The following is a 72,089-nucleotide window of genomic DNA, read 5'->3' as shown; positions in this document are numbered from 1 at the left end:
CGGACAGGTGGAGGCTCAGGGGGAGGGACGGAGGGCCAGAAAGGAAACCTGGGAAACACACACTAGAAGTGTAAACACAAAACAGGGAGACCAGGAGGGAGGAGGACCGGAGGAGGTCCAGGGGGAGGGACGGAGGGCCAGGCTAACAGAGGGGAACCGACAGAAAACACAACAGAAAACGAAAAACATAAAGTCCATGAAGGACTTCACGTGGCGCCCACCAGGGCGGAACAGAAGACCACAACAACCGTGTGGTCAAGGCGGAAACCCTCCAGGGCGGAGCAGAAGACCACCACAACCGTGTGGTCAGGGCGGAAGCCCCCCAGGGCGGAGCAGAAGACCACCACACCCCTGTGGTCAAGGCGGAAGCCCTCCAGGGCAGGGAAAACGACCACCACAACCTTGTGGTCAAGGCGGAAGCCCCCAGGGCGGAGCAGAAGACCACCACACCCCTGTGGTCAAGGCGGAAGCCCCCCAGGGGGGAGCAGAAGACCACCACAACCTTTTGGTCGAGGCCAGAGTCCCCCAGGGCGGAGCAGAAGACCACCACATCCTTGTGGTCGAGGCTGGAGTTCCCCAGGGCGGAGCAGAAGACCACCACCACCATGTGGTCAGGGCGGAAGGCCCCCAGGGTGGAGCAGAAGACCACCACATCCTTGTGGTCGATGCACAAAGCCCCCAGGGCAGATCAGAAGCCCACCACCTCCGTGCGGCCAGATTAACAGGAGGACGAGACTCTGGTAATTCCATGGTGTCTCTACTGGACTCCAGAAGATCGGTGCTGACCTGGCTCTGCTCATGAAGATCATTGGTGACTTGTATTTGCTCATGAAGATCAATGGTGACTTGCCTTTGTTCCTGAAGATCAGAGGTGACTTGCCTTTGTTCATGAAGATCAGAGGTGACTTGCCTTTGTTCATGAAGATCAGAGGTGACTTGCCTTTGTTCATGAAGATCAGAGGTGACTAGCCCTGACTCTGGAGGATCAGCGGTGACTAGCTCTGACTCTGGAGGATCAGCGGTGACTAGCCCTGACTCTGGAGGTTCAGCGGTGACTAGCCCTGACTCTGGAGAGTTCACTGGCACCTGACTCGACTCTGGAGAGTTCACTGGCACCTGACTCGACTCTGGAGAGTTCACTGGCACCTGACTCGACTCTGGAGAGTTCACTGGCACCTGACTCGATTCTGGAGAGTTCACTGGCACCTGACTCGACTCTGGAGAGTTCACTGGCACCTGACTCGACTCTGGAGGGTCAACTGGAACCTGACTTGACTCCGGAGGGTCAGCTGAGACTCTCATCCTTTGCAGCGGCACTGGGCAAGCAGCCATCTTGGGCCATGACTCTGGACAGGTGGCCATCTTGTACTGTGGTGCTGGGCTGGCGGCCACCTGGGGTTGTGGCGCTGGACTGGCTGCCATCTTGTACTGTGGCGCTGGACCAGTGGCCAATTTGGGCATTGGCGCTGGGTTAGCGGCCATCTTGTGCTGTGGCGCTAGGCTGACGGCCATCTTGTGCTGTGGCGCTGAACCGGTGGCCAATTTGGGCATTGGCGCTGGGCTGGCGGCCATCTTGTACTGTGGCGCTGGACCGGTGGCCAATTTGGGCAGTGGTGCTGGACTGGCGGCCATCTTGGGTTGTGGCGCTTGGCTGGTTGCCATCCTGGGCAGTGGTGCTGGGCTGACGACCACCCCGCCGGAAGAGACAGAAGTGGCTGGGGCATCCCACCGAAGCCGATGCTGCAGGTAGCGCACGAATTCCCAGAATTCTAGTGTCTCTAACTGTGCCATCTCCTCCTGAGACACTGGATCATCCAGCCCGCCATTAATATAGTCCTTTAGGGCCGCATCGTTGTTACCCATGCCCTCGGCCAGGGACCAGAACACCTGAGCCAGGGCCCCCACTTCATTGCCCTCTTGGCGGAGGGCGATCAACCGAAGGTACTTGGTTCGCCGGTCCACCATCTTGGCTGGGGAACGGAAAAACGACATACCGCTGGTTCCTAGTGTGACGGAGTCCTTCTGTCATGGCAGGGATCCAATGAGGCACGGAGATAGAACCAATTGCAGGTAAGTCATTTATTAAAGTGTAATCCAAAGGGGTAAACAGTCCAGGCAGGGTCAAAACCAGAATATCCAAATCCAACATAAACAAGACACGAAGACAAGGCAAAGCAAGGCAAGAAGCGACGGACATGAATAAACTTTCAAACATTTAAACAAGGACTCCGTAAGACAGACTCAGACAGACCGGGTATAAATACACAGAAGGATAAGGAGGGAACAGGAGACAGGTGGGGAACAATCAATTACTAAACAGGAGGAAGGTGACCAAATAAGGGAACAGGAAGTGATAAGGAGAAAGACACCGTGAGAAATGAGGACACCTAGTGGAAACCCAGGGAACACAACCCAAACACTGTGACACTGAGGTGCCGGAAAAATACCGTTAAATAACGGGCACATTAAGTAACGGTAATTTTCCGTAATTCCAAAATAGTTTTTTGCTGTAATTTTACATGAGATTTTCTGTATTTTCTTCAGCGTTTAATGTTTAATAAGATGTTTTACATAAATATTGTGGAAAGTTGAGAAAAAAAACATTAAATTATCATAAAGTTTGAACACTTCTTTAATTCAAATAATCAGCCATGACTGCGAAAATGTGTTTTAATAATTTATTGACCTAGCTGAAAGAATATACCAATAGTTTTTTCAGGACTGCAATTTACTAATATTCTTTGTTCAAAACTGCAACAATATACCAGTATAAAGATTATAGAACAACTGCAACAATATTCCAATAATTTGTCCATAACTGCAATAGTATAGAAAATATTATTACAAACGATCATAACTGCAACAATATTCCAATTAAAAAATAAGCCCAAAGGTTTAAATTAGATCACAACTGCAACAACATACCAATTCAGTTTGTTCAGAACTGCAACAGTATATAAAAAATATACATATATATAAAAATATCATAACTGCAAAAACACACAATAAAAGAATTGTTCAAAACTGCAACAATTTGGTAAACAAATAAAAATTAATAATTAAATTGTTCTTAAAACTGAACCACCTGTGAACAGATTAATTAATCTTGACAACAGATGATGCATGAAAAAAAATGATTCAACCATGAAAGCAAATAATCAGCAAGTATTTTAAATCTGTGACACTGTCAAGAATTTCAGGAGATCTGACACTCAAAGTTTTACTCCATCCTTTCATATTCCGCAATCTTGTTAATCAGTGAAAGAAACTTTGGACTGACTGCTGATTTCTTTCTTGATGTGGTCTTCTCCACTTCTGGTCCCTTCTCGGGGTTCATCTTAAAAAGGCATCTGTTGAATGAAAAAAAATCCTTAGTAATAAAACATGGACTGTAACTAGGGATGCACCGATACCACTTTTTTGGAGTACGAGTACTTGCATTTCAGTACTCGCTGATAACGATACCGAGTACTTAATAAAAAAAACATGATTTCAATTTACAGGTAACAGCTTTAGTCATAAATTTATCAAAAAAAAGGGGGCTAGTTTGGAATTAAGAACATTTATTTAAAATGAAAAGCATGTTGTATGCAAAATATTACAGAATAAATAATTATTTAAAAAAAAATTAAACAGTGACAGTGCAACTCAAGTATTTTTTTTCAGTTTGTTGTAAACTCTGCCGCTTTGGACAACACAAGGGGCATTAATAAACATCTTTGCTATTTAGTGCACAATATTTGAATAAACTAACAACATCCACCAACATAGAACTGCGGCAGGTAGTGCAACTGAGGTAGGTATTAACATCAAGTCTAAGACGACTCACTTAATGGAGCCTATTTAGAAAAAGTGAGTGGCAGGTTTTTTTTTTAAGAAAAGTAGTTTTCTGCATTATCAGCAGTCAGCCTGTTTCTGTTTTCATTTATAATGTGTGACACTGAGCTAAAAAGCATTTCACTTTCCACACTGCTACATGGGGCTGAGAGGTATTTCTGGGCCATTTTAGCCAAAGTGGGGAACCTAATTTTGTTGACACCCCAGTACTTCAGAGTACTGTCTTCACGAGGGCTTGGGGCCTCTCCGAGGTATGTGTCGAGCTCAATGGCAGCACCTGCTGTCACCACCACGTGTCTGTACGTCCTGCTGCAGTCTCTTAATTGGCTGGTTGAGCTGTCCCTGAATGTCCTCAAGGTGGGAGTAGGTTAAGGCGGAATGTTTAAAATGCCTATTTTTCCGCCCCACTGCTATAGCATCAGCTATGCTACTCTGTGCTAATAAGCCCTCGTGAACAGCCAGTTGGAGCGTGTGCGCGACACATGGCAGACTTGGGAGCCCTGCGTCATTCATGGCTTTAATCATGTTTTTGGCATTGTCACGAAGCAAAATGTGATACACCTTTATGTGGTAACACAATTAATATTTTATATGATATATATGTTATAATAATATCTGAAAGCATTCATTAGAATCGCAACTTTTATTGTATTGAACAATATGAATTAGGGGGGAACCAAAGAAACCGGAACCAAAGTGCGAGTATTGTTGCACCGCGCCGCCTAAAGTGACAGACGCTTCCTTTTTCTCTCATATTGAGATTTGGATCTGAAGATGGCGGTTTGCTCTTTCTCTCACTAATCAACTGATTCTGTTTTCCAGGTTCGTACTCTGTAAAAAAAGACAATAAGAACTGTTTCCTCCTAAAGTGTAAGAGATGTATTATAACTGTGATGAGTTTGTTATTGAATGTTTGATGTGTAAGGCCGAGTGAGAGAGCCACGTTTATAATCGCGGGAGAAAGTTTGTGTTAACAATGGCGCTCGCGGCTGTTACACGCGAGTGTATTGAGACTCTGAATGTGGGAGACGGTGTATTAGTGTCCTCACTCTTTAGTAAGGCTTTATTTTGAGTTTTTGGGTATCCTGACATGTTATAAATATTCTCTAAATGTTAAGAGAAGAGAGATATGTTGTTTAAAACTTAAAAGAGATTTAATACTGAAGTTACAGAAGCAGTTAGCTGTCTGATCTGTGTTTAGCAATGAGTTGAACAGTTTTCCCTATGTGTATGATTCATGTTGTGACTCTGAAGTCATTTAAATATTCATTTACAGTCAGAGAGTGTTTAATTCACATAATTGCATTAGTGAGATGATGCATTTCTGAATTTTAATAGAGAACAAATAACCATAAATATATATATAACTATATAGCTACAAGCATGATTTATCCTTGTGATATTATTGCATTTATTAATGCACTTTAAAGAGAGTGATGTTTATTTTTGCGAAGACAGTATTTTGTGAATGTGAGTTTTAAAGAGGAACACTGATATATGAAGAAAACTTTATTGACATGTTTAAATTGACATTAACAAACTGAAACATGGTTACATTAAGTAATGTTACTGTTTAATACCCTGATTTGATACAATTGTAAATAAATAGATATTGAGATTTGGATCTGAAGATGGCGGTTCGCTCTTTCTCTCACTAATCAACTGATTCTGTTTTCCAGGCTGACATCAGGAGGTGAAAGTAGTGAATCCCTGTAAAAAAAACAATCTCTTTGTTACTGCCGTTACTATATATTTGAAACCGGTAACAAACTGTGGGGGCTCGTCCGGGATCTCTCCTCATCACAACCATTGGGGGAGCAGATCCAGAGATACAAGAACCACGCGACCAAGGTGACAAGACGCTGCTGCAGGCCAGGAGCCAACCCGTGGGTGTCCGAGGAGGGAGGTCAAAGGGAGAAGGGATCTCCGTTTCACTTGGGAGCCGCACTGCTGATCCTGAGGCCAGCGCACGCTACTTGCCGTGGGGCCAGCGCACGCCACTGTCCGGAGGGCTACACGCTGATCCAGTGGTCATCGCACACCAGCATCAGAGATCTCATTTGTGATCTGGAGGTCGACACGCATGCACACACACACACACGCCACTTATTAAGACACTACATCGTTGATTTACTGAACTCACAAGCCACAAGGGGACATCAGAACTATACACCATGTCGTCAGCTCGTAAAGAATTAGTGTGGGCCATCAAGAAACAACTATTCAGACTCTCAAGTAACGACATCTATCAGGTTGCAAAAGACATTGCAATCAACAACAGTAAAAATGAGGAAGAGCTGAATGCGAATGATGAAGAAAGCTGCATGGAGTATGTAGTCTCTTACATGCAATCTGATACCTTGCTAGGACTGGAGGATGAAGGTATGGGTCAGTTGTTGGTTTTAAATGATTTGATAGGTAGAGTAATTAATGCTGATGCTCCGGTTAATTTCCCAGTGGGTACATTGAGTGATGGTAGCACACACGTTACACCTAGTCAAAGTCCATCCACTACAGTCCCAAACCCTACATCACAACTTCATTCTCACCCTAACAGTACCGCTATGCAAACACAACCTCACTCTAGCACTCATACCAATACAACAACACAGTCATTAGAAGAACTGAGAAAAGTCTATGAAGAGCTGGGTGAGAAACTGAGACGACAAGAATGTACAGTGACCACATCACCCACAACTTACTTCCACCAGGGTGAATCAGAGTTACACTACATGCCATCGATGAACTCAGAGAGACCAGTACTGCTGAAAGACCTTTCCTACCTGCAGCGCAGAGACTTTAAAGTACATGGTGGTCAGGTTGGGGATCAGAACTCTGATTTAAATTACAATAACATCAGTAAACAAATCGACGAGGGAGTGAAAGAGGGCTTTGCGGAAGCAGAAGTGGTGAGAGGGGTGTTGAGGATCATCAAACCAGGAGCTTTTAAAGATATGCTTGTAAACAAAGACTCAATTACAGTATCTGAACTCAAAGGCTTCCTCAGGTCCCACCTCGGAGAGAAAGCAACGACTGAGATGTTCCAGGAATTAATGTGCGCCAGGCAATCAGACCAAGAATCACCACAGCAGTTTCTCTACCGCATGATTGGGCTCAAGCAGAAAATCCTTTTCCAGTCCCGACAGGCCAGTGCAGACATTTCATATGATCCCAAGACCATCCAGGAAGTGTTCCTCCATACCATCTACCAGGGCTTTGGGACAAAAAACGCTGACCTCCGACAGAGACTAAGACCTCTAATTTCAAACAGTCAAGTCACAGACGAGGAAATCCTTCGCCAGGTCATGAAAATACTAAGTGATGAGAATGAGCACCAGCGCCGACTGGGCCAACCCGCCCGACAAAAGGTGACCCAAGCACACAGCGCCAAGGTTGAGACGGGAGACCTTAACAACAACAACAAGTCACGAGATACACCATCAGACAATGAAAATCGCCAGACAATACAACAGCTCACTTCTCAGGTAGAGACCCTGACATGCATGGTGGCTTCTTTGATGGAGCAGCAGACAGAAAATACTCGATTGCCTTACCCTCCTTCTCAGCCAACCTCTAACAGACCTCTCCAACCACAGCTGGGACAATCTATAGTCCAGGTGAGAGGAAGAACATCTCGATGTCCGAAATGAACAGAACAGAATGTGCAGGAGTGTAACCATTGCTTTGTGTGTGGAGAGGCAGGACACAGAGCAGTGAGATGCCTTCAACGAGTCAGGGTGCAGGGAAACGGAGCTCGGTCTTTGTCGAGGGACGCCCAGAGACCGGTGAGCAGCTTCAGTCCCAAACATTAACAAATAACAAACAAATAACAAGACACCCCAAGCAAAACAAACAGCAAAATTCACATGTATTGATTGGCGGGTACCCAGCTCACAAGTGAGCATAATTGACCAACAATGGACTGACACTCACATTCCTACTCATATCTTGAGACCTCTTTCTGAGCTTTTAGAGGAAGAACTTGGCGTCTATGCAGTCACTGGCCATGCTGTCCCCTATACTGGATGGGTTGAGCTCACTGTTAATCTTGCCGGGAATGAAGACCCAAACATAACTATACAGGCCCCTTTCCTGGTCAGCCCGCTGCCATTGCCCCAGCCCCTTCTAGGAGCCAATGTACTCCAGGAGATCATCAGAAGGAAAGAGTCCTCAGGCGATGCAGTTGCAACAGTGGTCAGCCTTCTCTGCAGTGCCTTCGGAATGGAGGAGGAACAGGTGGAGGCCATTGTAAATTCCATCCAGGTGCCTCCTAAAATATACTGTGATCCATCATTCCCCGTGGCAGAACAGTCTATGTATGGTGTAGAATACCACCAAACTTTGATGTCTCGAACCCCATTGTTCTATATGAACCAACAGAAGGAAGCACTATCTTAGAGCAGTTGAGTGTAGGAGAAGGCCTCTTAGAAATTAATAACACCCGACGACCTTATGTTAAGGTGCCCATCTCCAATCACTCAAAGCATGAGATCACCCTGCCGAGGAGAGCCACTCTAGGAACTATCCAAAACATTATCAAGGTCATTGAGGCTGATGCACCAGAGTCACATCAGGCTGATCCCACGCCAAGAAAGATGACATCGATCGAGGTCAAGGCTGTCGTTTCTCCCAGCACCTCTCCACCTGAGTCCTGGCTTCCTCCTGTTGATATCAGTCACCTCAGCCCTGAACATCAACAGGCAGTCAAGAAAGTGCTCTACGAGGAATGTGGAGCCTTTGCTCGTGACAGTGACGACATAGGGTGCATCCCCTCCCTACAGATGGAGATCAGGACTAAGGATGACATCCCAGTTCAGAGGGCCTATGCGTCCATTCCAAAACCGCTCTACAGGGAAGTGAAGGAGTACATCCAGGAGCTGTTGGTTAAAGGGTGGATCGTGAAGTCCCAGTCACCTTATTCAGCTCCTGTCATCTGTGTGATAAAAAGGATGGGTCCTTACGCCTGTGTGTCTACTATCGTCTCCTCAACAACAAAACTGTGCCAGACCGTCACCCTCTTCCCAGAATTCAGGACCTCACCGACTCCCTGGGGGGATATGCCTGGTTTTCGATCCTTGATCAGGGCAAAGCCTACCACCAAGGCTTTATTGCTGAAGGATCAAGGTACCTGACCGCATTCATAACTCTGTGGGGGCTCTATGAGTGGGTTCGAATACCCTTTGGGCTATCGAATGCCCCAGCGGCTTTCCAAAGGAGCATGGAAAGTATGCTTGACACACTGAGAGATGAATGCTGCATCCCTTACCTTGATGACGTGTTGTGCTTCTCCAGGTCATTTGATGAGCATGTGGAGTTGTTACGCAGAGTCCTCCAAGCCTTGCAACAACATGGGGTAAAGCTGAAGCCGGAGAAATGCGAGCTCTTCCGCAAGGAGGTCCGGTATGTCGGCCGGCTGGTGTCAGCGGAAGGAGTCAAAATGGACCCCAAAGACCTTGAAGCAGTGCGGGCCCTGAAAGACAAGACTCCACAGACAGTTGGGGACGTTAGGCAGTTGCTTGGATTTCTGAGCTACTATCGGACATACGTGCAGGATTTCTCACGTATAGCCAAGCCCCTGTATGACCTGCTCCAGTCAAAGCCCAGCACCCCTCCGACCAAACCGTCAAGAGGAAAAACAAAAGGCAATCAGCAGTCCTCCCGTACTCCAGTAGAGTGGAATAGGCAACACCAACAGATCCTTGAACACCTTGTGGACCAGCTGACCAAACCCCCAGTGCTGGCGTATCCAGATTTCAACTGCCCCTTTACACTCCACACAGATGCCTCCCAAAAAGGGTCTCGGTGCAGTTCTTTATCAGAACCAGGATGGGAAGATGAGGGTGATTGGGTATGGGTCATGCACGCTAACATCAGCGGAACAAAATTATCACCTACACAGCGGAAAGCTAGAATTTTTCGCATTGAAGTCGGCAATATGTGACAAGTTCCGTGACTACTTATGCTACGCTCCACATTTCACCGTCTTCACGGACAATAATCCCCTCACATACATCCTGAGTTCTGCAAACTGAATGCAGTTGGTCACCGGTGGGTGGGGCAACTGGCCGATTTCAACTTTGATATCAAATACCGGCCAGGCAAAACCAACATTGATGCCGACACCTTATCACGTTGCCCACTGGACATTGACACCTTCATGGCTGGATGTTCAGAAGAGATATCGGAGGAGGCAGTATGTGCTGTATGGGAAGGAAGCCGGAGAGCACAATAAGGAGACGTGGCCTGGGTGGCAGCCCTCAACCTAACATCCCAAAGCCAACCTCAAGTTGAGACTCTGCCGGAAGTCAGTCATGATGAGCTTGTAAGGGAACAAAGAAAAGACCCCGCTATTGGGAAAGTGATGGCGCTGAAGGAAAACGACACACCACCAACAGAGGATGACAAAGAGAGAATGGACACACACGCAAGGAGGCTGTTAAGAGAGTGGAGCAGATTACACATAGAGAATGACCTTCTCTACAGGAAGAGTGCAGGTCGACAACAACTGGTCCTGCCCGTCACCTACAAACGAACAGTACTCACCCAGCTGCATAACAACATGTGCCATGTTGGCGTTGAAAAAGTTCTGACCTTAGCGAGGGAGCGGTTCTACTGGCCTTTCATGAAAAGAGATATAGAGGAGTATGTGACCAGAAAGTGCTCTTGCATTAAGCAGAAGAAGCCAGCCACACATGAAAGAGCACCAATGGGAAGTATTACATCAAATTCGCCCCTTGAGTTGGTGTGTATCGATTTCCTTCACCTGGAAGCCTGCCGAGGTGGATACGAGTATATCCTGGTTGTGGTTGATCATTTTACCCGATTTGCACAAGCTTACCCCACCAGGAACAAGGCTGGCAAGATGGCTGCTGACAGACTTTTCAATGACTTCATTCCTAGATTCGGGTACCCGGCCAAACTACACCATGACCAGGGTCGGGAGTTTGAGAATGAACTCTTCAGAACTCTCAGGCACTTAGCTGGTGTCGCCCACTCAAGAACTTCCCCGTATCACCCCCAGGGCAATCCTGCAGAAAGGTTCAATCGGACGTTGTTGCAGATGCTCCGCACCTTGGGAGAGAAAGAGAAAGAGAATTGGAAAGACCACCTACCCCATGTACTCCAGGCATACAATTGTACAAGGCACGAGGCCACAGGTTTCTCCCCACACTATTTGCTGTATGGCCGACATCCTCGTCTACCAGTGGACATCCTCTTCGGTCTCATAACAGATAAAGGAGCTGAAACAAATGGACCAAAAGGATATGCTGAGAAATGGGCAGGAAAAATGGTGGAGGCATACAGAATAGCAGACTCAAACAGTCGAAAGTCCAGCTCTAAAGGCAAGACATACTATGATAAACGAAGCAGAGGTGTTGTTCTTCAGAACAGTTTGGAGGTAATCCTGTCTACAAAGTAAGCCCAAAGGCGGGAGGCCGACCAGTTCGCACTCTACACAGGAACCTCCTGTTGCAAGTCAACGATCTACCTGTAGAGCCACCTCAGAATCCGACGACCAACACAGCTGAGTCACAAAAGCGAAAGAAGAGAGCTTCAGACATCTCAAAACCCATACACGAGACACAGGACCCAGAATTAAGTGACTCTGAGGAAGAGGAAAGCGTGCCTCGTTACTGGTTGCGAATGCCGATGGAAAAGCTAAGAGCTGGAAGTTACTTACCTGTGCCGCATGTGAATCCTGACTGCCAAAACAGATCCGACCAGAGTGAGACACACCTGGGAGAAATTAGTTATGCACAACCTGAACAGGACAGGGAGAGTGTTAGAGACGAGGGACAGGAGACATCCAGTGAGGATGAACCGGGTGTGGAGCAGCAGCAACCTGGAACTGTTCAAGAGGAACTGTATGCTGTCCATCAAGAGAACGTCCCCACACCACAACCTGAACATCAGGTCCCACTGAGACAGTCTATGAGAGAGAGACGGCCGAAATTTGTGTTTACTTACCCATCCCTGGGTCAACCCGCTTATCACCCACAGCCCACTGTGAGTGCAGTTGAAATCCAGCAAGTACCGTGTACTTACCAGTGTCTCAGTAGACCATACCTCCACCACTTCCAACCCCTTTCCATGCCACCATACCCGTACCTACCTGTAGTGTACCCAGCTCACTGTGGATGAGAAGCCATGAAAGACAATTACATACATACATACATTCTATACTCCAATGATATCTAGCACACACTTTATTAGACAGATAGGATACATTTAGAGTTGAAATATTTGAAATATGTTGTGTTGAAAAAAAATAAAATGTGTGAATGTTCAGAATGAAATTGTTCAGAATATCTTGTGTCAGGAGCCACTTTTATTTGTTGGGGAGTGTGTGATACACCTTTATGTGGTAACACAATTAATATTTTATATGATATATATGTTATAATAATATCTGAAAGCATTCATTAGAATCGCAACTTTTATTGTATTGAACAATATGAATTAGGGGGGAACCAAAGAAACCGGAACCAAAGTGCAAGTATTGTTGCACCGCGCCGCCTAAAGTGACAGACGCTTCCTTTTTCTCTCATATTGAGATTTGGTTCTGAAGATGGCGGTTCGCTCTTTCTCTCACTAATCAACTGATTCTGTTTTCCAGGTTCGTACTCTGTAAAAAAAGACAATAAGAACTGTTTCCTCCTAAAGTGTAAGAGATGTATTATAACTGTGATGAGTTTGTTATTATAACGTTTGATGTATAAATCCGAGTGAGAGAGCCGCGTTTATAATCGCGGGAGAAAGTTTGTGTTAACAATGGCGCTCGCGGCTGTTACACGCGAGTGTATTGAGGCTCTGAATGTGGGAGACGGTGTATTAGTGTCCTCACTCTTTAGTAAGGCTTTATTTTGAGTTTTTGGGTATCCTGACATGTTATAAATATTCTCTAAATGTTAAGAGAAGAGAGATATGTTGTTTAAAACTTAAAAGAGATTTAATACTGAAGTTACAGAAGCAGTTAGCTGTCTGATCTGTGTTTAGCAATGAGTTGAACAGTTTTCCCTATGTGTATGATTCATGTTGTGACTCTGAAGTCATTTAAATATTCATTTACAGTCAGAGAGTGTTTAATTCACATAATTGCATTAGTGAGATGATGCATTTCTGAATTTTAATAGAGAACAAATAACCATAAATATATATAACTATATAGCTACAAGCATGATTTATCCTTGTGATATTATTGCATTTATTATTGCACTTTAAAGAGAGTGATGTTTATTTTTGCGAAGACAGTATTTTGTGAATGTGAGTTTTAAAGAGGAACACTGATAAATGAAGAAAACTTTCTTGACATGTTTAAATTGACATTAACAAACTGAAACATGGTTACATTAAGGGAATGTTACTGTTTAATACCCTGATTTGATACAATTGTAAATAAATAGATATTGAGATTTGGATCTGAAGATGGCGGTTCGCTCTTTCTCTCACTAATCAACTGATTCTGTTTTCCAGGCTGACATCAGGAGGTGAAAGTAGTGAATCCCTGTAAAAAAAAACAATCTCTTTGTTACTGCCGTTACTATAAATTTGAAACCGGTAACAAAAACATGTACTGATGTTTTAGGTATACCCCATGTCTGGAGCATTTCCTCAAACACATGCGCTATAGCCTGGCTGGTGTGCGAGCCGCGGAATTGTTTCGCATGTAATATGGCTCGTTGCGGCGTGAAACTCTCGTCTATCCACTGGGAGGTTAGGCTAATTAGCGACACGGGGCTAACACTGCTTGTCAAAATAGCCGTGGTGAAACTAAACGCAGAGGAGGCTTGCAGTAGGCTGTGGATATGTTTTTTCACTGAGTTGTGTAGTTTAGGCAGCTCTGTGTCAGTCATGTAGCGGTGGCTTGGGACATCATATCTGGGCTCCAAAACATGGAGGAGACGCAGGAATCCCACATTTTCTACCTCCGAGAGTGGCTGGTCACTCAATGCAATGTACTTGATAATTGCCTGTGTTATTTTCACAGCACGTGGATTGTCTCTGGACATTTTCTCTCGTCTTGTAAGAGTTTGCTGCAGCGTGGGTTGTGTTGGTTTAGAAGCGTGGGTAAACTCTTTGTACTCATTGTCATGTTGGGATTTTAGGTGCTTGATTAAATTACTTGCGTTAAATGCGCTACCTTTTGAGCCTCCTCTGGACAATTTCGCTGAGCACAATTTGCAGTCCGCCTTTGTTTTGTCGTCTTCATTCACTTTGAAATAGTTCCACACGGCTGACATGTTGTCTCGCCTCGCCTTCTCCCCGCTCTGAGCTGCAGCCGGGGCGGGGCCTGGGGGCGGGCACTCTGCGCCTTTGATTAACCCCTTACACGCCGCTCAAACATAGACATTTCTCAGACCGTGGTATCGGTCCCCGGTCTAACAACAGACAGCACACATGAGGAGACTAAATAGAGAAGGAGTGATTAACACTAGCAGAGCATGTGATGGGTTCCCTCTCCTGGGATGTGGAGAGGAGAGTGCTGGAAGCCATACGAGAGAGAGAGGTGCCAAGGGGGTGCCCAGAGGATAGACTTTTCGTGCCGGCTGTGCTGCGCCCTGAAGTCCTCCAGTGGGGGCATTCATCCAAGTTAGTCTGTCATCCTTGTGTGTTGGAGATCTCTGGCTGCCATCCGCCAGCGAATTTGGTGGCCATCCATGGCCCAGGACATCAGGCAGTTTGTGTTTGCCTGCCCAATTTGCACCCAGAACAAGAGTTCTAATCAGCCTCCTGTTGGTCTGCTACACCCCTTACCCATCCCCTCCTGCCCCTGGTCACACATAGTCCTTGACTTTGTCACTGGTCTTCCACCATCGAGGGGTAACACCGTAGTATTGACGGTGGTTGATCGCTTCTCTAAGGCAGCCCATTTCATCCCCCTTCCCAAACTGCCTTCAGCTAAGGAGACCGCTCAAGTGGTGGTTGACCACATATTCCGGATTCATGGCCTTCTGTCGACAGATCGAGGCCTCTACGAGTCTTTTTGTCAGGTTTTTACCTTCAGACCAATGGGCAGTCCGAGCGGGCAAACCAGGTTCTGGAACAAGCTCTCCGCTGCCTGACGTCTCATAATCCGAGTTCCTGGAGCCAACAGTTATCCTGGATTGAATATGCCCATAACTCCTTGCCAGTGGCGGCCACAGGTATGTCTCCATTCCAGTGCTCCATTGGTTTTCAACCTCCTATGTTCCCCTCACAGGAGCCTGATGCTGCTGTTCCGTCTGCCTTAGCCTTCATCCGCAGGTGTCGCCCCACCTGGAGGAGGGCTGAGGAAACCTTGGCTCGGGTTTCCAGACAAACCAAAGCAGTGGCTGACCGTCACCGTATTCCCGCTCCCCGCTACGTATGTGGTCAGATAGTATGGCTGTCAACCAAGGACCTTCCTCTCTAGGTGGCTTCTCGCAAAATAGCCCCCAGGTTCGTGGGGCCATATCAGATCACCAAGGTATTGAGTCCGGTGGCGGTAAAGCTCAAGTTACCTCCCATACTTGGTCGGGTACACCCAGTCTTTCATGTTTCTCGGGTCAAGCCTGTGTTTCATTCTCGCCTTAAGTCATCTACTACTGACCCTCCCTCTCCCCGTCTAGTGGATGGTTCCCCAGCCTTCACTGTCAGGAGGTTGCTGGATGTCAGACGTCGAGGTCTGGGATTTCAGTATCTGGTGGACTGGGAGGGATATGGTCCGGACGAGAGGAGTTGGGTCCCGGCTAGGGATATTCTGGATCGGTCGCTAATCGAGGACTTCAACCGGCAGTGTGGTGGTTCCTTCCCTGGAGTGCCAGGGGGCGCTCCTGGGGAGGGGGGTAATGTCACGTCCCCGGGCTGATCTGTCTGTTTTTCCCTATAGTGTGTGTGGTTGTTTACACGCTTTTGTGTCACCGTGGTGCCCGTCTCCCCCCTCTTGGTTCACTATTATCTTGTTATGTTATTGGTCACCATCACCTGCTCTGCATCATGTTCATCACTCCTTCTCTATTTAGTCTCCTCATGTGTGCTGTCTGTTGTCAGATCATCGTGTTGTTCTTGTTCATGTCTCAACTTTGTCCACATCTCTCGTTTAGCCTGCACAGAGATCGTGCCCATTTTGTTTTTCATCCTTTAGTTTTGTTTTATCCCTCTTCCTCCTGCTTTCAGGCAGCGCTACTCTTCAGCCTTCCGTTCTCACGATCACCGATCGCTGTCACTCCTCTTCTTCGCCGCGCCGCAGCGTGCCACCAGTTCCCCGCCTCGATAGCGCCCCCGCCTCCCTGTCAGTTTATCTGGGCATTGCATCATTGGATTTCCAAGTAGAATTCGTCCAGGAGGCTCTTTTGGATCTGCTCCAGACTGCCCTGTTCCTGGATAGTTTTTGTTTGTTTATTTTTATTTTTTCTGTCCTTTGAAATTAAAGCCCATCTAATAAACTGACCTTTTGAGCACCTGCAACTGAGTCCCAGTCTCGCCTTGACACACAGGTGTTTTTATATCGCTGTATTTCTGAAGGAAAACTTGCATGTTATATGCCTGATAAAGCAGCGTGTGAGTGTGAGTTGTTTACAGCTGTTACTGGGTAAACCTCTATTTCTCGCGCTTTACGTTTATGTGACGAGTGGGGCGGGGCCGAGGGACGTGGGAGCGAGGCCGGTGGAGTGATTGGAGATGAGCTACACCTGTTCGACCCACCGGTCTCGCGGTGCCATCAAGCAGACGAGGAGTGTGCCGCCATGGACGCTCGAGGCGGTGGGCTTGAGTGAGTTGCCGGGGACGGGCGAGCTCGCTACCGGCCGCCCGCGATGTGGAGGGGCAGCTGCCATCCGTGAGGGAGCGGAGGAGTCGGCGCCGTTCGCCAGGTTGCCGGAGCCTGCTGCCATCCGCCGGAACCGGGAGGAGCAGGGAACGGGGGACTCCTGCCGGCTGCCCAAAACCGGAGGAGCCGTCGCCGTCCACCGGGCGGCGGAGGAGTGTTGTGCCTTCCGCCGAGGGCCGTCCAGTGCCACCACCAGGCTCCGCGGAGGAGATCACCCAGCTGGTGGAGGGCTAAGCAGCAGTGCATCTGGGAACCGGAATTTTTTTCTTTTTTTTTCTCCCTCTCTCGTCTCTGTCGCTCCTCCTTCGATCTCCTTTTCTCTCGCCTCGTCTGTCTTACCCCCAGGTTCCCGCAGGTCCCCGTGAGCATTCCCCCCCGGAGGGAGGGGGGGGGAGTAGAGCGCAGTCTCAGGAGTACCCCCCGGCCTGCGAGGGGCGATGGGGGTATGTGACGAGTGGGGCGGGGCCAAGGGACGTGGGAGCGGGGCCGGTGGAGTGATTGGAGATGAGCTACACCTGTTCGACCCGCCGGTCTCGAGGCCCACGGAGGAGATGGAAGGATATAAAACTGGAGCGACGACAGTGAAGGACGAGAGAGGACCAGGCCTGGGCTTTATTTTAGGTTTTGGTTTTATTTTGTGCGCATCAGTCGTCCGTGGGCCTCGAGACCGGCGGGTTGAACAGGTGTAGCTCATCTCCAATCACTCCACCGGCCTCGCTCCCACGTCCCTCGGCCCCGCCCCACTCGTCACAGTTTATTCTTTAAAACATCTCCTGCTGGCAAAGAATGAATTTGCATTTTCATTAAGTCCGCCTGATCCACGCAGCAAACATATTTTGTTTGTTATCAAAAAATATCTACTCTAGAGGGACTTGGCTGTTGTTATTGATTCTATTTGGAAGTCTACCGTAAATTAAGTTAGGTCCACAAAAGGGCGCATGCGCAGTAACATTTGATTATGTTGATGCCATTGAAACCGTCAGTTGTTTTTATTGTTTTATTTGGATCCCCATTAGCTCCCACTATGGTGGTCGCTAGTCTTTCTGGGGTCCACTGAAATCACAATACAAAAATACAAAATTAAATTAATCAATACATCAATAAAATCTATAAAAACTATATGATATATTAGCTACCATGACACACATTTGAAAGAAGTACAAATTATGCAGTTATCCAAAAAGCAACATCTATTTAACATGCAATTCAAACAATTTAAAACAAAACATGCAAAAATAAAAATAAGTAATACTTTCAAATCTGTAATCTCTGTTTTATTGTTTTCTTAAAAGAAAATGTACTTTTGAGTTCCCTGACGCTGGATGGAAGTGAGTTCCACTCTACAGCCCCTCTGTATACAATAGTTTTCTTCATAAAATTACATCTTGGACTAGTAATCATTATCTTGTTGCTGACTGAGCGTGTCGCATGCTCATGACCATATCCACTAAACAATATTTTTTCTTTTATAAAGTTATATGCTTCATTAGCCATGACCTTGTGACCCCTGCCCATCTTACTGACAATGTGGTCAATCTAAAAATAAAAAAAATAAAAATAAACCTGTTGCGTCCTGTTGGAAAGATAACTATGCACCCAAGTTTGTGCTGAGTGTGAAAAACCATATGCTTTGAGTTTGGCTATGAGAAAACTATGGTCTATTACATCAAAAGCTGCTGTAAAATCCAAAAACACAGCTCCTACTAGTTTCCATTCATCCAAACATGTTAGCCACTCCTCTGTCATTTTTGCTAGGGCAGTGTTTGTGGAAAAGCCTTGTCTATATGCATGTTGGAACTTTGTCATCAATTCATTTGTACTGAAATAATCCATTATTTGATTAAAGATAATCTTCTCCAAAATTTTGCTTAACACTGGGAGTAAACTGATTGATCTACTATTTGATCCAGTAAAGCCCACTTTTGCATCTTTAAGAAGGGGTATAATTTTTGACTGTTTCCAAAGCTCAGGAAAAGTACCACTCAAAACGGACCTATTAAAAATGTGACTTATAGGTTTTGAAAGCTGAGTCGCAGCTACTTTAAGTATTCTTCTTTCCAAATTATCTATACCTGCAGATGTATCAATAGATAGACCCTGTAGCAGCTTCTCTACGGCATCTTGAGTTACAGTATTGAATTGGAGATGGCAGTTTTTGCCCTGCATTATGTTATCAACCAATTTCTGGCATTCATCACTGTCAGTTTTGTTCATGTCAGATCTTAAATTATCCACTTTTCTTGTAAAAAAATTGTTAAAATAATTTGCAATATCATGTGGCTTCGTGATAAACTGCCCCTCACATTCAACACATTTTGGGGATGACTTTGGCTTCTTACACATTAATACATTCAGTATTTTCCACATTTTTTCCCCCCATCATTCACAGAGTTATACATTTTCTTTTTAAAATAACCATTCTTTTTAATATGATTTAGTTTTGTGACTTTGTTTCTTAATGTGCAGTACATCTTCCTATCTTCAGGCTTCCCTGTTTTTTGAGCAACTGCTTTGGCTTTATCCCTTTGAAGCATCAATGATCTCAATTCATTGTCCAGCCATGGAGCGCTGTTACTTCTTATTGACCTTTTCCTAAGGGGAGCATGCATATTAACCAATTTCATTAATTTATCCATAAACATATTTAAAGCAGTGTTGACATTCTGTTCTTCAAGAACATCTGACCATTGCATATTATTGATGTCTAATATAAATAATTCTGGGTTAAACCTTTTAAAGGACCTGCGGAGAACAATTCTGACTCCAGATTTAGGCTATTTAGTTTTTCAATGCATGTATTCCTGCCATCAATACCTACAGCGATTCTAGTGGGCTGAATAACAAGCTGGGTGAAATTACAGAGACTGGCCATTAAGGACAGTTTTTTGCGTAAGGGACAAACTTTAGAGAACCAATCTATGTTAAAATCCCCTAAAAGAAAAGTGTCTTTACTTTCATCAGACACTCTATCTACAATTTCACATATTTTGTCTAAGTAACTTACATGAGCGCTTGGGGGAAGATAACAGCATCCAACTAAAAAATGCTTAGAGTGAGGGATGTGTATCTGTATCCATAATATTTCAACATCAACACACATTATATCATTTCTTTGCACGACTACAATACTATTTTTAATGTATAATGCTACACCTCCACCGTGTTTATCCCGGTCTCTTCTGTACAGGTTATAACCATCAACTGCAACAACAGAGTTATCAAAACTGCCATCCAAATGGGTTTCTGTCAATGCTAAGATATGAATATTCTCTGATTGACAAAGTGTAGTTATTTCTTCAACTTTGTTTCTGAGGCTACATATGTTTAAGTGGGCCAGGACTAGACCCTTTTTAGAAAACTTTAGCAAGGGTGGTTGTATTTTCTTTCTGCCAATATTCATAGGTAAGGATGTCAAAATGTACAGATAATTTAAAATAACATGCTTCAAGTTCTAAAATGCCCTTTAAGTTATACATTTTCTGTATGTCCATCTTTTGGCCCAATGACTAACTTGTCATACCTCAGCCATGCTCTTTCACCCCTTTCCCTCGCAGCCTTCAGCTTTGGCCAGAGTTCTTTTCTTTTCTGTTGCACTGCCCCAGAGAAATCCATATTTATGTAGATGTTGGTCCCCTTCAGCTTTTTAACAGAAGAGAGGATATGCGGTTTGTCTTTTAGCCGCAGCAAATTCACCATGATTTTTCTTGGCCTTCCCTCTTCTTGGTACTGACCAATCCTCTGTACCCGCTCCATCTCAATCTTAGTATAATCGAGCTCTAAATTACTAGAGAACATTTGTTGAACTTTAAGCTCCAATTCATCGATGATGATATTTTTCCTTTTATTTTGATTATCAATGTAATCCAACTTTGTAAGCAATTCATCAATGTCCTGTGTTGACTTCATAAGTTAAGTCTTTTCTATAGAATACATGTATACATATACCATATTTATGTTTTTATATTAGATTGTGGTCTTAATAAGTATTTATTAACTTTCCAGACAAATACTAATTTTTAATTCAAATTGTATTATTTGTGTTTTGCCTCAGAGAATGGCGATTCCTGTTGGAAACCTCTGTTACATCATGTTAATTGTGTAAATGATAGCTGGCTTTAATAGTCAGCTGCAAATATGTCTCGACCCCCCAAAAATTCTAACAAAACCTTTCTCAGTGGTTTACAGTAGTATCAAATGTACTTAAAATCATACTAAAAGTTTACCAAAGTTTGACTCCAAGAAAGGCCCCGTTATCAAAATGGCAGCCGCCAGGTCCTTAAAATGACCATTACTCCTTTGTATTCCTCCTAGACCAGAAATATTGGTGCCTGTACATGTTTTGGCCATGTAATATTCTAATTAGCCTAATTGTTTGAGTTCTGATGGTTTCGACTTACAGCTTCAGTATCTCAAAAAAATAGAATATTTTCTCAAAGATCAATCAAAAAAAAAAGATTTACAAAACAGAAATGTTCAAGATCTCCAAAGTAGGTTTAATTATGCACTCAATACTTGGTTGGGGCTCCTTTTGCAATTACTGTCTGTGGCACTGCAGGTTGCTTTGATAGCGGCACTTTTGCTCCTCTGTATTGTTTTTCAGATGTTACTTATCTTCCTCTTCACAATACCCCATAGATTCTCTGTGAGATTCAGGTCAGATGAATTGATTGGCCAATCAAGCACAGTAATATCATGGTCAGCAAATCATTTGGAAGTAGTTTTTACACTGTGGGTAGGTTGTCAGGGTTTTGCACTGTAACTTTGATTTATGTTTTGTTTCTTGTGTCTAGTGTCAGCACATGGACTTGTTAATTGTTTTCTCGGCCATGTGCTCCTTTAGCCCCTCCTCCTTGTTTCCTTTTTACCACACCCTCTTGTTAGCCTGGTTAGTCTTATTGTGCTCACCTGTCCCTCATGTATTTCACTCCCTATTTATAGTGCCCCTTACCCTTTTGTGTTTGCTGTGAACAGCTAGTCCTTTCAGCAATGACCTTCTGTGGCTTACCCTCCTTGTGGAGGGTGTTGATGATTGATTGTCTTCTGGACAACTGTCAAGTCAGTAGTCTTTCCCATAATTGTGGTTGCATGTTCTAAACTAGCCCAGGAGGTACCCAGTATTTATACTCAGAATTTGTACTTGAGCTACTGAAATTTTTATTTTCCTAAGCTGTAAGTCGTAACGAACAGAATTAAAACCAAAAACTCTTGAAATATTTCTGTTTGCGTGCAATGAATCTAGAATATACAAAAGCTTACTTTTTTTAATTAAATTACAAAAAATAAAGAACTACTTTTATATACTACTTTTTTAAAGTAGTAAAGGATAAATTTTGTTTGAGCAAAATGGTCAACAAAAAATGGTATACAGTGCTGCCAACAACATTACAATGAGTCAAGCAATATCAAATGTCAGTATTCTCTTCTACCATCTATTAAATTGCTGAACATTGTTAATTAATTTTGTTGGGTTTATTATAATGGCAAAATTAACAATAAACAATAAAACCTTACAGTATTCTCACAAAATCATGTATTTCATAAGTATGTAATCATGTCAGTGCAATTTAGACAAGTCCAATGGATTCATAGACCCAGAAAACATGGGGTTAGTCACTAAGATTACTTGACTAAGTCAAATAATGAAGGAGTTAGGATATTTTAAGGGCTCCCTGCCCATCTTGGACACCATCTTGAAAATTAAACCTTTCTAGTGGTCAAACTTTGGTAAACATTTAGTATGTTATTAAGGACACCTAATACTACAAAAAACAGCTGAAAAACCTTTTGTTAGAATTTTTTTAGGGTTAGGTGTTTTATTTTCATATATGCAGCCGCCTATAAAGACATGTAAACAGATCTCTAAATTGACATTATGGTGTACCCTCTAGCAGCAACTCAGCTACCAGCTGGTCCAGTTTTTGGTGGCTTTTATTAGAACATTAGTTATTTCACCAGCTAAAAAATGATCTGCCTGGAATGACATGAAGTAACAGAACAAACTGAAACAGACTAAATCCAGAAGAACTGTGGCAACATCTCCAAGAAACCTACCTGCAAAGCTACAGTACTGTTAAAAGTTTTAAGAACTTGTGTAAAAATGCTGTAAAATGAGGATGCTGTCAAAAATATTGTCATACATTTTCTTTATCAATGAACTTCTTGAACAGCTCAACCTGGCAAAGACTGAGCTTCTTGTCTTCCCTGCCACTCCAACTCTACAGCATGATTTCATCATCCAGCTAGGTTCTTCTACAATTACCCTACCAACTTCGGTCAGAAATCTTGATGTAATCTTTGATGACCAGCTTTCTATCAAAGACCACATTGCAAAGACTGCTCGATCTTGCAGGTTTGCATTGCACAACATCAGAAAAATCAGGCGCTTTCTAATGGAGCATGCTGCACAACTTCTTGTCCAGGCCCTTGTTATTTCTAGGCTGGACTACTGTAATGCTCTTCTGGCTGGACTTCCATCAAGCACAATCAAACCTCTACAAATGATTCAGAATGCAGCGGCATGACTGGTCTTCAACGAACCCAAAAGATCCCATGTTACATCTCTCCTTGCACTGGCTACCGGTTGCAACTTGCATCAAGTTCAAGACATTGATGCTTGCACAGAACAGTCACAGGCTCATCATCCGCCTACTTCTACTCACTATTATGAATTTACATCCCCTCCAGAAGTCTGAGATCTGCTAGTGAGCGATGCCTCGTGGTACCATTACAGGAAGGCTCAAAATCACTTTCCAGAACATTCTCGTTCACCGTTCCTGGCTGGTGGAATTATCTTCCCACCCCTATCCGGAATGCTCATCTCTTTCAACGCTACTTGCCTTCTTCCTAAAAGAAAACAAAAAAAAAACACGTCTTTCTCTTTATTTATTCCGTCGCTTTCTAGCTTGTACATATTTGATGTTTTTTCCAATAGTCACTTTGGATAAAAGTGACTACAAAATGATTAATTGTAAATGTTACAGAAAAAAATAAGATCTCTGGTATCTAAATAGTTTTTAGAGAAAGGATATTCATTAGCAATCTTAACTTAATTAATGTGAGATGAATGATGGTGTAACTAATTGCCTGAAGTATCACTATAGTCCAGTTTATTTTTGTAACAACAATAAAATCTCTTTGAGGGATAATATAAAGGTGGTATTATATACATATAACTTACACTATCATTCAAAAGTTTGGAGTCAGTAAATTGTGTTTTGAAAGAAATGTAACATTTTGTTTCAGTGTTACAGATTCCCTGTATGACGGATAACTGAAATGAGAGAAAAGTGTTTATTACGTTTGAAATATGCATATTTTACTTACAAAAACACATGCATATGTTACAGAATGCCTTTATTCACCCCCTGGAGCCATGTGAGGGACATTTTATTATGAATGTGCACACTTTATTTGACGAACTGCGGACTGTTCAACTATAACACCCGCTGACTTCAATGATAGAGCTTGGTATAGCCGCGACAAATTTTTATATAACTATGACTGGATTCGTCTGAAAGAAGAAAGTAATATACACCTAGGATGACTCAAGGGTGAGCAAAAGACAAGCAAATTTTCATTTTTGGGTGAGCTAACCCATTAATATGAGACACCTGAAAGCACTGTTTCCTTTGAGAAACATAACAAATCATGAAAAAAGCAATGCAGTTACATGACTGTAGACGTCTGTCTTAAATTGGAGAAATAAAATGAAAGCCATTTTCATAGTCCTTATGTTTTTTTATCTTCATAACCCACTTTTTAAGTCCTTAAGGAAACTTATAATTATCTTTGATAACACATAAACAAGAATTCATTTATTTTATTCAATACTTCTGCTGTATAAGGGAGTCTGTCCAGTGGCCAAATGTCCAAAGGCCATTCAAGGTGTTTTGAGTTCACACAGCTTATCCAGATGAGCTACTGTTTCCAGCCTACCACGGTCAGACAAACCATTAAAAGAAAGATCTTTGTTTGGACTTGACAAAACACAGCCGCCTCCTTGGACACATACTCTATACTTACTGTATGAAGAAATTACAATCCATTGGGGGAAACACACTCGTAAACAACCCAATGACTCACTGAACAACTTCATTCTCTCTAAATTAAGATATCGCTGATGAAGTGACTAAATTGTCTAATTAAAGCAGTTATGATAAGCAAATATATCAAGTATAGTCTGTGTGAATTATTTCTGCTCTAATTAGCCCCAGGCTGCTCTCATCTCATGAGGTTCAGGGTTAAGGACCTTACTGGAGACACAATGTAAACACATCATTGTTTGTCCTCAGAGCAAGTTACTGTAATTGATCTCCTTAAACTCAAAAAGAAGACATAGTACTCTCAGAACTTACATGGAGATTTACGTTACTTTTAAAGGATGTTTGAAAGCAACTGTATAGCAAATCTATAACTGGAGATTTATATGAACAGTATGATTAACCACGCATTTTAATTACCACAAAATAATACAGGAAGCATCACAGAAAGCCTCCAAGATAACATAACTAATTTTAGCACTTTACACTTGAAACTGAGATATGTTGTACATTAATGTGAATTAATGTGTTTTAGAGGATGAACAGACAGTCTCTGGGTTAACAAAGAAACCTATATCCATACTTGAAACTCTTCATTTTTCAACAAGTTGAAGATGGGATCAGGGGTGTTGTTTGTGGGGAGATAGGGGGGATATAACCCATATTATATAACCCATAACTAAAAGCATGACTAAAAGCAAAGCTAAAAGCCGGCATGACTGATAGCAAAAGCTAAACGCAAGCTAAAAGCAGAATTTTATGGTGTCTTGAGTATTTAAACTGGCCTTTTGGCCACACCTCAAATGTTGTCTTGATCAATTAGATATTGTCTTTGCTCGGGGTATCATAAATCATATGTCATCTTATCAAGCAAGTGGTCCGAATTTTCCCGCTCTTACAGGGTATAATTTTAGACATGATTCCTATAACAAGAATATGATACATATGACTAATAACTGATGGTCAGAAACATTTTAAGCAATCAGATTGAAACACAAACATACTAAAGATGAATATGAATCCTTAAGCTATCCCATAGTTATTAAAAGACATACACAATAAGTGATTATAAACATGATAATCAAATGTGTGGGTTACATATAAATGAATATGGAGTTAAGCGATGGACTAATATTCATTTATAAGTCATTTTGAGTTAATTTTGGTCCATCTATATCTAGAAAAGACAGTTTCTGTGCCATTCTCTGACATAAGGATGTTTTGTGCAGATCAGAGGTTAAAAGGTCCCCTTAGGAATTTCAGTCTGGTTCTGCTAGGTGGGAGGAAGTGAATCCAAGGATCTTGTTTACAGTAACGTGCGGTGAAATCTTGTCATGGGTAGGCTGTGACCTATCAATGTGTGGAATATATGTTCATATATTCATTCAGTTAATTTAGCAACCCAAGTTCATATCAGGCATCATCAGATCGCTGCCTGCATTCAGCAAAGTCAGTCATGTGAGGCTAATGCACAATCAAATATAATAATCAAATTAATGGACACATCTATCTTATGACTTATACAACAAACAAATGTTTTGTGCGGGACACAGAGAAGGAGGCGGTGCGGCAGCCTAGTCACTCCATCAAAATGCGCAAACGCGCACAGACAGCCACGGCGCACACACACACACACACTTTTGGTCTGGTGACGGCGCACCAGGCTACAGTCAGAAAACATTGCGTCAGCAGTACAGCTTTAAAGTACAAAAACAGCTTATTCGCTCCTACAGACTGCTAGGCGCACACACCGACACGCAAGTATACTAGATGCTAGTATTCGGGAAGCGCGCGGATTGAGTGAGAGCGAGTAGATCACGTGACATGAAGCAAGCTCGGTCTCTGCCTCAATGTTGATAATTCAAGACAGCATGAGAACTGACTGCGCATGCGCAAATCTACATAAACTACGTTCTATGGACCAAAGAGGCACCGCTCACCTCTGCCTCAATGGCCATGGCTTTTGAATTTCCTGCATGAAACAACGGTTTTTAGGAGCAAACAATGGCAAAATGAGTATGTTATGTGTATTCCTGAAAATTTTTGTTACAAAAAATTATATTTGGAATAAAATTAATGCAATTAATAATGTGGTGAATTAATAAAGCTCTTGGAATTAATAAATGTAATGTCAACATTTCCTTTGGTGAGGCACTGCCTACCCTGCCTACCCTGACCGCACGTCCCTGCTTGTTTATTACTCTCATGGATTAACATATGATGTCCGGCGTTGCATCTTGATTACTTGCCCCAAATTTGACAATCTCTTCTCCGAATTGAATTTGTCAATAATTGTTATGGTGGTGTTAATGTTGAAAGCTGTTCTGTGAAACAGTTGGTTGGTTGGTTGGTTATCTTGCTTCTGACTTGTGGCACTAGGAATGATTTACAACCTCCTGTTGCCTTTCTGAGGAATTCGGCTCTTGTTTCAACCACAGTCCTGATCGACTATTTAATTTGTCTGGTTTGGGTCTGACACACACACACACACACACACACACACACACACACACACACACACACACACACACACACATGTATATATACAGGACTGGGAAGGTTACTTTTAAAATGTATTTCACTACAGACTACAAAATACAAGCTTTAAAAAGTAATCAGTAACGTATTTCGTTAGATTACTCAGGTTTAGTAACTAAAGCTAAATACTTTTGAATATTTTGAAATACTTAAGCTTTGTAACACAAAGGAACATATTAATGTGATGTCTTGTTTTTATGCTTTCCATCATCTACCAGCCATAAGATTTGTGTTAGCTTTGCATTTTTTTAAGAACATCAATTTTCCACAGAATTTCTATAAACAACAAAAAAATGTTATGTCATTTAAATCTTCCAATTAATATAAATTCAATTTGAATGCAGTGAATTGAATTCCATGTTCTTTTATGCTTTTGTCCAAGTTATACAATAGATTTTTTTAATGAATGGAGCAAAAAAGTGAAAACGAGTCGCAAAAGAGCCGCTGAGTCAAAACTGACAGGGTTCATTTCCCATGATCGCAAGCAATGTCGTTATTAACGATGCTTTTGGGAAGCAAACCTCAGGGCTCACAAAATTAAAAAATCCCTGTTAGCCCTTCGGGCAGGCATTCTTCAGGTTTTGGTAGTCCAAAATGAATTTAACTAGCCCGGAATAAAAAAAAAGACAGCTGAACTTTACTGTGGAAAAATCAGTATGATCAGCAAAACCTAGTAGCATATCTGGATTTAACGATTCAATCAACTTATGATGTGATAAAATTCACAATACAGATAAAAAATAAAAATCCTAAATCAAATAAAAAAAATTATACATCTAAAGAAATATCTAAATTTTAACAAAACATTTGTCTGTGCTCTATTTTATATCAGAGGAAACCATTTGAATTACTATCAAAACAGAATGGTCCGATTTTACCTTTTTGAATGAGACGCAGATGTCACTCTCTGACAGCAGGTGCCACTAATGGAACTCCAAGAATTTAAAGACTGCTGCTCTTTTAAGACCGAGTGCAAGGATCCAATGTAACAATGCACAGGAGATTTCTTTCTCCACTGTATACTTTCACTTAAGGCATAACCGACTGTGTTTACAAGAATACTAACAGAGACAATTATTTTGAGATAATTTTGTGTGTATGTATTCATTCAGAAGCAAGGATACGTGAAAGAGGAACCAAATCTGTGTAAAGACATTGTCTGAAATGCTGCTCTCAGTGCGTGCTTTGAATGAGTGCGCGCAAGCTCCGAACAGTTTAAAACTATTGAATCGGCTACATTTAGAAACAAGTGCAAACGATCAACTATGATCCGTTTCACCCCTTCAAGCGAGTGAACAACGCAAATCAAGTTAGGAATTTTACATCAATATTCAAGATAACTCTTCGGGCAGGATGGTGATAGGCCTACACTCTGGAGGCGGACTGGAAAACACAATAGCCCTGGGACGGGGGGCTAGAGATTTTGCGAGCCCTGCACCTCAGATCTATCCAGTTTGTGAACCATTGGTTTCCACACTGGTTCTGTTAAACAAAATAAATTATTATTTTTGACTGACTCAAAAGAATCATCTGTTCACAAATCGGATCATGAACTTGCATTACTGAGTGAAAGATGATCTATTCTTGAATATTTCGAATGAATAAAGACTTTAAGTTAATCTGTAAAGCACATAAAGCTATCGTTCGACTTTATAATATTTTATTTCATGCATGATTCGTATGGATCTGTTAACTGAATGCAAAGTGGGAGTTCTAGGAGAATGTATGTGTCGTGATGATGAGCATGTTTACACGCTCACTAGCTGCTAAATGAACAGGCTGCTGCACACAGTTTTTTGTTTCAATGGAGAATCAGTAACCATATTGGTTGAAATCCCTGAAACTACTTACTTAAATATTAAATTAATAAATGACATAAAAAAAGTAATCACTGGTAATCTAAAATACTTTCAGATGTAAACCCCAGTTACTCATATTTTATATTTTAAATACGTAACGCCGTACATGTATTTCGTTACTCCTCAGCCCTGTATATATATATATATATATATATATATATATATATATATATATATATATATATATATATATATACAGTCGTGGCCAAAAGTTTTTAGAGTTACATAAATATTAGTTTTCAAAAAGTTTGCTGCTAAACTGCTTTTAGATCTTTGTTTCAGTTGTTTCTGTGATGTACTGAAATATAATTACAAGCACTTCATACGTTTCAAAGGCTTTTATCTACAAATACATGACATTTATGCAAAGAGTCAGTATTTGCAGTGTTGGCCCTTCTTTTTCAGGACCTCTGCAATTCGACTGGGCATGCTCTCGATCAACTTCTGGGCCAAATCCTGACTGATAGCAACCCATTCTTTCATAATCACTTCTTGGAGTTTGTCAGAATTAGTGGGTTTTTGTTTGTCCACCCGCCTCTTGAGGATTGACCACAAGTTCTCAATGGGATTAAGATCTAGGGAGTTTCCCATGTTAAAAGGAGGGTGATGCTTGAAATCATTGTTCTTCCATTGTTAACCATGGTGACCTGCAAAGAAACGTGTGCAGCCATCATTGCATTGCATAAAAATGGCTTCACAGGCAAGGATATTGTGGCTACTAAGATTGCACCTAAATCAACAATTTATAGGATCATCAAGAACTTCAAGGAAAGAGGTTTAATTCTTGTAAAGAAGGCTTCAGGGCGTCCAAGAAAAATGTAAAAAAGATTCTGCCCAAAAACACAGCCATGAATAAAGAATGGTACCAAAACACCCTCCAACAGCAACTTCTTCCAACAACAGTTTGGTGAAGAACAATGCATTTTCCAGCACGATGGAGCACCGTGCCATAAGGCAAAAGTGATAACTAAGTGGCTCGGGGACCAGAATGTTGAAATTTTGGGTCCATGGCCTGGAAACTCCCCAGATCTTAATTCCACTGAGAACTTGTGATCAATCCTAAAGAGGGGGGTGGACAAACAAAAACCCACTAATTCTGACAAACTCCAAGAAGTGATTATGAAAGAATGGGTTGCTATCAGTCAGGATTTGGCCCAGAAGTTGATCGAGAGCATGCCCAGTCGAATTGCAGAGGTCCTGAAAAAGAAGGGCCAACACTGCAAATACTGACTCTTTGCATAAATGTCATGTAATTGTCGATAAAAGCCTTTGAAACGTATGAAGTGCTTGTAATTATATTTCAGTACATCACAGAAACAACTGAAACAAAGATCTAAAAGCAGTTTAGCAGCAAACTTTTTGAAAACTAATATTTATGTAATTCTCAAAACTTTTGGCCACGACTATAGGTTACTGCTGAAAGAGGTGTTAGTGAGGCCAGCAGGGGGTGCTGGTCTGTATGGGTCCAAACTCCCCGGTATAGTGATGGGGACACTTCACTGTAAAAAGTACTGTCCTTCGGATGATCATTAAAAATCCCTAGATGTCCTTTGAAAAAGAGCAGGGGTGTAACCCCAGCATCCTGGCCAAATTCGCCTATTGTGGATCAATGGCGTCATCAATATTGCTTATCAGTATGAGCCCGAATGAGACCCAGAGAATATCAGTGAAGAGGATTGCACAGAACCTGTGCAAGCACTGCTCTTAAAAGGCATTTCAGAAAGGTATGTTTTCTTTGTTTTGTTTTTTGGTGTTGTCTCATACTTTTAGATATGCTATTATTTGTAAATGCTACTGCTTAGCTTTTGATACACTATTTTATCCTGATTAAAGCTTTAATAAAGCAGAATACATGATTGCGTTGTAGCATTTTAGTAAACAGTTAGAAGTGTCTGCCAGCAAGTATTGCTCGTTATCTAACAAGTCACTTTTTATTTAATGAAAGTGGGATTAATGGTGTAATTAATTTCCTTAGTGACACTATTTAGTCTGTTTATTTTTGTTTAGATTTTTGTAACAACAATAAAAACTCTCAGAAAGAAAATGTAGGGGTGGCATTATGAAGAATTGGCAAAATCATATATGTAAAAAACCTGAAATGTAAAGATAAAAGCTTTAAAATATTTCTAGAACAGCCCACTGATTTATTTTAAGATATAAAATAAATTAAATCCAATAATAAATAATTATTTATATATAAAAGAGCTAACAAAAGCTTGCTGAATACAGTAGAAATGATGCACAATACATGTGTTCTTTATGACTAAATCCTGCAAGCTGAACAAAGTTAACTGCAGAACAAATGTAAAATCTGAGATTTACGTTTATTATTGAAAAAAGCTTTTTCAAAAGACCACAAGATAATACAGGAAGCAACACAGAAAGCCTCCAGAATAAGAGTATAAATAATCTCAATGTTGTACATTAATGTGTATTTTTAGAGGATGAACAGACAGTCTCTGGGTTACCAATGAATGAATCCTGCTTCGAATCTCTTTAGTTTTCAGTGAGTAGAGGATGGGATTGATGCAGGGTGTGAGAAGGGATGACAGAGACAAGCACACTGTTCTTACATTTGAGTTTATAATAATTCCAAAAAGTCCAAGACTGAAGATGATTACAATAGGAATGAAGAAAAGGGCCACTAATATGAGGTGCTCTGAGCACGTGGCCAGTGCCTTATAACGGCTCTGATTATTTTTCATTCTGAACACAGCGGTCAGAATACCCATGTAGGTCAAGAAAATAAAAATCAAAGGTCCAGCATTGAATATTATAGTTAAAGCAGTTGCAAAATTCCACTGGGATGTCGTATCGCTACAAGCGAGTCTTAAAACAGGAGCATAATCGCAAAAATAGCTGTTGACCTTAAGAGAGCCACAAAAGGACAGAGATGGGATGGATGTAACAGGATACAGAATTATAACAATACAAAAGAACCAAGCAGCACATATTATATAAACCATTTTGGTGTTTGTATTTATATTGTCTTGTCTTAAAGGGAAACAGATTGCAATGAACCTGTCATAAGAGAGAATACATAAGGATAATGGTTCGAGTGTTAAAAAAACATAATAAGTGTACATTTGCACAAGGCACACCTTGAATGGCACAAAATTGTCTAGAACAATGTAAGTTTTGATCATGCCAGGCACAAGAGATGTACTGAGAACAATATCAACCAAAGCCAGATTTCCAACAGCCATGAACTTTGGGACATGAAGACGATGGTCATAGAAAACAATGGTGATCAGAAAGACATTGCACATGACTGTGATCACATAAAGCAGAGTGAGGAACATGACATAGATATTACTGTAAGGCATTGAACTCAGTGCAACAATGTAAAATCCTGCAGGCTGAATGATGAAGTTGCTGGTGTTTTGCATGGCTGTCCTTTTTTACGACTTGGCTTCCTTGTGCTCTACTTTTAGTGGGCCAGAAACCAAATACCTGTGAGAAACAGTCACAAACAGTCTGTGCTATACAAATTACTTAAATATCATTTGAGAACATAAGCCTTTATGACATTCAACCAGAAATCTACAAAATCTATGAAAATCTACAATTGACATGTTACAATGATTCTCTTAATTGTATACTTACATGCAACAATGATGCTGTGGTTTGTGGATAGTGCAGATGCTGTTGTCTACCTTGCAATTTTTGCCTCTGCTTCACAGTCCAGGGTTACTGTGAACACTGAATGTGAAATTGAGAACATTTTGGGAAATATATAGGTCAGCCCCCCCCCCCCCCCCCCAAAAGATGTCATTAAAAAGAAAAGTATACAATATCTAAATAGCCTTTAGAGAAAAGATATTCACAAACACATATTACTTAATAAATGTGAGATTAATGAAGGTGTAACTAATTGCTTCATGTGTCTCTAATTAGTCTGTTTATTTTTGAAACAACAGCAAAACCCCCCAGAGGGATCACCAAAAGCTTTATAGAACAACACAGATTCAGTGGCGCAGCGGACGGTCCCGCAGAGCACGCACTGCGTGGGGCCCCCAAAAATGTACTCGAATAAATAATTAAAGCGTTTTTATAACGTGAACGTATAGGACTTTTATTTTGGTAGTAATTGCAGCCTACCGTGATTGGCGATTATGACCATATCTGTTGTCCTTGTTATCCAATCACGATTAAGAATTTCCGCAACTGTTTAGAGAGTGAAGCTTATGAGCGCAAAATGAGTAAAAGAAAATATGTCAGCGGAGCTCAAAAACGGACTAACCAACACCGAAAAGAGCAATTCAATGCAAAACTACCGAAAATGTCATCCATATTTCTTCCAAATCAGCGGGAAGGAGCTGCAAGAGCGAGCACGGTAACGTTACTCAGGAGTTAGATTCTGAAGCATACACCTATTCTACCAAGTGTCACGGGTCCCTGTACCTTCGTCTAATTCGTTTTTTAATTTAATATTGAAATCTGAAAAATGAAAAAAATTGCACGTTTTTTTTTTTCATTTGTCCAAACAAAACGAAAAATTAAGACTTCGGCTTCGTTTTTTCGTTTTTATGTTCAGTCGCACGTAGCTGTGCTTTAAGTGCTACTTAAGAGTCTCTATCCGTTTGTCAAGTGATGAAATGTCATCTTATAGAATGGCTCGGAATTGTAGTAGGCCTACACAATCTATATATAATTATATTATATTATATTATATTATATTATATTATATTATATTATATTATATTATATTATAATGGTATAGTGTATAATTCTACTTTACATAATAATATTAATAATAATAATAAATATATAGAGAGAGAAACGTGATTTTCAGCTGTTTTTCTTGCATGTCAGCAAGTTATTGACAGAACCCACCCCCCAACCCCCAAGCATATTTCCTGCATTACTTATTAAATTTTTTCAATCATTTAATTTAATGTATTTTAATTTTTTCCTGCACTTTTTAATTATTTAATAATAGTAATAAAAAACATTGTAAGAAGAAAGATTTATGCGGTCACCTGCAGGGAAATCAGCAGATTAGAAATTAAACTTTATTCAAGTGCAATGTGATTATAAGGATTAGATTGTACTTTATTGTAAATTTTTTACTCATTTTTGCCGTTGTTTTAAATGAATTCATAAATGAAAAAATTTAAAAAGGCAGAAAAAATTTAAATAGATATAATGTAGGAAATATACTTCAAAATTATACATTGATAATCTATAAATGACTTGCTGATTTGCACGAAAACCAGCAACCTATTGGACCCCAAAATAATCTCTCTCTCTCTCTCTCTCTCTCTCTCTCTCTCTCTCTCTCTCTAGGCTATATAATAATAATAATAATTATTATTATTATTATTATGTAAAGTATAATCTTATTCGTATAATGCAATATAATATAATAAAAATATAATATTGTATCCGCGTTGTCTGGAACACAGCATAAGGTAAACATTTGGGATAACAACCAATGGTTTCTGAAATTTGTATAGAGTGCTTTATGAATAAAACTCAAAATAGAAAAGTAATAAATAATAGATGTGCTAATTTCTATTCATATCTGTCATTTTATTTAAGTTCCCTCATAGTTCAAAATGCAGCGTATTGTCTAAAACAAAAGTTATAACTAGATGTTCACATAAACTGAAAGCGGTCTGCACTTCGCTACAACAGGCGCACAGCTTTGCCCGACAGATTTTGATAGACGTGGATACTATAATAAAGCAGCCGTGTGCCAAAGGACCAAAAGGCTCTGCCTCTGTATGGTTTGTGTCAAGCTATTCTTTGATCTGGCTGTTTGATGAAGAGATAGAGATAAAATGTAGTAGAAATAAACACGTTAAGAATCCGTAGGACTCCTATTATGTTTTTAGGACTATCATTATGTTGTAATGTTTGGTTGACCAATCAGCAGAGAGGGGCGTTTCATTACCGCCCACATGTAGGGATCGGATATTCAAGTTGTTTATTTGTTCCCTCTCGAGGCGGGAACTCAACATTACGTCAGCTATGACGTATATGGGAACTCCTCCCTTCTCCACTTTTGCTGAAATCTTATTGGCTAACACCAGCTGGGGGCAGCTGGCCAATTGACGCGAAGCATGCAAATACTGACAGGTTCGCGGGCAGTATAAATTGCATGGGCGCGAAAATTACGTCAGAATCTCTTTTTTCACGCTAGAAGTCTTATCTAAGTCATCGTGGAAGTTGCAATAGAGGACTACTCACCCTGTTTTTCCTCTCCGCATCCGATGGCTGCTAATGCTAGATTTGGACCTTCACCAGTTCTGTGTGACCTACCTGGGATTCTCACACGGACCACAGCCCACTGTGCCGAGCTGCCAGTGCGCGCCCTCAGAGCCAGAGTGGCTCGGAAAATAGCGGGAATGAGGCCCACTGCCGCCAGCGAGCCGCTGGTGGGCCCTCCCCTGCCTGAAGACGAGTTTGACGCGGCGTGGTGGACGATAGCTTCCGCCCCGCGAACTTGCCTCTGCATTTGGTTCGGACCACAGCCTGCCTTCCAAGCCGTGCGGTTCACGGCCCTTAGACGGGCAAAGCCTATACTTCCGAGAGGAGGCAGCTTCTGCTCTTCATGCCAGGGCAATACTCAAGGTGTTTCAGGCAGAAGGCGGCACAGTAGCGCTGACGTCATCAAGGATCGGCGCACGGCAACTGATCTCGCGCTGATGGTTACTAGCGCTCTGCTCAGCCGTTTCATGGAGCTCATGGACGTCCTTGCAGGCACCTATGGCTTACCCTAGCTGTCCTGGAAGACACGGACCATATTCTTGCACCCAACATTGTGTCACTCGCCCTGTCTAACAGCGCAGAGCCACAAACCCATGATTATAATATGGCCTCTCGATGGCGCAAGAGTGTCAGACCATTACGCGACCCGCCCTCCCGCCAGTGCTGCCAGCCTCGCGGGGGCGGGGCCCTGGTCAAAGATAGCCATCAGTGGCTGTAGAGGTAGCGCGTCTGCGGTGTCATTTCATGGACGGTAGGAGGGCTATCCCGGGCGTTTCACCGTGGATACGGGGAATAATTCACGATGGATATTCTCTCAAAATCAAACGCAGACCTCCCCGCTTCAATGGCGTGGTCTCGTCACTGACTTTGCCCCAGAACCGTCCTGTTCTGCGACAGGAAGTTCTCAGTCTGCTCGAGAGGGAGTGTTAGAGCGAAATTTCCCCTCAGCTCGAGCGGAATGCGCATGTCGAATTATCTGGACGATTGGCTGATTTTAGCCCACTCAAGAAATGTGCTATCAGTTACGTGAAGACAATGCTTCGCCGTTTGGATACGCTGGGACTGCGTGTGAATATGCAGAAGATCGTGTTTTTACGAGTCGGACTGTAACATATCTGGGAATATGTTTGGACTCGTTGGATATGCGAGCCCATCTCTCTCTAGAGCATTTCATCGACTCTGCGCTGTTTCAGACTGGGCAGGTCGTTTACACTGAGGGAATTTCAGAGGCTTCTGGGACTGATGGCGGCGGCTTCTTCAGTGCGCCATTTGGGTCTGCTACATCGCGGCCGCTACTGTTTTGGCTGTAACTCGAGTTCCGCCGAGGGCGTGGTCTTCGGTCCACAAACACATACGGTCATTCACAGTTGCGTCAGCACTCTGAGACCGTGGAACAGCCCGGATATGTTCAGCCCAGGAGCTCTTTTCTCTACGAACGCGTCTACTTCAGGCTGGGGAGCGGTGCGTCTGGGCGTACCTGCCTCAGGCCTGTGGTCGGAGTCACAGAGAAGGTGGCACATACACCGTTTGGAATACACGCACATCCCCGGCACTTTGAACCGTGGAGTGAGCATGCTTTCGAGGAACGGGATTCCTCAAGGAGAGGAAGTGGATTTGTTTGCCACGAGCGAGAGCACACACTGTAAGACGTTCTTCTCGCTATCTCACTCCCCCCTGCCGGGAGATGCTCTGACATCGCGTTGGCCGGAAGCCAGGCTTACACGTTCCCTCCGGTGAAGATTCTGCCTGAGTTGTGCAAGATCAGGGAGGAGAGAGCGTCAGTTATACTCGTGGCCCCGAACTGGCCGAATCAGCCCTAGTTCGCGGACCTGAGAGAGTTAGTGATGGCTCCCCCATGGCGAATCCCCCTCAGGCAGGACCTGCTGTCTCAGGCGAGCGGCACAATATGGCACCCCAGCCCTGAGCTGTGGAACCTTCATGTGTGGCCGCTGCGTGGACCATAATAAGTGGGACGCTCTGCACTCACAGAAGTGGGGAGTTTTCACAAAATGGTGCGAGGACATTTATATTGACCCGGGGACCTGTTCCGTGTCGGATGTTTTGCGCTTTCTACAGCACAGTATGGAGCGGGAGTTTGAAACCATCCACGCTGAAGGTGTATGTGACCGCTATTGCCGCTTTTCGTTCCCCAGTTGACGATCGGTAAGCACGCTCTGGTAATCAGTTTTCTCAGGGGAGAAAGGAGATAGTGTACTTCATGGCCGCCCTCCGTGCCGCCGTGGGATTTAGCTCTAGTTTTGAGTGCTCTATCTCTTACTACCGTTCGAGCCCTTAGCTTTTATTGCGGTTAAGGAGCTTCCCTGAAGTCTGCCTCGAGTTTGGTTAACGATATTGCATCGGTTTCGGACCTGGCGACTGTAACGTCCCTCACCGGCCGAGACCGGGTTTCGTTCCGAAGTCACTCGGTACACCTATAGTTTCCCTACCCGCCTTATCTGTTGAGCCGTAAGCCTCGCGTGACGCTGATGCTCAGAGCGCCGGGACCCCGTTAGGGTTTTACGGATGTATATGGATCGCTCGGCCGCCTTTCGTCAGTTGGACCAGCTGTTCGTGTGCTTGGTGGATGTAATAAGGGATGTGCTGTTTCAAAACAGAGACTTTCTCACTGGATCGTGGACGCTATCGAATGCCAGGGGAAGGATTACCCCCTCAACATCAGAGCTCATTCTGCGAGGACAATATAAATGCTTCCTAATGGGCCTGGTCTAGAGGTATGTCTGTCCAGTATTTATGTTTTGCTGCTGGCTGGTCTTCCCAGAACACAATCGCCAGGTTTTACAAGCTGGATGTACCCTCTGTAGCGTCACTCGACTTTCGGTGAGTTAAGTTTGATTCATTCTGAAATTCATTCTGTTATAACCAGCTATACAGTAGTTACCATGGCTGCTAACTCTGTGTTATGGTTTATATGGTTTATGCAGTTGTCACCGCTAAGCTGTCGACTCTGTGTTTAACTCTCAAGCTTGAATGCTTTTGTGTTGTGTCTGCCCTGTTTAGTGCGAGCCTCACATTTATTGCATAAGATATGCAAATTTCGTTAGGGTCGGAGCTGATGTCTCATTGGTCTAGTTCCGCCTATCAGATGCAATCACTCTTAGCGACACGACCATTGGCTAGAACTGTCCTGCTTATGTGTGGGGGTGTTTGACTCCGTTCAGGGCTTATCTTCACTGCTCTCACGGCGGGATTTTATACAGTTCCCATATACGTCTTGGCTGATGTAATGATGAGTTCCCGCCTCGAGAGGGAACGTCTCCGGTTACTATCGTAACCTCGGTTCCCTGAGAGGCGGGAACGAGACATTACGTTAGCCGCCATGATCGCTGTTTGATCAGCTGTGCTAGCGTTCAGTCATGATTCTGACGTAATTTTCGCGCCCATGCAATTTATACTGCCCGCGAACCTGTCAGTATTTGCATGCTTCGCGTCAATTGGCCAGCTGCCCCCAGCTGGCATTAGCCAATAAGATTTCAGCAAAAGTGGAGAAGGGAGGAGTTCACATATACGTCTTAGCTGACATAATGTCTCGTTCCCGCCTCTCAGGGAACCGAGGTTACGATAGTAACCGGAGACGTTTTCTGTCCCTGAACATAAAAACGAAAAAACGAAGCCGAAGTCTTAATTTTTCGTTTTGTTTGGACAAATGAAAAAAAGAAAAACGTGCAGTTTTTTCATTTTTCAGATTTCAATATTAAATTAAAAAACGAATTATACGAAGGTACACAGACCGTCACGGATGTGGCTACAGCTCTGAAGCTTTTTTTAACCGTCCCCGTCACAGTGGCAAGTGGCGAGAGATCTTTTTCTAAACTAAAACTAATAAAAACCTGCATGAGAAGCACAATGAGCCAGGACAGACTTTCTGAACTTGCGATACTCAGCATTGAAAGCCAGAACGCGCGTCAGATGGACATAACAGACATTGTCAAGGACTTTGCGCAAAAAAATGCTTGGAGAAAGGTGCGCTTTGGAGGATTTTAAAGGTAATATATATTAGTTAATGTAATTGCTGTTTTATTGTTGGTGTTTCTTTTATTCTTTTTTTGTGTGAAAAGTTCTTAATAAATAAATACGAAATAATTACATACTATTAAATTCCACAGTACTAATTCACGATTTTGAATGAAAAGGTGAATCCCCCATCTAATTATGCGGTGAGGGGCCCCGCCTCCACTCTTGCGGGTGGGCCAACGCAGTTTGCGTTACGCCACTGCACAGATTTATATATTAAATAAATTATATATGTAATAAATAATTAGTTATATACAGTATAAAACACTATCCTTCAGAAGTTTGGGATATGTAAAGGCTAATATATATATATATATATATATATATATATATAGGGGTATAACTGTACGCAAAAATCACCGTTCTGTACGTACCTTGGTTTTAAAGTCACGGTTCGGTTCATTTTCGGTACAGTAAGGGAAAGAAATGCAAAAATTAAACTGCAGGTTGTTCATTACTATAAACTTTTTTTTAACAATTTGTTTACACTTTTTTTAAAAAGCTTTTTAATAAAATATATATAAAATTAAAAAAGAATAAAAAATAAAATACTGCTGCAAAGTTCTCCACTAAATAAAATACTCTCAGTCTCAAACCAATATCATATAATAAAATATAATGAAAAATATAAATAAATAACTATGATTACAGCATTACCAATCCCAGCTTGAGGGCCTGCTCATATTTAAAAAATATAACTTTTCCAAAGTGTAAAGCTGCAGCATCAACAGTTTCAGTTTTTAGACCTGCTCAGATTTCGTTATTGCGTTGGACCGATCGGACTTAAGAGCAAAGGTCTGTTTAAATGCCGACGGGAGCTGCGTTTGAATAACGGTCATTTTCTCCTAGTTGTAGTGATGTTCACACTCGCGTGATGCCTTTTGAAAACCTTAGGCCGGTGACACACTGGCATATTGCACCTGTCACACACAGTCTATTTTGCCATCAATACTGTTGACGGTGTCCTTTATCAGTAGGCTGTATATTTATGCTCAACATGAAGTATAGATATTGTTGTCGTGAAGACAAGATCCTGATCTGTAGGTGATTTAGCGGTCTCCCTCTATGTCACCTACAGTAGCAGCAGCGCGCCATTGCCGCGTCAGGCACGATTCTGGTATGTAAAGACACAGAAAACGCAAGGCAGCCATCACGCAACTGACACGCAGCAGAAACGCCACACTCACGCCACGCAGCCAGTGTGTCACCGGCCTTAGAATCAGCTGCAGGGCGGGATTTGCGCTGAACGCGGAGACTTCCGCCACTTAATATGTTTATTTGGAAACACGAAAATGTACCTATTTTCCAATGTACCTACCACCCTGGAGAGGATTGTGAAACAAAACCCATTCAAAAATGTGGGGGAGATTCACAAAGAGTGGATTTCAGCTGGAGTCAGTGCTTCAAGAACCACTACGCACAGACGTATGCAAGTTCATTATATTTTTATGTTCATAACCCACTTTTTAAATGCTAAAGAAAACTTATAATTAGCTGTGTTCATTAAAAATTATCATTTTCATCAGATCAAGATGAGCTCATCTCCTATAATGATTAGTGAAATATTAAGAGATGGATGCAGGGATGTATGGCGAGATTAAAATCAGATAAGAATATTAATGTGATTTTGCACCAGATGTGCATTAATGTCAACCACCTGGATTTAGCTTTTAAGCTTTGTAAAGTAATAATTTACAAAACCAAACAAATAAACAAGCCAAATGTCCAAAGTCCAAATGTCCCCAAAAAGATCTCCATAAAACATGGAAACCCAAGGTGTATGTGTGTATGTGTTTGCACATGCGTGTGTATACAATTACATAATGGAGTGTCAAAACCCCACTTAAATTTTTTTTTTTCTTCACACTTGAGTCTGTAGCAAAACTTCCACGTTTAGTATTACAGTAAATCTGCTTTTGCAGTTAATGAAGGAGTCAGGAGTTTAAGGCTTCATAACTTATGTTGCCATGTCATTTCATTAATACGGACAGGAAACGCAAGTAAAAAAAGAAGTGTAGTTACAACTGTTATCCTCTAAACTGCAGTGTTATAAAAGATAATTTCAATGGGCTGAAGTGCTTATGTCCAAAGCCACTGCATTTCTATAGTCAGTTAAGTCTTTTCTACATATTTACGTTTTTATATTAGATTGTGGTCTTAATAAGTATTTATTAACTTTCCAGACAAATACTCATTTTTGATTCTAATTTTATTATTTGTGTTTTGCCTCAGAGAATAGTGATTCCTGTTGGAAACCTCTGTTACATCATGTTAATTGTGTAAATGATAGCTGGCTTTAAAGACATGTACAGTAAACAGGTCTCTAAATTGACATTAGTTGGTGTACCCTCTAGCAGCAACTCAGCTACCAGCTGGTCCAGCTTTTGGTGGCCAAAGTTATTAGAACATTAGTATTTTCACCAACTAAAAAATAATCTGCCTGGAATGACATGAAGAAACAGAACAAACTGAAACAGACTAAATCCAGAACTGTGGCAACATCTCCAAGAAGCCTACCTGCAAAGCTACAGTACTGTTAAAAGTTTTAAGCACTTGTGTAAAAATGCTGTAAAATGAGGATTCTGTTAAAAATAATGTCATATATTTTCTTTATCAGTGACAATTAACTAACTTTTATTAACTAAATTAAATTAATATTTGGTGCTACCACCCTTATCGCCTAAAGCAGTTTTTGCCCTCTTTCAGGTAGCTTGCCAGGTAGGCATCTTAAAGCATCTAGGAGATGTCACCACAGTTCTTCTAGATCTAGTCTGTCTCAGTTTGTTCTGTTTTTTCATGATGAGATCAGATTCCTGTTTGGAGCACTGGCTGTTGTCAGACTCCTTGTGCAAACAAAAATCCCACTTGATTATTAAACTGGATTATGATTATCATTATGGATTATTGCATATAATATAATATTATATATATAGTCTAGAGTTGAATCTTTTTCACTGACTCCTGACCAGAGCTTCGATTGTTATGACTGTCAAAATGACAGCTGACAGATGAACATGATAACTTCCTGTTGCAATGAGCACAGCAGATGTATTTACCTCAGAGAAAAAAGCACACATGTTATATTTCATGCTTTGTTTTTATTAATCTTCATTTTTCACAACTTGTGTGCTTTTCCTAGTTGAGTTGGATTGAATTGCTTTGATAATAGATTCTCATGAACACATATTCATGCACAGAGTTATTCACTTATACTCATGCCGTTCTACAGACACCATGTAAGACATGTATGGAACCACATGAGGATGAACAAAAATTATGACAGAATTTTTGGGTAAAGCTTTGAGTGAACTATTATTGTATTGTAATTGATACTTGTCTGATATTTCACCTGTTAATAATATTTTTGATAAATGGATGTAAAATGATTGTTTTTTTCTCCCCAATTTTACAGAAGCACTTTTGTGATGCTGCAAGTGGGAGTGGATTTCTTGCTTAGATGTAAACTGCAGAAAACCACATCCTGTCGTCCTGAAAAAAAGAAAGAGACTACTTTCACCAAGGAGGTCCAAAGGCCATTGGCATAGACTTTGTTGAGTGATCAGTAACATACATTCAGCCAGGGTCGTCCTTAGGGGGTGCAACTGATGCGGTCGCACCGGACTCCACACTTGAGGGGTAAACGGACTGAATGAGAGCCCCCCACCCCCACCCCCCGGGAACGCTTCCTACTTCGCACCGGGTCCCAAATCAGCTAAGTATGGGCCTGCATTCATAGTTAATGGTAATGACTGAGATGCTGTGGTTTAAGCAGATAAATGTAAGCACTATAAACCTGATTAAATTGAGAATACATATGGACCAAATACATTTTTTTGTGCCTTTGCACTGATTTGCTTTGACATTGTATTAATTGTTGTAAAGTATGTTTTTTATATGAATTGAAAACACTGAATGTGAAGACATTTTGGTGCAGGGAAAAAGAATTACAATATTTCAGTTAAAATAAATAAATAAGTGTAAACATAGTACATTGTTTTGTGAATTAATGTATCTCTCTCTCTCTCTCTCTCTCTCTCTCTCTCTCTCTCTATATATATATATATATACTGTATATGTGTGTGTGTTATATAATATATACACACACACATTATTACAGTGTTGTTATTTAACTCTTAATAGTGTTACATTTTAACACTGTATTGGTGTTGCAAGTGTCAACAATTTTGAAAGTGTTGATTTAACACTCGTGGGGTGGTATCCATATATACACTGAAAAAGTGTTAAATTTAACTATTGGTGTTAAATTTCCGATTTCAAATTTGTTGTGTGCCATCACTGAGGAAACTACACACTAGAAACCTAGGCCATGGCTTTGTTTCTTTTGTTGCTAAAAAAAGACATGTTCAATATAAATACAATTGGATCAGTGTAATGTTGCAGGTGTATGTATTTATTTTGGCTCTATTTATTGAAAGATATTTTGAGTTTCAGGAACTAAAAGTTAAGTTGGGTCAGTTACAATATACAATTTAGCTGAATTGGTAATGGAGTAATGCTAACTTAACAAGCTGAGTTAAATAAATGGGTGGGGACTGATTGTTTAAACTAAGTATCTTCAGTTACTGTAACTCAGTTATAAGTAAATTCAACTTAAATGTTCTATTCCATTCCGTTATGGGCTTAAGTACATTGAACGTAGTCCACTTCACTTATTCAACTAATGCTTCATTACTTAACTTTTTTAAGGCAAAGAGTTACCTTAGTTTTTTTAAGTAAATTCAACTTATCCGGGTTTACAGTAGTCTGTTAGTTTATACTGGATAACTGCAGAGCAAATTAGATTAGGAGATTTTATTGAAAACTAATGCTTTTTAATATGAACACAGTATAATACCGTCACAAGGAGCATTATCGAACGCCTCACAGATAATATTCTAAATAATTTCAGCACTTTACACTTGAACCACAGTACATTATTGAACAATTGTACATTAATGTGAAGTTTTCAGAGGATGAACAGACAGTCTCTGGGTTAACAAAGAGTGAATCCTGCTTCGAATCTCTTTAGTTTTCAGTGAGTAGAGGATGGGATTCACACAGGGTGTGATGAGGGATGAGATAGACAAGCTCACCAGACCTACAGTGGGGTTCCAAATAATTCCAAAAAATGTAAAACTGAAGATGATTACAATAGGAATGAAGAAAAGGGCCATTGATATGAGGTGCTCTGTGCACGTGGCCAGTGCCTTATAACGGCTCTGATTATTTTTCATTTTGAACACAGCGGTCAGAATACCCATGTAGGTCAAGAAAATAAAAATCAAAGGTACAGTAATAAATAGTGTAGTAAAAGCAGTTGCAAAATTCCACTGGGATGTCGTATCGCTACAAGCGAGTACTAAAACAGGAGCATAATCACAAAAATAGCTGTGGACCTCAAGCGAGCCACAAAAGGACAGAGATGGGATGGATGTAACAGCATAGAGAACTATAACAATACAAAAGAACCAAATTGCACTGATTATATAAACCATTTTGGTGTTTGTGTTAATAGACTCTTGTCTTAAAGGGAAACAGATTGCAATGAACCTGTCATAAGAGAGAATACATAAGGAAAATGGTTCGAGGGATAAAAAAGTATAGTAAGTGTACATTTGCACAAGGCACAGTTTAAATGGCACAAAATTGTCTAGAACAATGTAAGTTTTGATCATGCCAGGCACAAGAGAGGTACTGAATAGAATATCAACCAAAGAAAGATTTCCAACAGCCATGAACTTTGGGACATGAAGACGGTGGTCATAGAAAATGATGGTGATCAGAAAGACATTGCACATGACTGTGATCACATAAAGCAGAGTGAGGAACATGACATAGATATTACTGTAAGGCATTGAACTCAAGCCAACAATGTAAAATCCTGCAGGCTGAATGATGAAGTTGCTGGTGTTTTGCATGGCTGTGCTTTTTTTACGACCCAGCTTCTTTGCAGCGTGCTTTGCTCTTAGTCGGCGAGAAACCAAATACCTGTGAGAAACAGTCAAAAACAGTCTGTGCTATACAAATTACCTTTAACATCTGTATTATTTTAGGTCATTTCAACCCGAAATATACCAGTGAAAATCTACATTTAACATATTACAGTGATTGTAAATGAGTATTAACACATACATGGAAGCGTGTTCTAGAGGTTTGTGAACAAAGAACCACAGTTTTTTTTCTGCTTCACAGTTTTGGATCACTTTAAATCCTGAATGTGAACTTGAGAAGATTTTGGGCAATATATTGGCCAATATTTCCTCTAGAGGTGTCATTAAACTGGAAAGAACCTCTTGTACTATATCTAATAGTCTTGAGAGAAAAGACATTCATTAGAGCTTTTTACTTCATTAATTTGAGATTAATGATGGTATAACTAATTGCCTTAAGTGTCACTAATTAGTTTGTTTATTTTTGTGCTCAATTTTGTAATGAAAAAAAAAAACAAGGATAATGCAAAGGCGGCATTATGAACTAAATAACACTCAAAGTGGGAAAATCATGTAACAAAAATATTACTTAAAAATAAGACTACTGTACTACAGTGAAGTCTGAACACAAGTTACACTTGATTGACTGAGGTATTAAATTCTGTTATATCGCTAAAAGTTATTTGTCTTTTTACAGATATTAAGCTGTTTCTGTTCTTTTGAAGTTAATTACTATGGCTCCTTTTCTCTAAACTTTACACACAAAACAAAATTCACACAGAATGCAGAACTTTATATTGCAAAAGCAAACACTTCTTTCAAAACCATTTGAAATCTTATAAAATAGACACTACTATCTTTTGCTTCTTCAGTGTGCAGTGGTGTTTGCCATAGCACTCATATGTTCATGTATGTGCAAAAATAAACTTTACAGTTGTCAAACTGGATTGATTCAGGACGGAACTTACTTAATGTCACCCTTGGCTTGTTAGAGTTGCTTTACAGCTGAATATGAATTTTTTGCTATACTGCTTTGAAATTATCTTTATTGAATAAACTGTTATATAAATAAAAGTGATTTGACATGACTTGGTTGTGCACGTCATGGTTGTGCATCACATGCACTGGACATTGACCCTTGTGTACACATAAAACCCAAAGTATACTTTGATGTTTTTCCATACTATGGAAGTCAATTGCTACCGTCTACTGGTCACCAACATTCTTCAAAATATCTTCTCTGGTGTTCAGCAGAGTAAAGAAACGCATATAGGTTTGGAACAAATAGAGGGTGAGTAAATGTTGACAGAATTGTAATTTTTGGGTGCACTGTCCTTTCAATTAGCTTTGGTAACACCTAATCAGGATTTCATTCACTTAAATCAAAGTTTCCACTGTATTAGTGATTTGGGCTGACCAGAGGCTCTTAGATTTACCAATAGTCTTAATTAAATTTTGAGTTGACACGGCTTCTCCAGATAAGCTAATGTTTTCAATCTGACACTGGTCAGACAAGTAGTTAACAGAATGACCACTGTTTGGACTCAGAAATCTAAAGTTTAGAACAAAACACAGCTATCTCTTTGTAAATGGACAACTGTATAAATACTGTATAAAGTCTCCTAAGGGAAAACACAGCCTCAAAAACAACCTAATGATTCCCTGAACAACATAATTCTCCCTTAATTAAGACAACATTTACAAAGTGACTAATTTGTCTGTCTTATTTAAGCAGCTCTGAAACACAAACAAATCAAGTCTACTCTGTGTGAATGATTTCTGCTCTAATTAACCCCAGGCTGCTCTCATCTCATGAGGTTCAGGGTTAATGACCTTAGTGGAGACACAATGTAAACACAACATTGTTCGTCCTCAGAGCAAGTTAGCTGATCTCCCCAAACTCAGAAACACAAAATAATACTATCAGAACTAAAAAGAGAGATAGAGCCCCCAGTCATTAACAAGATCAGATTGTGAATGCCTCTGATTGGTCATTGCATTCATAAGCTCAACAGAATTATGTGTGATTGGTTATAATGCACAGCACTGTAAAAACATGCATGTCTCTGGCTCTGCACTCTGCTCTGATCTTTTTCTTTTTTTATAGTTTACATGACAAACTGTGCATTCCACCCATAATTGTTTGTTGAGATCTGTTTCCAAATTAAGGGGGCTGGGGGGTTGGGTGTTTGGGGATGCAAGCTTGTTAACACGGGGGCACTGGCTCCCCGATCTTGTACTCAGCTGATGCCAGTTCAGCCTTGCAGGGACAGACGAAATCTAAGACCCCTCTAAGATTCAACCCTTCTATCCATACTGTAACACCAAGAACCACTTCCTTAATGTGTGTCCCAAGTTCAAGATACTGACTACAGAGCAAATAGTACAGAGGATATCCAAAGAGAAGCACTGTTGGAAATGTGGGCAATCTCATACTTCAAACAATTGTACTCTGAACTTTAAAGAGTTACATCTGACTATCTTTCATGTTGTAGTCTTACAGATCCAAAAGAGTGTGCTGTTGGTCAACGTTCCTACCCTTCAGGCCTATTTAGACCCATCCAAGAGATCTCAAAAGGTAATGCTCGGAGCATAAAATTGTTTTGTCTCAGCCTGTAGAACACACTCAACACACTGTGCATTAGGATCCACTCTGCATGGAGCCACTGTTTACCTTCACGTGTCATCATTGCACAGACCATGCAAGAACTACCTATTTCCTTATGCTTTCACCACAGATAACCTGAGACTTTCCTAGAATTTCTACCCTGCGTCCACTCTTCAGCGCAAGTATGAGCATCTTAGGTCCTTGCTTACCCTTGATTGACTGAGCCTAACCTATATGGCTTATCGGGTCTGACATGCCTCACCGGCTTAATCCTGTTCGGCCAGTGTGTATGGGACTGCAAATGGACCGATTGGCATCTGTACCAGACTTGGTTGCACCCTCCAAGATCCCACTGGGTTCAGTCAAAGCACCCTTTCCACCCCACATTGTCTCCACATAACCTCAACCACAAAAAGTAATGAGCTATTCAAGAATGCAGAATGCCTCTGGCAAATTGATTCCCAGCCCTGTGTAAATGAGAAGACAGCCACTTGCCAAGCAAGACCAGTATGCCTTCTCTCTTCTCCAGACACATACCCCCAGAGTAGAAATCAGTGAATCGGTAAACCCTTCGAAGCACTGAGCATAAACTTTATTAAAGACCTTAGGTGAGCTGAGTCTTATTGTTCTGAAATGAAGAACCTGCAAGAAGCTGGCTATATTTCAAAGATATCAACATAAGAAGCTGCGCAATCCTTGGAGTCATGGTATATCCCTCACCATATGGTGACGCATAACAACAAGGACAGAATTGTTCTTATTCATACCAAGGCAAAACTTTAAATGACATCCTCCTGCCTGGGACTGTTCTTGGTCCATCTTTACTTGGTGTCTTGCTGAGGTTCCATGGACATCCTGTAGCCATCAGTGGAGATGTGAAGGGTATGTTTCACTAAGTTCACCTCTTGCCAAGTGATAAACCTATTGTATGCTTTCTGTGGAGAGACATGCAGAGGACAGAACAGCATAAGATCTATTCGGCACAATGTGAAGCCCTTGCTGCCATATATGCACTGCAATAAATTGCTCAGAACCACCCACAAGTGGACCCAGCACTGGTGAGAATGTTCAAAAATTCCACATAAAACTGTTGCTGAAGCTAGAGCATTAGTAGACAGCCTACGACAACTTTTGCTCACCAATGGGCCAGCAACAGACCTGAGGTTATTCAGCATCTCTCCTCTTGATCAAATGCACTAAAAAACTAGTCACAATTAAATCTAGACTTAAAACTCATCTGTTTAGCTGTGCATTTATTGAATGAGCACTGTGCAATGTCTGAACTAATTGCACTATATTTTCACCGTTTTTTTATTTTGTTTTATGTTAAATCATTTTCTAACTGTTTTAAATTCATTTTAAATAAGTATTTTTTTAAATAATTTTAAAAGTTTTAAAATTGCTTGTTTTATTCTTGTTATTATTTTTCTTCATTATTATTTTACTTTCTTTTATGTAAAGCACTTTGAATTACCATTGTGTACGAAATGTGCTATATAAATAAACTTGCCTTGCCTTGCCTGAAGCAAGAACACAGAATATAGAACTCTGGCTATCACAGAAAAGAACACTTGGGCTACGGTGGAAGTGTCTCACAGACTCATTCAGCTACAAACCTAGCCAATCTGGATGCCTTAAACCTACTCTGCATAATGTCTACAGACATTTGGCATCTCAATATGATCCCCTGGGTTATCTAATTCCACTTAATACCTGAGTCAAAGTGCTGGTCCAGGATTTGTGGAAGTACAATCTAAGGTGGTATAACCCTGTCACATCTGACAGCCTGATAATCAGATGGCAAGACTGGCAACAAGAGCTCCAAAGTTTGAATCAGATCGCAATCCCAAGGTGCTACACTCCATTTGAAGGGCCAGTGGAAATCCTCAATCAGGATTTACCTATATTCTGTGACACATCTGAGATGGCCTATGGCTCAGTGGCCTACATGTCCACAGAAAACAATGAAGGACATGTACTGTACATGTCTCATTTGTGTTAGCTGTTCACAAGTGGCAAAGGTTGAATTTGATGATGTTAAGGTTTCCTGATTCTAATATTGAGCATATGTATCGATCTTGCAATCTGCTTCTCAATTTACTAATCAGCGAGCAGTTCAATCATGTATGTTAATTAATATATTACTGATATATTAACCACTGTTTTCTTTGTATATCTTCTGTTTATTATAGACCACATGTGTGAAGAAACATATACAAACCTCCTTTGATTAAACAAGTTAAACTGGGATTCCCTCTCCTGTTTCTCTTACCGGAAACACACACCACAGGTGTGTGCATCACACCTGAACCCACTGAGAGTCCCATACGCTTGTATAATTATTATTATTTAGCTTATTCCTTCTTGCTTTTTGTATACTTTCCCTTATATTATTACTCTAAAGCAATTGTGATAAATGTGTAAATCATTAGAAAACTGCATTTCCTGTGTTCAGTGTATGATTAAATGAATAGTTATCAGTGTAGGGCCAATCAAAAATACATCATGTTCATTTGATAGCATGACGAATTACAGAGTTTCATTTGTTGTTTTTGGAAAAATGGTAAGTAAATGTATGTGATTTGTGTAAAACATTTTTCAGATATTTTAAAGTATTGGTTGGTTGTATTAACAAAGTATTCAGATCACGGTGTTAACTGTTTTGAGAACCTGAGTTTGGAGACACGTTTCAAACTGTGAAAAGCTGTAAATGAAATTAATTTGGGACGCCTGAAGGCACCATTTCATCTGAGTATCATAATGCAAATGAACAAATAATGCTGCTGTAGTAAAACACATCACCAGACATCTGTCTTAATTTGCATAGTAAAATAAAAACAATTTTCACAGTCTATGTTTGTGTTTTACCTTCATAAGGAAGTGTATGATTGGCTTTTGATAACACAATCAGGACTTCATTCAATTTAATCAAAGCTTCTGCTCTATAAGGGATTTGGGCCAATGTCTTAATTTCAGGTATTTAGAGTGGACACAGCTTCTCCAGATGAGCTAATGTTTCCAATCTGCCACTGGTCACCAGAATGACCGTTGTTTGGACTTAGATTGACACCTAAGACTGTACAAAGAACCTAGAATCCAATAACAAAAAACCCACTCATAAACAACCTAATGACTTCCTGGAAAACCTAACTGTCTCTAAATAAAGGCAACACTGACAAACTGACTAATTTGTCTGTCTTTATAAGGCAATTCTGAAACAGGAGCAATCAGGGTCTAGTCTGTGAATGATGACTGTGACTGCTCTCATCTCATGAGGGTTAGGGTTAATGACTTTAGAGGAGACATAAAGTAAACCCAACAATGCTTGTCCTCACAGCGAGTTAAATTATCACTCCAAACTCAAAAAGACATGAAAGATAGAGCTCCTATTCATTAATAAGAAAATGTATTTGGTTTGTAGGATCAGGAAATTATGAGATCAGCTGAGGTTAACAATTTTCATCAGATACAGTAGAGATAAGCTTTTCTCCTATAACGATTATTCAAAATATTGAGAGTAGACTGCAGTGATGTATGGTCAGATAAAATTCAGATGTGAATAATAATGAGATGTTGCATCTGCCTCCTCGAGTTTGCTTTGATAGAAGCTCCAGTTAGACAGCAGCTGACATCTGCCTTCAATGGCTCTCAGAATCTTCAAACATAATATTCTTTGATAGCTGCTTTTGCCTCATCTATAATCCACATTACCCTTTATAAAAGAAAAACACATGTATTTCGTCATTTTCTCCCTAACTGAGATTCATAAGTCATTCTAATTAAGATTTTAATGAGTCTCAATTAGACTGATGAAAACAATCGTTTAAAAAAATGAGTCTGTATCATCACAATCCCGAATGCACAGATATCCCAATAATTAGTAAGTACTTAAGGGAGATCATGCTAATAATATAACTCTTTGTTTCTTTGGAGAAGTACCAGATTGTTTTTAACCATTTAAATTACTGCATTTACTGTAAATAAAAACACCACTACTACTAAAATCCATTTATTCATGTCATACATTTATTAAAGAGAGAGAAATTATAATATATTGGGATAGTTTTGTGCCAATAACACATAAGATCAAAGACTTCTGAAAAACTTCTGAAATCTATTAAAAACAGGTCTAGTTGCTTGGCTGGCAGTATGCTAATATGTTCCTGGTGTGTAAAAGATAATATAGTATCGTAATGGCTGGTTGTCCCAGCACTATAGAGAATGCGTTGGCACAAGACCAGAGGAGCACAAAAGACTATGGTTGGCAATTATGAGAGAAAATAGCCTATTTCGATGGGTTTCATTCATAATCCCTTCCTCTTTTTCTTTTTTCTTTTCTTTTTTTGCTGTGGTTGGCTTAAATATTTGACAGTTTCTTCAATTTTAGAAAGGCAGTGAACTGGACAAAGTCATTTTGAATTTCACTCAGGCTTACAGGAGCAATAGACTCTGAGTCAGAGGCCTAATTCTTTACACACGGATATTGACTAACCCTGAGACGCTGAGAGACTGGGGTCTGGAGTAGGTCATACGATTTATATGTTCATGTATGTGAGAAACAGAAAAAATCTTTGCCTCTGTAAGGAGCTGAATATAAGAAATGAAAGATGCTTAGCAGAAGGTATTCTTTCATCTAAGGCCTGAACTGATGCCATCAGCACATATGGACACCTGCAGCTTTCTTGGCCAGCATCAGCATCACTAGTTCTGCGATATTTTGAGAAACCTCAAAACTCTATATCAAGTATGAATTCTGAAAATAATTAAATATTACCCCTGAAGACGCAGGGACATAAAAAATATAAAATAAGGGAAATAGGTTTGCACAGGACATTTTTTTTCTTTTCAGTACCTACAGGATTTGTATCAGGGGTTGTGCTGCTGCACGACTTACCTTGTGTTTAAAATCAAATACCCAATCATAAGGAACCTAGTAATTAAACCTGGGCAAATGAAGAAGTTTCGGGGGCAAGACTCAGGATTTATAGGACATCAGCTTGCCCTCTTATAGTAATGACACTGATGGGATTTATCCCGGCTCTGCTATAATTATGTCACAGATTTATCTTCAGTCGTGCCTCTGTTCTTTTATTAGCAGCAAATTGTCTCCAACTATCATCAGTATTGGGGAGAGATATCCTCATAGTAGTTTATTTAAACAGAAATAAACTGAGAGGAAAAACTGAGTGTACACAAACTCTATTTGAAAATTTTCAATGATATCCTTCTCACTGCAAGAAACTGCCAGTTGCTTCACTGAAATCAAATGATGCCTTAAAATGTGTTTGTATGGGAAATAACTGATTTGCTCTCAACCTGGATTTCTTCATTCTGTTGCCTTTATTTGATATTCTCAATAACGAAATCCAGAATATTTGTTTAAAAACAAAAAGAAGAACAACTAAAATTAAAAAGAAATTAGAACCATAAATAACAAAACACAAAAAGAGTTGTCAATGAGGACATCTTGAATGTTATTGAGGATGCAAGTCATTTATTTATAAAATAGTATTATGTCACTGCTCTATATTGTAATTTCATCACAAGGTTGTGGGCTGCATAACAGTCATTCAAAATATACAAACAGTTGATGAAGTTTAGAATTGCACATATTTGTACAGTCAAATCTCCACAAAGGTCTAGATTCAAACATTACCAAAAAAAAAAAACAAACAAACAAAAAAACCCTCACTCTCTCACACAGTCTTGGCACTGTATACAAGGTTATATAAGGTAAATAAAGAGCAAAATTCAAGCAGTCCTCCAGGTAGTGTATGTAATATTTGTGTATATACATTCACACTAATGCACTTAAAGATTTTCAAATAATGTGACGAAAGCTGATCATTTACCTATTTCATTAAATGCATAAAGCATTATAATGGAAGTTATTGTATATTTTTGCTTACATTTTCCCAGATTTTAATTAGGCCTTCTGGACTGGTTGATGCAATAATTTAATGCATTGAGGAAAGCAAGGAGTGTTACATATATCCTGCACTCTCCTATATTATTTGGAATTGTTATTTATGTATTAGTATTATTTTTTGAAACTGATAAATGTATATACAGCTAGCACTGTTTTCTTTCCATAGCATCTAATACAAATTAATACTTAAAGTGATGAAATTGTTTAATGAACCTTGTTTTCTTTGCTTTATTGATGCAGTTTCCTACTGAAATACGAATTTATGGCTAAGGATTATTTTCAAAATAGCCAATAGGCTTCCATTTACATCACAGTTTTGAAACATGAGTTGTTACCTTCTATTGCTTGCAATGAGATCTCAAATACCTGGAGAAAGCTACCCATTAGCATTCCCATTCAACTCAATTGTTGGTCCCAGAGAGGTTGGAGATGCATTCCCATTGCAATTTTTTTTAGACAAAAAAAAAAAAAAACACACCCATGATTGCAAGATGGGTTACTGAAATTCCATATTCATTCTCCCCAAACTTAAAGTTAATAAGTGTATTTCTGCTGAAAGTTTATTTTGTGATCTTTTAAGAGTTTGTTTGTCTTAAAGCTAACATACATGGACTTAAGAGCCACAAACTCCAGTTTCGTTGTCATAGCGTTACATCAAACAGTTCAGGGAGATGAGGTCAGCAGGTTCCGATTAAACGGCAACGTTTGCTAACCTGGGATCGGAGTCCTGTTCATATCTGTAATGATACACCTCCATTTGATCCCGGCAGGCCTCTCTAATGTTATTGAGCCACCTCTTGATGCCTCTTCTGTTCAAATACAACACCATGAGGAACACAACTCCAATGAGGGCCAACACAATGCCGAGAAGCACATAAGACCGGGCATCCAAGTTTTGGCACTCCATATCCCTCTTTTCTAGATCCTTTACGAGTGTATTCTTCTTCTTTTCTGGTTGCGCGCATTTCAGGCTAGTTACGTCTGCGCATTGGGAGCTGTTCTTCAGCCAATCATAAAACTCCTTCACTTTGTCACATTTACAGTCGAACGGGTTGTGTGATAAGTAAACATGTATTTCCTCGAATTCGTTTAGTTTCGCTAAACTGTGCTTATCCAATGTCGCAATTGAATTATTTGTGAGTATTAAAGTGGTTAAATTGAGGTTGCCAAACCCAGAAAGAGGAATAACCTTCAAACAATTTCCAGACAGGTCCAATATCTGAAGATTACACAAACTGTCCGTGGACAGAGCGACTTGCCACGCGCCCGAAGTCATTAAGTTGTTACTGAGGTTAAGATGACGTAGCCGTTCCAAGCCATAAAAAGCTCCAGAGGACACAGCCCTTAAACGGTTATGACTCAAATCTAAGGAAACAAGTCGTGGGAGTCCACAAAACGCACAACTTTCGATCACCTGTATGTTGTTGTCCTGCAGTGACAGCGCGCGCAAGTCCATGTCGGTCCCATTGGCTGAAAACGCTCTCTCGGTTAAAACTGAGATGTTATATCTGTATAAAGTTAGTTTTTGGGTGCTTCTGGGCACTTCGAGAGGTAGCATAATCTCTTCACAGCTCACCAACCCGTCATAACGCATGTAGGTATCGTGACATTTATGAGCTTCAGCGGACAAAACAAACAAACACATCAGCCCCGCGCTAAAATGATATCGCTTTACAGTGTGAGATAAAACACGAAGTGGTTTTCTGTTCATTTCCATTTTAATCTGAAGCGAATGTTATTCCAAAGGTTTAATTGCAGCATATGTTCTCTTCATAGTTCGGATTCACTTCGCTTCGGGAATCCGCTTGAGCCATCAAGGAAAGCAGTCCGTGTGGCCAGAGAGTGAGCGTTCAGTCCGGCAGCATTTTCTCCTTTGGAGCTCCCCTGACGACGCCTTCACTACAAATGCGATCTAGTGCTGTCTAGCAGCATCCCTGAGGTGAGCAAAAACCTCGCCCACTTTCCTCATCGAGAGAGAGATACAAAGAGCCATGTTGTTTTGCAGTTAGGACAGAGTGGACACTGAATGAACCTCATTCCAGAACAGTGTTGAAAGCATTTTAGAAACTTTAATCGAGGAGACGTAGCCTACATGATATGTGGGAGAATAAAAAATGCTTCCTGCAAATCTGTTTAACAGGGATGTAAAAATAGGTGCTGTCTCAATTTTACTCATAAAAGTAAGTAAAGTAAACATTTTTACGATGTTGCGCAAAGAATTTTTCAGAGTTTCAAATTTGTCAGTGGTTTGAAACCTTGCAAATGGTGATCTGAAAACTGGTGTGCGAATGTGTGAATTTTTTTTTGAAACTCTGAAAACAGAGCTTTGCAGGCCTGCAAAGTGGTAAAAAAAATTAAATCTCTTCAAACATTATTTTGTTTTTGAGTTTTCCTTCTTCAGAAGTGCAACACTCTTTTTAATGGTGTTGTGCAATCATTTCAGTTTCGAATTTGTCACTGTTCTCCCAGTGTATAGTTTGTTTTCAAGATTTGAAACCTTGTAAATAGTGATCTGAAAACTGGTGTGCAAATAGGTGAAAAAAAGTTTTGAAACTCTGAAAACTGAGGTTCGAAAGGGCGAAACTTATTACATTACATTACATTTGCACTCCTATTGCAGACAATTTTTTCAGAGCCGAGTTTACAACACCCACTTTGCGGAGATACACCCACACAGTTGCGAGCTTGCGACCCACGTGATTTGTGGCAGCGTTGTCACGCAGCTCTGCTCTGAAACTCAGACTGATGCTGAGTCCCAATTCGCATACTATCCGTCCTAAATAGTATGCGAAACTAGAATTAGTACGTCCCAAATCGTAGTATGTTGAAAAGAGTATTCCAAAGATACCCGGATGGTCTACTTTTTCCGGTTAGAATTCGAAGTGCAGATCAATGCACACTCTAAGTGCTAATATTGCCCACAACCCATTGCGTGCGGGAGGGAGGAGCTTTGCGATGGCTTTGCGGTGATGTAAACATGACAGGCGGATGCAGCAGCGGAGATGCGCCCTCAGCTTTTAAGTGTAAGAATTCAAATGTTTAACCCTAATTAAAGTTATATTTTAAAAGCATGGTTCATTTTTGTGTTATATACATAAGTATAAAATTAAGTATAAATACGGTAAACAATAGTTATACTATAAACTTTAAATATTTGAACTTTAAAATAAGTAGCTTTCGTTACACACATTGCACATGAACGTCAGAACCAGCCGCCTCACAAACGACCTGCGCTTGGTTCTACGCCCTGCTTCTTCACTCCTCAACTTGGTAGAAGAACACATTGTAAAATGTATTGTGAAAAAAAAACGATGAGAAAAAAAGATGGGAATAGTAAATAAAATTTTATTGGACACAAGAATGAATGAAACGTTAACAGTTGTGGTGTGCGTAACTAGGCAACCACGTTGTCGTTCACGTTGCATGAGGTGAGATTGACCGACTGCTCCGCCAATGACAAAAGCGCACAGGATACGCAAAATAAATGGTCCTAAAATTTAAAAAAGGTTACCGACTTGTCGCTGGAATTCACCATACAATTGCCAGTAGCCACTGAGTTTACCACTGATAGTCCGGCGGTGCATCAGTATACACACTCACCTCACGCAGCGAACGACTCACTCTCCTCAACTCAGTTTCTTTTTCGGGGGAGCGGGGGTTGGTCCTGTAGCTAATTTCACATAATGATTACAAATTACAAAATCATAAATTTTAAAAAGGTTTTATTGAACAATTTGCCTTATTAAAGAACTTATAAGCTTTTTGGCTTCTGGGGCCTGAAATTGATGAATTTTGGTAAATATTTAGCTAAATGTCTTTTTTTTGTGCTTGTAGTAGGCTAGTGCTGGCTCCTTGTCTGGTTTAGGCCTGTCATGGATAAATAATGATGACAATAAAACCACCAGTAGGTGACAGCAAAACCATGGTTTAAGTATTTATTGAATCGTTCAAATCAAACTTTTCGTTCAAAACGGCTGATTCTATTAGAAAGGAAACAAGAGAGTCCATTTGAATGGACTGTTGAATCAATGGCTCACTTGATTCGTTGAAAATCTGATGAATTCAAGGAACAAAACACCGTGTTAAGGGCCGTTCACATGTCGCGCCTAAAAACGCGTCGCTTTCTCCTTTCCAAAGCGCTCGGGCAGTTGCGCTCCTAAGGCGTCTGCTGTTGCTAAGCAACCATGACCTGCTCTCTCCATGAAGACGCGGAAATTTCAGCAAAGGATAAATGAATTTTGCAGCACTAAAAATCGCTTGCAGTAGCTCTGCTACTAAATTTATTTCAAAATTCCTTCATCTTGGCTGAGCTTTCAACGTTGTTACGGGAAAGGATGAAGCTGATTGGTTGGTTCTTGTCACATGAACAAGATGGGTTACTGAACGGTGCGCTTGTGGCTCTCTGAAAAGTTTAGATGTTTTTAACTCGATGCGGCGTGGACGCGCTTGGAAAAAACGAGCGCGTCGCGACCGCATCGCTTCCATTATGAGCGCACATACCACGCACCTACATTGGAAATAACGAGCTTGAGCGCGCAAAAGACGCAATATGTGAATGGCCCCTGCACTGCACTGTTGTAGCTATAAAATTAATAGCACATTTGTGCTCGCGCACATGTGCTGATACTCAAGAATTGCTTAATGTTCAATGAATATAAAAACGTAAAACATTTTTTTTTCATGGCTTAAATTATAAGGACATTCTAACTGTATTTATTAATTCTAACAGGCTTCATTGCGCAGTGAATGCTTTTGAACTCTTAGGACGTGTTTTTGTTGGGTTTCTGCAAAGTCGGTGACTCAAAATGTCAGCTCTATCCTCTCTCAATCCGTCACAAACAGCATATGAGGACAATGGAAGCAATAAAAAACAACAAAAGAGCAATGATTTACAAGTGTAAATCTGTAACAAGTCTTAGTTAGCTTACACGTAACAAGGGCTTTTAAATATAATAAAGAAAAAAGAAAACAGATAGAATAGAAAAATAATAGAGCAAGCTAGTGTTAGAGGTCTTTTTTTGCCTTTGTTAATTGTATAATAAACGAAAACCGATAGAATACAAAAAGATTAGAAAGCTTTATATATTCTTTTTTTAAGAATAGTGAGTGTTAAAGTTAGAGGGTCAAATCAATTTGGAAGAGAGTGTTTTAAGCTGATTCTTGAAGATGGATAAGGATTGAGTACAGACAATCCAGCAAAGATTTACCCAAACGAAGGTCTGAGACTACAGAATATCCTCAATGCATAAAGCACTCTTTTTCACACACACACACACACACACACACACACACACACACACACACACACACACACACACACACACACACACACACACACACACACACACACACACACACAGTATCAATTTTAGTGATGTGGTGGAGAACAAATAGTTTATCATATGTTTTAAACATTATATATTTATTAGCCTACTTATTTATGTTATATACTTATATTATATATATATATATATATATATATATACTACTTATATAATATATGAAAATACAGATGTTTAGATAATAACTCAGGTTTATTTTTTTTATTATTTTTACAAAATATAGATTTTAAAATGTCTCAATACATATAGCAGAAAAAAGTTAACCATGCATTATAAATTTGTAATAGGCAATTATTTATAATTTTACTGAAATATTTTAATAAAAGTAAAAAAAAAACTCTGTACACCTTTCTGAATATTTAAATATAATATCTAAATATTCTTTTGGATGCACTATAGAAGTCACTTTAATTGTAATATTCGGTCTCTACATGAAGAGAGAGTCAGTGGTCCACTGCGTGAGGAAAGTGAGTCGTTCGCTGCGTGAGGAAAGTGAGTCGCCAGCTGAGGAAAGTGAAGTGAGTGTGTATACTGATGCACCTCCGGCCTATCAGTGGTAAACTCAGTGGCTACTGGCAATTGTTTGGTGAATTCCAGCGACAAGTCAGTAACCTTATTTTAGAACCGGACCGCACGCCATCCTAGACAGGACCGCCTTGTGGCCAGAAATCTGTGCATCCTCTATTTGCGTATCTTGTGCGCTTTTGTCATTGGCGGAGCAGTCGGTCAATCCCACCTTTCCAGTAAATACGACTTGTGATTGGACTGTACGTCAGCAGACAGCAAAGCATTGGCCAAGAGCAGAAGGCCCTCCCTCCAGGCTTTTTTTTTTAGTTGCGAGGTTGCGAAGCTTCATTTTCGCTCAGTCTGAGTTTCAGAGGCTGTAGTGGTGGAAATTATGATTCTTTCTAGAGATTCGTTCATTTTCAGTTCGTTCACCAAAATGATTCGTTCAGAAACGTTCACTGATTCGTTCAGTGATCATTTCTTCGTATTACACAAAATATGCCAGTAGGTGGCAAAAAAAGAGTGTATTAAGTGTTATGTCTTTAGTCAACGAACGTATTCAATTACAAAAACTGATCTGGTTTTATTAAAATGTGTGTATAATCGCATTCAATATATAAAGTCTAATTAAGTTGTTTAGATGAACAAAGCACAATGTTTTCTTGCCTAATTAGCATTTTAATTGTTTGATCAGACAGTTTGTATATTATATATTCACATTCACAAATCGGGGATTAAACGTGGAGTTGCTAAATATCAAAACAAGCGTATGTGCGCAGTACCTGCGCTTTGCATTTTGTGAGATTGACATGCTAAATGGCAGACTAACCCGGTTTACTCTCATTCATTTCGTTCACGAACAAGATAAGCTATGTACCAGTTCATTTCATTCACGAACGACATGTATCCGTTCATTCAGCTCATTCACGAACGACATGTGTATCAGTTCAGTCATTTCATTCACGAACGAAATGTACTAAATCATTCAACTCGTTCTCGAACGACATGGGTACCAGTTCAGTCATTTCGTTCACGAACGATAAGATCTCTAGATCTAGTTCAGACTCATGAAACTCGTTCATTGAAGGGCGTATTCGTTCACTACATTCAACAAATAACATACTCTCACATCTCATACTCTAAGGCTATTGGCTCGAGGTTGAGTAACTCTTTGACAGGATGAAATGGTTGTTACCCGGTTCACCGAGCTGCGCATGCGCTGCTTATAGCGCCGCACTGCTGTGGAGGGAGGAACTTCACTGAACGAGAAATATGAGTCAGTGGATTACGTGAACGAGAACGATTCGTTCACCTAAAAGATTCGTTCAAAAAGAACGATTCGTTCACGAACGACACATCACTAAGAGGCTGCATCCGAAAACTGAAAAATGCTGCCTTTGGAGGTCACATGTTTCTGAACAACATTTTCCACTTTTTATGTAATTTCTAGCGAGAAATTAATATTGCAGTAATGAAATATCCACTTAGTTATCACCAAAGCTCTCTACATTTTGCTGTAGATCATTAAACCATTACTCTGCCTCAGAAGCCTGTCCGAAATCCGTTTCATGTGGTGCCTTCGGGCAAAAACGCTGCCTGCAAAGTCATTGCCCGATTAGACAGCAAGGCAGCAAGTCACCTGCCTAAGTTTTCGGATGCAGCCAGAGTTTCAGAGCAGAGCTGCGTGACAACGCTGCCACAAATCACGTGAGTCGCAAGCTCGCAAATGTGTGGGCGTATCTCCGCAAAGTGGGTGTTGTAAACTCAGCTCTGAAAAAATTGTCTGCAATAGGAGTGCAAATGTAATGTAATAAGTTTCGCCCTTTCGAACCTCAGTTTTCAGAGTTTCAAAACTTTTTTTCACCTATTCGCACACCAGTTTTCAGATCACTATTTACAAGGATTCAAATCTTGAAAACAAACTATACACTGTGAGAACAGTGACAAATTCGAAACTCTGAAAAAATGATTGCACAACACCATTAAAAAGAGTGAAAAGAGCAAATCTTATTTTTCGATCTTGCAAAACTTTTTTTTGTAAAATTTTGAGTTTTCGAACACTTAGTTTCAACCTTTCAGAACTTTATTTTCAGTTTTGAATCATGGCAGGATTTAAATCCCATAAATATCCAAATCTAATTGTAGGCTAAGACCTACTGTATAGAAGTTTATAATGAAATGTGTAACTAATATTTTTGTCTGATATTATTAAACCTCTATACCAATATGTGTTTAAAGTCATTACATCAAACATAACTTACAGAAATAAAGAAAAAAATAATCTCATCAAGTTAGTTTAAAATAAAGATATATATTATTATTTATTTAGATATGACAGTATAGTGAGTGACAGGAAACTATGTGGGGGAGAGGCGGTTGGATTGGGAAAGGTCCACAAGCTGGGGATTTGAACTCGGGACGCCCGCAGCGCAAAAAAGCTATACAGTAAGTCAGCGCGCTGCAGAAAATGTTTTTATCCATTTTAAATTTATTCCAAAATAGTAACTCAAGGCAGTAACAAGCAATATATTTTATTTACTCATATTCAGCTATTCTTTTTAATAGTTAACTTGTAACTTTCTTTTTTTTTTTTTTTGGATCATCAGTCATCAAAGCTCCTTAAATATTGGTCACAGACACAGATTTACTTTAAATTACACCAAGCTGATTACTCACTAAAAACTCACGTGACTTTACCCTATTCATTCATAGTTACTCGCAGCAAACTCACAGCTCGCTTTAGGGGGTCTGTTAAAACTCAGTGAGCCCAGGGGAGGCGAGAGAGACATAGACTCTCGCTGTAACTCTACCTGCTGGTGTTGCTGTTGTTAATGTTATATTTTGTAATATTGGTGTTTTATCTTTGTACTACACATTTTTTTTTTTCATCCAATGTTTTGTGGAGGCACTGCCTCCCTGCCTCCTCAGAGGAAACACCTCTGGTAGAAGTATAGTATACCTGGTTATTGGACTGCTATTTTCAGTGTACTGATATGTGACACATCAATTCTAATTCAACTCTAGACACTATTAGGGATGTATAGAATAAGACCACAGGAGCATGGAATGGATGGGTCGGGATAGGACACAATTAAAAGCACTGCTGACTTTGAGCAAACTCTACCCACAGGACTTACATAACAAGAATTCTTTCACCTAGAAAGAGGATTCAGACAACATAACAAACTGAAAAATTAATGAAAGTACAAAATAAAAAAACAAGCTTCATTGCTTTTAAAGCCTTGTACTGTAAGTGCACAGCCAACAACAATGTTGTTGCAGGATCAATAGTTATTTCACTATGAAATATTAACAGAGAAGCACAATATAAATTATTTTGTAACTTTGTGTGTTCAAAAGATAATTCTGCATGTATGCTCTGTGATGCCATCTTTGATTTGCTGTGTCTGTTCACAGTGTGGCCCCTGCAATCCAATCTATATTGTGAATGCCAGCTGTCTACAGGGTCTAATGTTTTTCCATCCTATCAGTCTGTGGGGTACAATCTGTTGGTAGGTAAAACCTTTTTTAACCCATTGCGATTTTTGCTGTCTATCCTAAAACTGGTCCCTGAAAAGTATTTCTGGAGAACAATTTCAACTGCTGTCGGTTATTGTTTAATAGTGGAGAGGAAATCTCCAGGCCCCCGAGTTGGCTATGACATGATAAAATAATTTCAGACAAACAAATAAAGACAGGTAATAAGCTCCAAAAACACTCAGGTGCAAAGAGACATAAAAGAAGGATTCATTTTGGTGGCAAAGTTGAAGCTTTGCTCCTGCTCCTGCCTTTTCTACCAAAGGTTACTCAAGTTCAAATGAGAGCACTCAGCATTCAGTCATTTTCTCCAGTCAAGTGGAGCATGTAGCTTTTAACGCTTGGAGATAATTCAATTTTGTGGGATTTCATTACAGTAAGCCATCCTCCACCCTTTAGCCACATGAAATGTATTACTGATTACTTTACTTTAAAATCTAACCTTCTGCTTTCAATCTTCAATCCTCTATGTCTACATCAACACTAGACTGAGAAGCAGCAGCGTAATCATCAAAAATGCATGCATTAGAAGGGCTATAGCCTAAGTGATAGCTGTTATTGAGTGATGCACCATGATTATTTTATTCAGTGGGTACCTGACAAAGTGGCCTAATTGTACTTGTCAGCCTATAGTAAGCCGGTTTGAGGTGTGCAACAGATATTAGCTATCATGTTCCAAATGGGCAACTTGGCCAGCTATATTACTTTATCCTTGTGGCTGCCCGTCTGGAGTAACACAGTTGGCAAAGCGTCACAGTGTCTGTCACTCATGTAACAGGTTCTGAGATGGAAGAACCTGTTACACAACACCCCCCAAAAAATTCTATATTATATTAATAAAAATTGCATTTACATTTTTATATGAATCTCTCTCTAACCCATTCATTCTAGTATGCATATATTTGATTAATACAGTTAAAAAAAATCTATTGTAATTTATTTAAAAAAGTAATTTTTTCCTGTGATGGCAAAGCTGTATTTTCAACAGCCATTACTCCAGTCTTCAGTGTCACATGACTTTACAAATCATTTTAATATGCTGATTTGATGCTCAAAACTATTTCTAATTATTATTAATGTTCAGAAAAGTTTTTGCTTTTTAATAATTTAGTGGAAATTGTGATACCATCCAAAAGTTTTGGATAAGTAAGAAAAGAAATAAATACTTTTATTCAGCAAGAAGACATTAAATTGTTTAAAAGTGACATTAAAGGCATTTATAATGTAAAAAAAAAATATTGCCAAAATTCCAAGCTCGGAGCCCTCCCGTCAGACAGCATGCCAAATACACATAACCTTTACTCTGTTTATTATATGTAAGTGTGAACTCATGAAATCAGCATATTATAATGATTTCTGAGGAATTATGTGACACTAAAGACTGTAGTAATGGCTGCAGAATATTCAGCTTTGCCATCACAGGGATAAATTAAAATTTTTAGTATAATAAGTGTTAATATTTTTAACAATCATTTTGTTTCAGCTAGTTTGATAACCGGTACCAATAATTCATTGATCACTGATGAACAGGAAATTGATGAGACGACAAATTATAATGAATCAGATTTATTTTCTTTTACTCCTATATTGCCCACCGAAGTTAATAAGTTACTTTCAAATTTAGACTGTAAGAAATCAGGTGGATTTGATAAAATTGAACCAGTTTTTAAAGTTTCTGAGGATATTATTGCTAAACCTATTGCATCAATTTTTTATTTAAGTCTATCCACTAATGTAATTCCAACATCTTGGGAATCAGCTATGGTTATGCGATTATTAAAAGGAGGAGATCCTTCTGATTTGAATAATTATCGCCCTATTTCTAAATTACTGGTTTTAGCAAAAGTTTTTGAATCTATAGTAAATGATCAAATGAAAGAATACCTTGCAATAAGAATACCTTTTGAATATATTTTAAACGCATTTCAGTCAGGATTTAGAGCCGGCCCTAGTACGATAACAGCTTCTACACTTGTTACTAATGATTTAATCACCGCTCTCGATGAGAGACCGTGTTGTGCGGCCTTGTTTGTTGATTTGACAAAACCGTTTGACTTAGTGGATCATGGCTTACTGTTGCAGAGGCTTAAAAGTATGGGCCTCTGTAACTCGGCCTTGAGTTGGTTTCAAAATTATTTATTTGATCGAACGCAATGTGTTGCTATAGATAATTATGTTTCATCCGTATTAACAGTTGAGAAGGGTGTCCCGCAAGGTTCTTTACTGGCATCACTTCTTTTTTCTATTTTTATAAATGAATTAGGGCAGGGAATAAAATCCGCAAAGTTACATTTTTATGCTGATGATACAATAATTTATTCAGCTGCAGCCTCTCTTTCACAAGCTATTGAAATTTTACAGGATTCTTTTAATACTTTTCAGCGTAATTTACTCCAATTAAAATTAATTTTAAATGGGAATAAAACTAAGTACATCGTTTTTTCACGTAGTCGTTCCATGATCACTGCCCCGTCTATTCTTACTGTTGATGACGTGCATATAGAGAGAGTAACAACATACAAATATCTGGGAATATGGATAGACGAGAAGTTGGCATTTGATGTTCATATTGATTACTTGGTAAAAAGATTAAAACCAAGATTGGGCTTTCTCTTTCGGCAAAATTTTTTTTTCCTTTGGAGCTAGAAAGAAAATTATTCATAGTACTTTTTTACCCATTTTAGATTATGGTGATATTATTTATATGCATGCTTCTATATATTTATTAAAAAGATTAGATTGCATTTATCATGCTGCGTTGCGTTTTATAACAAATGCTTGTTCACGTACACATCATTGTTTGTTATATAACCGTGTAGGTTGGACCTCCTTACATTAGGAATCAAGGAAATCACATATATCAGTATTTACATTAAAGGTATTGCTGGGTATGCTGCCAAATTACATTACTAGGCTTTTATGCCTGTATAAAAAGAACTATAGCACTAGATCATCAATTGGCATTAAATTAGAAGTACCTAGGATACACTCAGAACATGGAAAATCAGCTTTCTCTTACTCTGCTCCTTGGCTGTGGAATGAATTTCAAATTATTGCTCAACTAGAAAGAATTCCTTCTTTGAATGTGTTTAAAAACATTTTGCGATGTAAAATTAATGAAGTGTGTGGCTGTTTTAATTTATTTGGTGACATTTGATTAATGTATTTGTATTTACCTTGTCTGTTTAGAATTAGTTTTATGTGTTTTGTAATTATGTGAAACTTTAATACGGCCATCTTGGCCAGGACTCCCTGGAAGGAGAGATTTCTTTTAATCTCAATGGGACCTTCCTGGAAAAATAAAGGTTAAATAAAAAAAATATATATATATATATATATATATATATATTATATAGAAAAGTTATTTTAAATAATAATATTTTACAGCATTACTGTCAGTGTACGGCATGTACCAGGAATAGGACTGAAGAATCAGAGTGCGATTCAAACACTGAATACTTTAATAAATCACTCAGGAACCAGGGGTGTATTCCAGAAAGCACAGTTAACTTACAGTCAGCTAAACCCTGAACTTTCGGTTGATTTACCCCAAACCTTAATTAGGCTACTTGAGGTAAGTGGTTCCAAAAATGCATCCGGGAGTAAGTTCATTCAACTCAGAAAATGTTCCTAGTTAAGACCATATTTGGGGTCTAGTCTTTATAAAAGAATATATTTAGAAAATAACAGATTTGTCCTCATGTTCTCAACAGGGCGACGCATCGACGAGTCACTATAGAAACTGATGCTTAGAAAAGGCGCGCCATGTGTTTCTTTCTTCTTTTGATCAATGGTTGTTTACATGCTTAGCGCATACCGCCACCTAACTGATGGTGGTGCAATCATTTTTATGTGTTTTTTCCTCTGTTTAACCTTTAATCCTTGAGAACTTTGATGATGTGATGGCAGCCACAGGACGTGATGCACTCACCACACACTAGCTACAGGTGGAGAGAAGAGAGAGTTATAAAGCCAATCAAGTGGTTGGGGATTATTAAGAGGCCATGACTGACAAAGGCCATGCAATTTACTTTTTGAGCATTTGAAATGCACATTAGATTTGTGTAATTGTTTGTGTGAGCTTGCACCACATGTGCATTGTTTGTAAAGAGCATTAGTTCTGCGTCACTCAGCCGTGCGTTTGTTCTATGCCCATCATTTTAAAGTGTGTGTTTTGGCAGCGTGTGACCGGCTTTCTGCTTGGTGGATCAGTAGTAACAGTGTGCTCTGTTTGGGTGAGCCCCTCTGATAGCTCATTTTCCATTATGCTCACTTCAGATCAACCTGATCTCTCCACAAACTCTCCACATTAAACGTGACCACACATTTCCGTAATTCCCAACATCCACCCCAGAGTGACTCATTTAATTGTCAGATAAGAGCACTTAACCAAACCAGTGCATTATCAAACTTCACTCATGCAACACATTAAAAGAATCAAAACCAGATTGGTGAATTATTCATTTGTTTACAGCAACACAGTCTTGTGGCAGTTTGTAATTATGTTTTGGGGAATTGGTGACTAATCTCATTCATGTTTTCGTACAATTTTCTTATGCTCCAGTAATGGTTATCTTTAACGGTAGGGCTTCATGCTTGCTTTTTCTAAATTTTCATACAAATCGCACTAATGCACACAACATTGTCACCTCATGAAATCTTAAGAGTTCATTTACATGTGAGATTATGATAATTTTAATTTAAAAATGAAAAATCCAGATAAATTAATAAGAGTTTGAGAAAAAATAATGTCACAGTGCAAAATCGTCTTAAAAATAGGTTTCATTTACTTTATGCAAAATATAATTTAAAAAAATTCCTTATATCTTTATAACTTTATATCTCACAACTTTTCTCTCACAATTAAATTGCTAGATATACAATTGCAAGATATAAACACAGAATTATGATATAATGTGGCAATGCTGAAAAGAAAAGTCTGAATTGTGAGATAAAAAGTAGTATTTACAATTTTCTGTGGTGGAAACGGATTTCCATAACATGCGATTCAATATAAGACTCAATATTTTCTTGCCAGGTTGCATACAAAAATAAATATGTACTTTTTATTAATTTTTTAGTCTTTTAAGAGTCGTACATTCTTAAAAATAAAGGTTCTTTATTGGCATCAATGGTCCCACAAAGAACCTTTACCATCAATGGAACTTTTTCATTTCACCAAAAGTTTCTGGAAAAAGGTTCTTTAGATTATTAAAATATTCTTCACACTAAGAAAAAAATGGTCCTTTTAAGAACAGTTCACTGAAAGGTTATTTCGGGAACCAAAGCTGGTGAAAAACCCCCTTTTGAACCCTTTATTTTTAAGAGTGTAAGATTCACCCTGCACTGTTTTGCAGTACTGAGATATTCTCTTAGAAGTATATCTCTTAACATCACTTTCAGAGACTTCTAAAGGGCTGCATTGTAATTGCAAAGCCTGCAGGTTTTGTTACCAATGTGTGGTGTGGGTGTCCAATTGCGAACATCAGTTTTCCTCCAATGAGGAAAGTGTCTTTTGTTTTTGATCCGTGACCCACACAAAAGGGTTGGTGGGTGGATGGTGGAGCCTGGAGGAGGTGATTATGGTTGGAATGCTCTTCTGCTTGCTCTGATAAGCATTAACAGAGGCTTTTATTTCTCATTAACTCAAGGTGCTTCCTCTCGGCTGGCGGAGAATGAGGAAATCACACGGGGACATCTGCGAGGACCTGTGAGACGCCAAGCACCTGCACTCAACCAGAACGTCTGCTATCAGGCTGTGTCTACACTGCGTGATTACCACAACACAGATAAGAAACCTTGTGATTATAATATTACAGCTGTCACATTGACCCGCAGGCTTGATGTAAACAAGGGTGTCATCCACTAGTGAATGTAGATGTGAGCATCTGACATACTGTCAGCAGAATTTAAAATGATATGTACATACTCATCACTTTGTGGTCTCACACATCAAATGCCTAGGTACTTCAAACTAGGACGCTTGTCAACAGACATCCAAGCCTGACATGTTCATTCAGACCCATAATATATAAGCTTAAAACTGCTCACTATTAAACGTATATGTATTGTGAACTCATGTAAATGATGTAAAAAAAGCAGCTTTCTACATACAAAGTTTCGGTGTAGGCCTACGTATTATGTGAAAGTGCTTTGATGGGTGAATACCCTTCCTTTAACTGCTTATTGCTGAATTTCTCCTCTGGCTGAATTAAACCAGGCACAGTGAGCCATGAGAACCCTTACCAAGTCAAGCATGCACTTTTCAGACAAATAAAACCACAGAGATTTAGGACATAAAGTAACATATCTGTGTGGATTCTGTGTGTTTCCTATCTATCTATCTATCTATCTATCTATCTATCTATCTATCTATCTATCTATCTATCTATCTATCTATCTATCTATCTATCTATCTATCTATCTATCTATCTATCTATCTATCTATCTATCTATCTATCTATCTATCTATCTATCTATCATTATTATATATCAGTTATTTGCAGCATATATTTTATGTTCTATCAATAAATTATTCATATCTACAACTTTACACAGACACAAAAACACCAAAAAAAGAAGAAAAAAAGAAAAGTAAAACAAAGTATGTGGCAAAGCATTTCATTATCATCATCAACATTTATTATTATTATTGTAATTATTGTTTTGCTGCATAAATTTTATTTTATATGAATTACTTGTAGTTTATATCAATAAATGATTGATATCTATTATCTACATATTTCAGCAATATTAGCTTATTTTTATGTGTGACCCTGGACCACAAAACTAGTCATAAGGGTCAACGGGATTTATGCATCATCTGAATAACCTTTCCATTGATGTGTGGCTTGTTAAGATAGGACAATATTTGGCCAAGATACAACTATGTGAAGAATCTGGAATCTCAAAAATAAAGTTGTATGTATTTACAGTAGGAAATTGACAAAATATCTTTATGGAACATGATCTTTACTCAATATCCTATAGATTTTTGGCATAATAGAAAAATAGATTATTTTGACCCATACAATATATTATTTTGTTGGCTATTGCTACAAATATACCCTGGTTTTGTGGTCCAGGGTCCAATATTTCAGCAATATATTCAGTTATACCAGAATCACATACCATAAAATATTATTAATATATCAGAATTAAATTTATCCTGTCAACATTTTCACTTCACTTGAAGATCTGTCACCATGCTAAAAGAGATACAGTATATGCAGTGAAACTCCTTTCCCTTTTCATGAGCTATATTTTGACAGGTTTTTCTGAGGATATAGATAAGCCTGGTAAGTTTCCAGCTTACTTGTAAGACTTGTTACGAATCTGTCAACCAGTTTCTAGAAATGTCTCTGGAGGCTTGAAAAGTTTACATGCAGAAAGTATCAGCAGTGAAAGTGACCTACAGAAGTGTCAGTGGAGATTAAAGCTCATGTGTTTACAATGCGCTCACATTGGCTTCACATCAAGGGACCACTTATGTCCCAAAAGGCAAGGATTTGTGCGTAAATGCTGTTCATTCTGTCCCTCCCATTGCTTGAGTCCTTCAGATCTGCCTCTAAGCAAAGGGTAAGGAGTTGAAGGACTCTGCCACACACGCTATTCTGGCACACACGCATGGCTGTACCTTCAGCAGGAGGTTTTTCATTCATCACGCACCACCACGTAAACTTACATCGGCTGTCTGTGTGAAAAACGGCTCTGCCCTGACAAAGCACCAACGCAGGTACACGGTTCCTCATCAATCAAAAGGCAACAAGGTCATTTATATCTCACGCTCAGCGGTGATCATGTGTCCTTTTGCTTCACCCTCAAGGTCGTTGAATCTTATACATCAAGCGTACCTATTAACGGAAGTGAGAATTAGACACACAATCTTCCAAACTGTCTTTTGCATATGGATTTTTTAATGTAAAATCAATCATAACACCGATCAATCTCATCATTCATAGGTGTCATGTATCTCCCTTCCCCAAGACGGACTAAAAACCTCCTAATCACTTTCCAAGTCATAAAAATTCAAAAGGATTCCTTCTCTGTTCCTCTTCTCCACCCGTCTACAGCAAGACGAAGGCCCATGAGGCTGTAATCAAGCCAGGTCTTTGAAGCATGGCCCCGGGGCCAGCAGAACACTGCAGGAGTGCAGAGAGACACACTACTTAAACACTACTCCTGAGCCACGTGAATTAATAATGGAGGTGGATTCCATCTTTGCTTGGTCACTCTGGATGCATTATACCAGCCTATTGGCTGGAGAGTAACAGATACTTATAAAACGGTGTCACCTGTCAAAGAGGCATTAATTAGTCATCCACAGTTGTAACGGAGCAAGCCGCATCCAGACGGGCAGCATGGCTCGCTATCATCTAGTTGCGTGTTCCAACATGGCCATCTTATAATGGATCTCATTCAACCTCTGACATAAATGGCTTCTAAATTCACATCGACACCTATGACAACAGCGTACATTGCCCCTGATGCTTCTGGGCAACACTCAGCTGATGGACATGATGGAAAAGCAGCAGAACTGTTGTGGATTATACAATCTTTATTTCATTTTAAGTGGTTTTAACAAGCTAAATTTCTATTTCAAACTAGATTTCTGATGCACCTCTTGTAAATATGTATATATATATATATGTAATGATATAAACCTTCATATTCATCCGGAAGAAGGAGGCGGGAACCGGCGGACAATCAACAACATTTTAATAATTTAAAATAAACACAAAACAGCGCACCAGCCCCTCACGGACGACTGGTGCGCGCAAATAAAAACCAAAACACAACTAAAATCCCAGGCCTGGTCCTCTCTCGTCCTTCACTGTCGTCGCTCCAGTTTTATATCCTTCCATCTCCTCCATGGGCCTCGAGACCGGTGGGTCGAACAGGTGTAGCTCATCTCCAATCTCTCCACCG

The 72,089-nt window shown here is 40.0% G+C and overlaps 3 protein-coding genes across 3 annotated transcripts; all 3 read right to left on the bottom strand.

Moving 5' to 3' along the window:
- Positions 1–31,471: 31,471 nt before the first annotated feature.
- LOC132127006 (olfactory receptor 10A2-like) lies at positions 31,472–32,641 on the bottom strand. Its single transcript, XM_059538625.1, has one exon. The coding sequence runs from the start codon at positions 32,447–32,449 to the stop codon at positions 31,472–31,474; it is 978 nt and encodes a 325-aa protein (XP_059394608.1). The 5' UTR covers positions 32,450–32,641.
- Positions 32,642–44,222: 11,581 nt separating this feature from the next.
- On the bottom strand, positions 44,223–45,292 carry LOC132127689 (olfactory receptor 10A2-like). The gene has a single exon (XM_059539674.1). It carries the CDS (start codon positions 45,224–45,226, stop codon positions 44,261–44,263), a length of 966 nt encoding a protein of 321 aa, XP_059395657.1. The 5' UTR covers positions 45,227–45,292; the 3' UTR covers positions 44,223–44,260.
- Positions 45,293–53,554: 8,262 nt separating this feature from the next.
- Positions 53,555–55,378, bottom strand: LOC132127194 (trophoblast glycoprotein-like). The gene has a single exon (XM_059538937.1). It carries the CDS (start codon positions 55,367–55,369, stop codon positions 54,467–54,469), a length of 903 nt encoding a protein of 300 aa, XP_059394920.1. The 5' UTR covers positions 55,370–55,378; the 3' UTR covers positions 53,555–54,466.
- Between the last annotated feature and the right edge of the window lie 16,711 nt (positions 55,379–72,089).

The sequence above is a fragment of the Carassius carassius genome, chromosome 45 (genome assembly GCF_963082965.1).
Source record: "Carassius carassius chromosome 45, fCarCar2.1, whole genome shotgun sequence".
Taxonomy (NCBI): domain Eukaryota; kingdom Metazoa; phylum Chordata; class Actinopteri; order Cypriniformes; family Cyprinidae; genus Carassius; species Carassius carassius.
The sequence above is the reverse complement of the archived record's forward strand: the minus strand, read 5'-3'. Positions and strand labels throughout refer to the sequence as shown.

Excerpts from the sequence above, each read along its gene's own strand:
- LOC132127194 (XM_059538937.1), bottom strand. The coding sequence starts at position 55,369 with ATGCGTTATGACGGGTTGGTGAGCTGTGAAGAGATTATGCTACCTCTC.
- LOC132127689 (XM_059539674.1), bottom strand. The coding sequence starts at position 45,226 with ATGCAAAACACCAGCAACTTCATCATTCAGCCTGCAGGATTTTACATT.
- LOC132127006 (XM_059538625.1), bottom strand. The coding sequence starts at position 32,449 with ATGCAAAACACCAGCAACTTCATCATTCAGCCTGCAGGATTTTACATT.